We start from the raw sequence: 72,089 nt of genomic DNA on the forward strand, positions 1-72,089 counted from the left end.
CGCAATTTGCACGCTCTACAGGAGAACGCACTTGACGAGACGCTTACATACATACGACGCACGTGCGAACCCATCATCACTTGTCCTGAGTGAACTTTGGAGCAGCTGAATGCTAAAGAGTCGCCCTTCAGAGGCAACGCATTGGAGACGGATGTGGAGAACGCTGTATGAACAGGACGAGGATGAACAAAACTTTTCGTTTTTTTTTTTCTTCTGCAGCTACTCTATGGTCTCCCGTGTGAGAAAGCGAACGACTGGAAAAATGGACTTCAACTATTGGTTAACTTGACGTCATTGGAAGCATTTTTTTTGTCGACAAAGAAAAATGATATAACGACTTGTACAATAGACAACTGTAGTTGTTCATTACGTCACTGCTTTCTTCTGTCACGTCGACAACGCAAAAATAGTGGAATTACACACAGGGCTAAAGTTAACCTGTTACTTCGTCCATTAGTAAAAGGTGATTTTGAGTTCGGCCATAGCACAACCATGTGAGTAGGGTTCATTCGTGGCGCTAATAAAACGCAATTGAACTTTAGGAGGTCGGACTATTTGAGCGAGTGTATCTCCATTGCTTGTAATGGTTTGTATTTAGATCTTGCCTTCTAAACGTAATAGGCTCATTTAAACGTTAGGTTGATTTTTTGTTCTCATGTTTAATCATACGATCGGACTAACGCATCAAGTAAATAATATTTAAGGGGTGGCAAAGTAAATTGTGTTACAGGTGACCATTGGAGACGAATCTACTGAATCAACATCAGTGTTTCAGCCGTGTGCAGCTGTGTGTCAACGAAAACTTTTTTGTTGACGCCTTCAACACTCGAAGTGCATCATCAGCTCCGTGTCAGATCTATGCAGCAGGTTATTGCAATCTTTACTTACCGCATTTGATTCTCAGCTTGAAATGTGTCAAGTGAATACAAAAAGTTCATACTTCATTTGACTTAACAATTACTTACTTCGTTTTCGTGGACGAGGTGCTCGTAGGTACCTCATATTCAGCGGCATAATTATATACTTCTGTCCATTGCAACGCAGTCACGCAAACGGCCCACAATCATTTAAGTTAGTATGTCTAATAGAATGACCAGAATATCTCATTGTATCTTCGCGATTCCTTCTATTATATTTATGTTCCACTCTCGATAGAATTTATTTAAGTGGCCTAATACAGACTCGGGTGTACGTTCGAACTTTCCCTCAGTTATGTTACATCGTTAGAGCTTTAGGACGTACCCTAGCTTCTTTATTTTGTTGCTCTTTTTTTTTATGACCATGGAATGCCTTGGCGATCTTAATGTTTTGCGCACACCGGTGTTTTCTTTCATTTGACCTTCTTTTCCCTTTCTTCCTTGCTACCTGCTTTTGTGTCGGTTTATGTTACTGAAAATACACAACTCGCACACATTTCCACGCTATTTGCCCGTTCCAATAAGCGTGACGCCGTTTGCCCCAGTCCCAGAGCTATCAACGGTCTGCAAGTCGACAAGGTTTTCGAACAGCTCGAAACGCACGGTGATAGGCTCTGAACACTGCTTTGAGCGTAGTGGACTTGCGGCGAAAAAAGGGCGTTTTTCCGAAAGCTCTTCTAAAAGCGGACCCGAAGTTGGAGAAGGAGGGAAACTGGTGGGCAGGAAAGCACTTCTTCTGCTGTGTATATTGGAGTACGCCAGGAGCGGGTGTTATACACCGGCAATAGTGACAATGGTTGTGTTCACTGGAACGCCAAGAATCCGTGCTTTTCTTTTTTGGTCCTCATCTTTCTTGACGTTCCCCTGTTGTGGCACGTGGCCGCGATGGTCGCTGGCCACGGTGGCGTCGGATGGGCTGTAGCGGATCACCATAGATGGGTGGCGGCACGGAAAACCTCCATGCAGACTTACGCTGTACTGCCTATGGGTATATATGTAACTCTATAACGTTTATGTATGGGCTAAATTCCGTAACAGGCTTGCTACTACAATGGACACATTCGAACAGTAGCACGCCATTACACTGCACGACAAGACGTCGATGGCACACTGCACGTCTGCGAGGCTCTAGTCGATTTGTCGGTTTGCTAGCCTACTCTCTGAAAGCTATACTGCCGTTTCAAAAAACCACGGGACGAAAAAACTCTTCGATAATGTTTTCTATTCCTCCCACAACCGCAGAGAGAAGTGCTGAAAAGGGCGCATTTGGCTGTTGCTGTATGTACGTTGTTTCGCGTCATGTCGTTCACGAAAGCGTAGGCCAGTTTGATGTCAGGACCCTGGTTGTGCTATGAAACGGTACTGTAAACCTATGTAGGTGAAAACCTAATCAGGCTTTTCACGAGGAGAGCAGTAATAATTTGCAACAACTGCTGCGGGTAGTTGCGTTTCTACACATACTATATAGACGTAGTAGGTCCCCACAAAAGGCCATGTTTTTCAATATATGTTCAGCGTCGCTGGCGGATATTATGCTCGATATTTTCTGACTGGTATAATGTTCGATAGGTATCGATCTGGTACGATGTTAACCGATGAAAAATAAGCAGAAATTAGAAGATGTATTGACTTTTCAGTATAGCGAACTGTGGGGAACATCATGTTAAAAGTGTTATGTCTACATGGCCATGATCATGGATACTGAATGGCAGACGTAAATGCTATGTTAAATAAATCATATACGAGACATTTTCCTACATTTGCGTAACATATATAGGTCAAATAGTAAAAATATGCTATCCGTTTAGTTTTCACATAGCTTTACACAATAAAAGAGTCATTTTTCGCTGATTGGACGAGGTTGCGGTTGTCTAGATACGCCAAGCTGTTGGGATGCAACGAACGAAAAGCGGGTTGCTAAATTTAAAACGAGAAACCGAAAAATGTCTTCAAGATTGAATGGAAAAGTCACAAGGTCGCTCTCTAAGATTGCTGCTGGAACTAATAGAGAGTTTGAAATGCTGATATTTATATCGTGAATCAAATAGAGGCGTCGATAAAAGCCAATAATATAGGGAGTTAGAAGAATCGATCTTTATGCGACAGCGCTAGAAGACAGAATAACTAATTCCAGGAAATGAACAAAATAAACTTCAAGGAAACCCATTCATTACAACTCCCATATCGTAAATGATTCTCGGTTGGTACGCTATCCCTGAGTTAGGATCAATGAAACATAATACAGGCTCAAGCAGCAAATCAAACGACCTGTAGTCGGTAGGGGGTTTATTTTCGCCGATTTTCAACACTATTCCAAGACACCTTTTGGCTTATGGAGATAAAGACTGAATTATGCATTGTTCACAAGTGTATGTTACATGACGAGAAATGCGGATTCATCTCGCTTAGGTGTGTCCAACTGTTATGTTTTGTTTCTACTTTTGCGGCCTTCTTCTTCCGGTTTTCCCTGTGCAGAAGTCGGTTTGAAATAGAAAAAAAATTTCGTTCACTTTTAACTAGAGCTAGACCTCAAAGAAAGGATATCACCTGCTTTCGAAAAAGCAAACTTTTAAATTGGCCTAATCCACCTGTCACAGCGATCTGTTCTCTACTCTGTTCAGACGTTGAAACTGAAGATGATTTCGATCGTTTGTGGGAATGCGTTTTAGCTGCCTAGATTAACTTATCACGTTACCGATACTCATCGCTAATGAACTTTTTTTTTGACTTCGGCAAAACAAAAATCGATATCTATGGCTGTCAAAGACGAATAGATGCCAAAATCAAAACATGAGGTTTATTGCTTCTCAGGAAGAGAAACGTAACTTCAAAAGCGTAAAAAAAAACAGTAAAGACAGAGAACACGAACTTGATGCGGTGCCTAAAAATATAACACGTTCCTATAGTATTTATTTATGAAAGCTTTTACTTCTTAGACGAAGTGGTACATGACGAACGCCTCTCCATAACGGCAAAGGTTGTCGTACCGTATTGAAATTCGCAGAAGCAACAAAGAATAATTCAGATCCTATCGTGGAAATTTCAGAGTATGCATAAAAAATTACACTAAGTTATAAAAAATAACATAGTTTAATTCAGAACTGTATCAACATCCGTCCAAGAAGAACAGAGGCAAAGAGACGGAGAGAAGAAGACAGAGGCAAATCAAGAGATGCTACAATGTTATAGGATCAGAGATTACAAATGGAACGATCGCCATTTCCGCGATTCAGCCTATTAGTGTCCAGATTGTGATAAATCAATTAGTTTACTTCGTCTCGAATAAAACTTCACTGTTTATTTAGGTTGAATTTTGGAGTGGCACAGAAAGAATAAGTAACTCTTGAGACTCTTCACGATACTGTCCTTATGGAAACGCTATGACAAAAAGTCTCGAGAGAGGAGTGTCTGAATGTACACCAAACACACGTTTGGTGTTATCTGATGTTCACTTCGAAAAAGCGTATTGTTTGATATATATTTGTTTCAAATAATTATATAAAGATACTTTTTCATATCTCTCAAGTTTTAACGGCAAATTATCAAGCTGGTGACATCTTGAATGATCGTATCGTACTCCCTCTATTTCGCTTTAATAATATACACCCAATAAAAATCACCGACCTTTGTTGTTAGCAGATCGCGAACGATCCCTATTCCCAAATAGCATTCGGGAGCGCTTCAGATATTTAAATCTACGCGGACAACCTCAATAGCTGCGGACGATGCTGTATTATTTGTAAATAAAGATTCGTTTTCGATACAATTCTCGTTTTGATTTGCGCTGCTTCGAAAAATAGAGCGGGCTCAAACGCCAAGGGTCCTTCAAATAATTTTATTAATAGGATAAGCTTAAGGAACATGGGCTAGCCGAACGCTCATCCTAGACCAGGCAAATTTGAAAATAATTGCTTTATTGTATTTGCTAATAAAGCATTTACTAAGACCATATTCAATTAATGTACAGAGACATTTTACAGTGCAACTTATAGGCCAGTTTATATCACGAAAATAGGAAGTAACGACTTAGAGCCAATATTTCCCATTAACGCAGCCGTTGGACCGTTATATAATTGGTCCTGAGGAACGAGTTGTTAAACTTCGCTATAAATATTCCTTTGCTTAGAAAATCGAACAGTGGCATAACGGATCGGTGCGCAATTACCATAAAAGCCTATTGAGAGATAGAATACTCTCGTAAAGGCTGTCTTGAACTTTTTGCATATTACACAAAGGTTGTCACTGAAAGCGAACGCGATACTGTTCAAAGTTCTAAAAACGCAACAAAGAATTGAACAGCTTTACAATGGGCGAATTTAGGAGTATGAGATTTTGATCCTCACAATTCGAAACGATATAGTTACAAATACTGATGTTTCACCGTAATGTAATTGATAGCATGTAAGAGCACAGGACGTTCGTACATTACGTCTGTCTATTCACTTTTCCTATGAATACAGACAAACCGTTCTTAGTGGTCCAATTATGCAGAGAATCACGGCCTTAAGTACAGCCACGCCTATTTAAGGCTTGGCAAAACGCCGTGGAGGTTAATCTCCTTGGCTAACATTGAGTTTTCAACGCTTCTTTACGCTCGTTGCCAAAGAACCTCTGACAGCCAGGATCTCATTGATCAACCTACAATGTCCGAATTGGACTAATTTGACTGAACAGACTCATCCGTGCTCTGATTTAAATGCAGACGTCAGCTCCGGTGGTATCTTATTTATGATTGCGAGTCAACAATGTCCCTAGCCATATAATAGATTCTTAATTACCCCAGCGACGCGTCGCTTTCGCCGGCCGTAGACAATGTTAGAAACTAACGTTAAACAATTAGGCCATGGTGAAGTACATATTAATTGCAAGGGTACGAGGAAGCACGTGCTTTCACGTTTTCACCATATGCAGAGGTGTACGTATATATTACAACATAAGATTCATACTTCACCCTTGCCAATTGTATAAGAAGGATAAATAAACACAATAATTGTAATACACGAGAAGACGTCGGCTGTTTTCTGCACGTATCGCCGCGCGAAATACGAATATATAATTAGTTATATATATATTTAGGCAATATAGGCACTACTTCCTACTTTTAACCTAATTAGGAAGTTTTTACGAAGCTTGACTTGATTTTCGTGTTGCAGACTGGTATAACGGCGAACTTCTAGTGGGGCATACGGCCGTTGTCGGGTCGGTTGTGGTGTTGTTGTTAGTAACAAACTGAGGCATTGAGACCAGTTGGCTGCTTAGTTGCACCCCGTTGCGTCTCCCTAAACGACCATTTTGGCGTGTTATCGCCTAAACACTTCGTCTGTTTATGTGGCATCGCTTTTACATTAGAGCGACCTTCGAACATTAGCTACTGACACATCAGTTTTAGTAAAAATCTCTCATAGGCAGCTATTCTACGCTGAGTGTACTCTTAATTGTTTATAGTTCATTCGAAACTAGCCATTTAGTGCTGTGCGAAAACACATGGACATGGTCAAAGACTACGATAAAACACATATTCGCCGAATATATAGGGGCTGTCCGGTAGGCCCTTACGAGCCTACCAGGCCTGGCTTCCTAATATATCTGGGCTAGACGATAGGGGCTCGCTATTTTAGCATGCTCTGCAGGCCATTAAAGCTCAAACGTTTATTTTAGTAGGTGTGACCTGAATACGGCATCTCAGCTGATAATATGCTAGAGAGAATACTGGGCTTACTAGAGGCAAGATGGTCCCAGAGGCTTCAGACAGTGCTGGTGGTGGAGATATGATGCGGACCAAGTCGATCCATTATTCAGCTCGTTAAAGTAAATTAGCTAAGTAATATGGCCAGTGGCAGTTTTGTACAAGTCTATTTAATGATGTACTATGTGGTGTTTTGCAAAAGCACAATTGATGTTGGCAGTTTTTTCAAAGCAAATGCCTGTAGTAGAAGGCAGTGCTATATAGATTTTTTTTTTGCTCTTTGATTTTTTTGGCGTCCATCGCGCGGTTATTTGACGAACGCAACGGTCCGTATTCCGAAAAATGGGTGCAGAATTGCGATGTCTATGCACCTAGTTAATCCACTGGCCAATTCGATAAGTGTACAAGCAACAAGAACTCATTTAAATACAATTTCGTACTGGAGAATTATTCATAGAGTTCTTCGAATCCGAAGTGTCCTTGTGTGTGTTCTCAGATGGCTATGCGTGGGTTAATCAACATCTTTACCAGTATTGTTATCTATTACGAACTTACCGTATGAGAATGATGGATCAAGCTATTTGATTTAGATTAAAATACTATTTAATTTGACAACGGGACGATATCTGCATGCGCTCATCTGTGTATGGGACGAATAGGAGCTTCTCGGGGATTTGCAACTGGAATCAGTTACAGAGCGACGGCGGTTATACTGTAGAAAACGAGATGATCCTTGTTAACGGAAAGGAAGGGGGTGAGGCCAAGCAACATGTCTAACGTCGACAATACAGTTTACTGCTTTACTATACAGCATCATAACCAGCCCGGTCAACTTCGACATCGAAAAAACAACCCAATTGCAACATATCGAAAATGGATTCTGGATAGTACCGTATCAGTCAGCCTATGGCTGCAACTTACTCCGAAATGGTATAAACAGCCCACTGACTAAACGGAGCAACTACGTCTATTCCCGTTTGCACGCTGGGCACGGGCCAGTAGAACTAAACGAAAAAGTGTCAGAGTAAAAAGGGGAAAAATCTTTGTTTGTTTACTTCTTCTTAGTGAAACACTGAACTATTTCAACTAGACACTAACCGAAAAATATTATCGATAAGCGCTGTTTTCAAGTACCTGAAACCCTCTTCTTCTATGTACAGTTTAACTCATCCGAGCGCAAATTGTGACGGAGATTGCCACTAGAGCTGCAAATCCAAAACGGTTTCTACCTATGTGACGACGTAACAAAAAGGACATACATACACAAAGGTAAGATAACTAGGTTTACTTGAATGGGAGGCAAGACCTAGACCGCGGCGAGGCTCTTCAAAAGGAAATGTGTTTAGGATAAATAAGAACGAAGGCTGAGGTCGGTATGGCTTCGACGATGTGTCGTCATAATCGGTAACATGTTTTTAGTCGCTGCTCTCAGCTTGGCTATTTCACCCATTCCTGCTGTTGTACCTTCTGCCGCGTTCACTTCTCACCTTCAGCTACCTGGTTGTTGCCGTCTGCTTGAACGAAGAGTCTGCTTCGGGTGGTATACTTACCCTCTTTTTTACACATACGCTTGAAGCGTACAGCCGACAAAACAGATCTAACACAGTTAGATATAGATCTCCCTCTCTCTGTCTCTCTTGTCCGACCAGCAAATTATCAAGGGGTCTACATTAACAAACCGTTAGACAAATAGGAACACAGAGAAGCAGACAGAAGCGCCGGTGCTTAAACGTACACATGCAAAAACAAATACACAAGCGCCACTTGTACACTCACAGCCACCTACGTTCAGATTTGTAATTACGCGGTTTCTTGAGAGGCGTAGATATACACTAACGTTTTGTATTACTTACTTTAAAATGTGGCTCTACGAAGCATACTGTTGACCTCGTCTTTTGCATCGTTCAGGCTTTTTCCTTGTTTCGTGAAGGAAAGGGCATTAGAGCCCTTAGTTTCTATTGTTCTGCTCTTCCGTTTGATCCATCGCTGTAGCCGTTGGTTTCGCCTCTGCTGATAACTTGTTAACGTAGCAGTGCTTGCGGGACGTCACATGCTAGCGAGTTGAACTCCACAGGAGGAGCGTACTTGGGACTTGGTGAAGGGAACGTTGTAACGACATACGTATGATAGATCTTCAACAGGCTTCTGCTCTTTTCGACATGATGGATAAGAAGAAGTTTGTTATTGATGGGCAAAGGTTATAAATAATGTGGCGCTTGCTTCTACTGGGCCTGTAGCACTCCAGGTTCCAATAGTTGTGCGTTGGCATGATCTTCGAACCTGAGATCCGGTGCCCTAGTCGAGGCATCGAAGATTCTCCCCTAAGGAAAAGTCGCATGGCGTAAGGGGTGTACCGTTTTGGCCGATGTTCGTTTATCGCTTCCGAACTCGTCCACCCTCAATCCGGCCTTCTCTATAGGCCAAAAACGGTGATTGGAACGACAAGCCTTGCTTGGGCAGTCGTAAGCTGGTTGATGCTGTTCCTACATAATATAATCGTATTGGGAGATGAGAAAGAAACACCTATCGTTGTCAGCTGTGCGCTACGATTGTGCCTCGATGTGTACTACTGGGATCGACTAGCTAATGGCGTGCTAAGCAGAATAGAGAAACCACAGACAGATATTTCTTTACAAACGCCTACGTTGTTAGAAGTGCAAGTTATGCCTGACGAGGAGAACGTTTTCGGTTCTGGGAAAAATTTTAGGACGACAGCTATGCGATAAAAGATAGGCGGTGACCCCCATCTCTAAATGTGACAATGACCACAGATACTATATACATGTATATTCGTTGATTTCGTTATATTAGCAAAAAGTTTTTAGTGGACGGGGGGCAACGGAGCATATTCCAGCTGACACCGTCCATGCACTGAAAGTTCATAACCCGACTGTGTGTAGACGTATTATCTGTGCTACATGAAAGGATCGCTGGACATTAGGAGTAGGATGTTGCAGGAAGAATATCATGGAAAAGCAAACGTTGACAGCAAGCAAATGTAGTGATGACATCTTTATTTATCATTTAGATTATATTTTACATGTGACAATATATAGAGTGAGTGCCTAACGTATGAACAGCTACGTCGTAATATTTGCCTGGGGCTTACGTACATTGTTGAGTGGATCGGGAGAACAAGTCCGAGAATGTAGGGTAGTAAATAATTTTTTTACGCATCGTAAGATAATTTAATAACATTAAACGAGTTAAGGAAGCTTAGCGCAGAGATGCAGACAGATGAGTGGAAATGTACTTTATGTATTATATGTAGGCAACTGCTGACCATTAGAATACAAATAAAAGATTGTAAAGATCATATACTTGTTGCAAGTTATGCATTGCGGGAAAATAAAGCTTCCACAGTGATATATTCACCGATAGATATTGATTGAACCTATATTAATCACGAAAAACAATTACGAAACCTCCTTAATACCCTCTGGGGTGATGCAGTGAAGACACGGTAACTTACTTTGCTTCCGAACACAAGCCGCAAACGTGTATTTTCAGAAACACAGAATCTCTACAAGTAGTTTTCTAATACCTAGGTGATTCCAATACCTGAGGTCGGCTCAGGTAATTTCAATTAGAATATCCGTTGTGCAGTTTACATTTTCTATGCCACAAAAAACCGTTTAATAAACGAACGTGCTTTTGACTCCTGTCATCAAATTTATATCGACCTCTTTTTGACGGTACGATCTCGCTCCCAAAATATATTTTGTACTTTTTGGACTGAGGCTCCTACATACTAATATGCTAACGCTAACAAAATAATGTTACGTTGTTCATTTGCCACTACTGAACTTTGTACGCTGGACGCATATCTCTGAAGTCGTACGTCTGGATATAAATTCAGTGGTTTTGTTTTACATAATTAGCCACCGCAATACCTCCTGCCTTCGGGTTCTTCCACAGCTTGAACCCGACATAGGTCCTATAGTCGAGGCCGACGCCAATATTGACCTGTCGGTTCCAGGGAAGGTTAGAAAACTTTTTCAATCTGTCCCTGCAGGCCTCCTGACTGTGTCAGAATGAAGGAGAGAGGCATTTGCCCTGTCTGCGTTGCAAAGAAGGTTGTCCAATGGCTTCGTATACACGGAATATGGCACCATGTGGGAGATCACACCACCGGACAAGCATTCAGTTTAACGACCGAGCGGCAGAGAGGCAACACCTCAAGAGGGCAATGGTGGCAAAAAGATTCGGTCTACTGAATCTTTTTTTAATAGGGAGACAAGAAGTGCTTTTGCATACGTTGCTGGACTGGTATGATCTTTCAGGACACTATGTGGGTCACGTTTATGGGTGGCCTGAGACTGTGCTACTGCAATATTACGAGATCTAGTTGACCACACACGGTCTAGCATGTTTCTTCTAATCTCATTCTTTCTGAGTTCGTCTCGCATTAATCTGGGCAAGGACCTAACTATTCTGACTTTGTAGTAAAAACCTGCGTGGCTAACTCACGTTATCTATGCCTTGAGCAACGAACTATGCGTGTTTATTGCGTCCATAGCATTTCATTGCTTCAATTGTAGTATACTAACATCCAATATGGCACACTTGTTCATTTGGGAACCAACTGCGGTACATTGTGCGACGTGGCATATGGACGGCGATGCAAGGTGTGCAATAGCTACAGATCAGTCTGTTTTGTATAGCTTGGTTTTGGTCCGGGAGTATACCTAACTGTATAGTAGTACTTTAGAAGAAGGCAAGGGAACAATTTGTCGATATTGGAATGAAAAAATAAAGACAGGGTAGATTCTTTGTCTGGAAAAGTCGGACACATTTTTGGATGTTGATATTGAACGAGTATGCATGTACAGGTAGGTATGCTAGGAATATTTGAGAGAGCCCACATCCACCTTAGAATGGCTGAGTCTTGCACTGGTGTGCAACAGAAAAGGCTCCAAGCTCGCCTTACTCAAACTTTGTGTAGCATGCATACATGTATACATCGGAACTGGATTGTAATGGGTACTCTGTGATACATCAATAAGAAATCATATATTCTGCAACGTCGTCTTTCTTTTCTATCGATTGAAACCCCATAGTGCGCTGTGCCGATTGCTGCACACGTGCGGCAGACTCATGAGTAGATATGTTCCCTTTAAGTCTCTATCGTTCACCGATCATAAGTTAAAGGTTTTAATTAGTATAAGGAATTAATAGGATTCAGACGTTTGATATCAGCGTTCATTTCGCGCAAAAATGAAGCAGTTAAACCCTAATACATTTTTCTAATTTAATGAACGCGCCGTACATTAAAAAAAAACAAGGGATTCAGAGCGAACAACTCAGAAATTATAGTAGCTATAATCTCAATCTCGCTAACCAAGTCCTTATATTTCAATATATTCAATATTTAATTTTACATGTTTATTATTTATGAAAAATTTTCAAACCCGTCTTCTGCACAAGAACCTATAGGATCCCACTCAGCGATACGACTATGTATTTCTTGGTTAGAGACTGATTGAGTTATTAAACGGACAATATGAGTATTTCTAGAAATAATAGCTGAAAGCCTTGTATAAAAAAAAAAAAAGTTTACTATTAGAAGAGAGTAGTAATTTACCGTTTTTTACAGTTACTACGCTTAGCAATTATCCTGATAAAGTGTAAATTGGCAAGTGGAGTTCCAACGCTCGGTTCTTTGGACGGAGGTCTTCTAAAAGCTTGATAAATATAAAATTTCTTGACATTTAAGTCTGTTTGTGGTTCCGGAGAGCCGATGAACGTAAACTTGAATCAATAACGCGGTTCCCCTATCAACTAAGGATCGACCGTCGACATAAGGAGTCCCTATAAACAGACAACGCTCAGCACTAAATGTAGGCCTATCCTGGGAGATCTAGTCATTTTTACAATTTCCTGTTCTGTTTCGATTATTCAATTGGGGCGTGCGATTTATCGAGGACCTGCCTCATGAATAGCTTAGATTGAAAAAACGAAACAAAATAATAATGGTCTTACGAATTTCATCGTTCTGTCAGGTGACTGAGTTACCGTCTAGATAGTAAGCTCCTACTTATTCCATTTAGTGATGTTTTTTTTTTTTGAAAACGTACTGTTTTTGAAATCTTACAGTTAAAAATATGTCACTACTACGACCGGAAATACATTAACAAGGGAAATTGGCACATAACTATTTTATCTAGTTTAAGATGATGTCGCTGTACCAGTGATAAACAAAGGGCGCGTGGTCTTTTAAACAACGAGTTTATAACACGGTATTCCCTTAACACGAATAAGTATTAAAAAGTCGTACCGCTTTTAATCGTTATTGTGATTGGAGAAGACTGGAAACGAATTAAAGTAAGCAAACCGTTGACAATTTAACATCTTTAGTAATGCGTAACAGCGAGCGTCAGAGGAACTTTGTTTATTAATCATCAATAAGTTGAACTGCAAAATAAGCATTATATAAGTTGCTCTCGTTTGAGACACTAAACCATTAGCCGTCGCTATTGTTCTTGTTGGGCTCTCTGAAATTTGTTTTTTTCCTCTGTCTCTCATTGTTCCTCATGATGCGTTACGTTGCTTGGGCGTCTGCCCGCCAAGGTTTACTGAGACATCGAAAGACAACTGCACATATCTCGGTTAAATTTTCTCAACGTTCGCTCTTTTTCGAATCCTTCTTAATGATGCGATCACCAACCCATCAGTGTGCACGTGTGCTGTTACGTGTACTGCACACTCGGACAGCGGGTACACATGGCCACGTTCGCATATAGATACGTTTAGATCGAAAAGTAAATGTCGAACTACGAATCGGATGACGAAGCTGCTGATTAAAACGGTTTGGTGATAGCCGTAATAAGCGAAAATGATCACAGTGTCTATAGGGGTGTATTCCTTTTTGGTGTATATTAATTATTTGTGCCATCGAATTTGACGGGTCGTAAGGGCAAATGGGCGCAGAATATTCAGAGGACCTGGTGCAATTGTCTATGAGCATCAGAATAGTTCTGCTTGATACTATGTACAGGCTCTGATCTGCAGATCTCTAAAATTAAATGCACATGTATTTGCAGTTTTTCGTACTGAAGCCCATTTTAGTTCCCGCTCCGCCAAAAAAGCGGTGCTTTTCTACATTTCTAGACTCAAGAAGACAGCACATGGTCTTCATATACGACTGTGCTTCTTTGCTGTTTCGTAAAGAACCTCAATTGCTGCTAAAGCTCATCATAAGGAAACTATGACCCACTAATTTCACAAAGCTTTTCGCTTATCAGCTGAAGAAAAAATGCGTACATGGTTGTCTGTCTTGACGGGGGTTGCTGATTTATGTGTCTCGCAACCAAAACAAGATTTTCCGCTTCTGTGCCCTTGTGCTATTTTCACGGAGGAGTGTTTTTCGCTGGTAGTTTCGTGAGTGATTCCCTCGTGACAAACGAGCCTTGTTTACACAATGTACAGGATGTAAGTACACTACTTTGAACTGTAACCATCTATATTTCCGTAAATACTGCCTAGGGCATATGCACTCTCCTCTCCGGTTTAGTGTTTTTTTTTTCAGAAATAAAATAATAATGGGAATCTTTGTTCAGATATGTATTACGTTTAATATTGTTATTATTATCATATACCGATTAAGATGACGCTCAATTACTTCCTTTTCGAGGGCAAACAGAATGTTAGCGTGGGCATCCGTAGCGACGCATTTATATCAAATTGCGTGTGTTTGTTTTCCCAGTGTTGAGCTTTTTTAACGAAGATAGCAGGACCAACCTTGCTCATGCTTGTCGCATTCGTATTGCCTGAGCTCACAACCGCAGGTTGTCTTCAGGTGCTTTTGTAATTGTGTGCCAATCGAGTTCCTAATGCGGGTAGTGTGTAAAATCTGTTTCTATTTCTTGTTTCCATTCAACTGAAAACAGACACTTAGGTAATCCGAAGATAAAGTATTGTCTCAAACGTTAAAGGTATTAAACTGTTGTTGAGAGCTGAATTCTAGATTCAGCGAAACACTTGACGACGTAATTTCTATCGTAACCTATCGTTTGCTCAAGGAACAGCTATTGCAAACACAGTACGCTACCTAACGGTGAAAATGCTCGACTGTATGTACTGCAGTGAGCTTCCACTTTCACTTGAAAATTTTCGTTTTTTAAGTCAACTGTTTACACATAGGGAAATAAGTAACCTCGGCTAGCTTTGCATGGCCGTGAGAGACTAGGCAGGACCACCTAGCACGCCAAAAAATATTCACATGGAAATGTAAACAAGGTTTGATCATCATGGATGGTAAGACTGAATACTATTGGATGTGATGCTCGTGCAAAGCACACAAAAAATAAAAGGCAAGAGGTCGTTAAAGTCACCCAGTGTACCACGTTGTCATGTCCTTTGAGTGTTCCCCGCGAGCGAATTTCACAGTAGTCTTCGTTATATGTCTTTCGTGAATCGGCTTATATTACTCGAACTTGTAAAAAAAAAAATGCGTAGAACCTGGGCTCCAGGCGATTGCAAACATTTGAATAAAACGGTTTAAGGTAACTTCTTGTAGTCTAACGCCGTGTCTATCTGCACTTGTCTATGTATCTGCTTTTGAACGATTTCCCGGACGTATTGTTCTACGTTGCGACTGCTTGCTTTCTCGTCCACCAACCAATCGATTTCGTTACATAGCTGACAGATAAACTTAAGAGTCTTGCTTCTGTTGCACTTTAGTATATATTACGTTTCTGAACTATAATACATTGTTAGATTTATCACTTTAATTAACTTTAGTCGCTTGAGTAGAAGAGACTATTCATAATCGCTCAGGCGACAAAAGAAAATTAACGCTGTTGAGAGCAAATATCGCTTCCTTTATCGTTGACTAACCGCCAGCAGAAGACGTAGTTCTGGTGCAATGATTGCCTGCGATAACGAAATGGATATCTTTGCCATGGGCTGCGATATCTGTCAACGAGTGAAATACGTTGTTACCGCACATCATGGACAAGGCTCCTAAAAACGGCAGACTTCACTTTCTGGGGTAAGTGAGCTGATGTGGGTTCTGACCAAAGCCTAAACGACTACGATCAAACGACCCGGAAAAAGCAATAAGAGCAAGTCGATACGTACTTTAGATGATGTCAAGTAGAAGAATATTGCTTTGCCCTTGGCCCTGTTATTCCCCTACGCACAGTTGTAGTGGCTGGGTGTAAATGGAGGTGTTTACCATGCCCAGTATGTTTGTAGACTATACATATCGATCGTGGGCGATCTGCTAGCCACCGTAAGTCGCTGGGGTCAAGTTCGGTTGGTTTAAACGATGGACAAGAAGAAGCCTTTTTTTTTCAAGACCATTTTTGAAGCTACCGGCCTATGCTCCATCCTGGAAACCTGTAGCATTTTCCTCGTGATCTCAGTGAATCTTTACTACGCGTAGTAACCCAAATGCGAGCAGGGCGCTTGTTTAGTTTATGTATGGAAGTCAGACACATAGGTAATGCGATTTACTCTCCTTCGATGCTAATAAGGTAAATTTGTTTGAGGATATGTTATCTGGGGGCAATAGAACCTGCTATTCGAAGTCTAGAAGGGACAGCTTTGATGATGTTTGTTGTTTGTGACCTCCCGTTGTCATAGAACAGAATGACCTGACCTCGTTTGCTGGGTCTTTTCACTCGAATAACTTAATTGACTCTCGATACAGCTGGTAAACACACTAATCAACTATCTGCTTTGGGAGAAGTAATCCCTAGCGAATCAGACTTTTCGCAATCCGTCGAACGTAATTTGAATGGAGATGTGGTTAAACCCTTGGCATTAAATTCTTTCGTGAAGCCATCCGTTTTGATCTCTTATTCACGAAAAGATACGGGCGTCACTTCTTATCACTACTGACAATTATATATGCGAAAATCGGTCATTATAAGCGCGTGATGCTCGACATCAGGCGAGATGTTGTGATGCAGTCTCGAACCGCAATAGCTTGTTGGATACAGAAGCCTCGTAGTACAGAACAAAAAATGCGTTTTTCAAAGCGCGGAGCTTTATTTTTAATTTGTTTTTGTAACGATCTAAAGGTGGTTCTGTGGCTTTCATCCTGGAGATTTCAATGTGAAATATTCTCCTCGTAGCGGTTCGCCGATTATGAAACGAAGACGCGTGAGTAGCTATGATATCGTAAAGGAACGAAATATCCACGGGCAAACAGTTTGACACTATTTGAAGGAGCTGGCTGCAAAAAAGAACTCGATTCACACAAACTGGCACAAGAGAATCTACTCAATTATAGCCTTATTTGCCAAACTCTACATAAGCTTCGAACTATTATTAAAACAGTTAATCCATGGTAATGAAAGGTAAATAAACGATCAACAACGATAATGTACAGGTACAGAAAAAAATTCTCTACATTCTGGACCAAAGCCTAGACTAATGACGCAAAAGAAAAAAGCGACGCTATGTTATGTTTTCGGTGGGATTGGCAAAGAATTGTGTATCACCAGTTGCTATCGCCTGGTCGAACAATTGATTCGGATTTATACTATATGTATATATATATATATATATATATATAGCTATATATATATATAGCTAACGAAATTACAATAAGCCATTGATATTAACACCTAAAGATTTCGCTGGGGTGGAAGCAAGCGCGCACGTTGAAATCACCCCGTTTAAGATACCCCAGATCAAAGAATTAATTTGCTTACCGTTAACTTGATGTATTTAGATATGTTTAATGGGAAAAGTTTCAGTTATGGCAATATCTGAGCGCTTCCTATTATTTTAACACGAAAAGATCTGTCTAAGGAAAACGAGCCTTATAGGAGCATCATTATTATACGAAGCTTACTTTGCTATTAAATAATATATAGAAAAGCATAACACGACCAACTACCATTGCTGAACGTTGATCTCCTAAACAACGATGGTTGCTCATGAGAGCTAAACGTTAGCTTCCTTTTCACAAGGTACGTGAACCTAAAGGAGACTAGGCCCAATAAGCATATTTGACTCACAATTTAACATATGTCTCAGCTGTGAGTAGAAATCATTCGGCACTTCGTTATGTCTAATTAGCCACATCGGGATGAAGCCAGCCTGTTATTTCGAGCTCAGCTGTTGAGAAGCAGCTAGCAGTCGTTCCGCCGCTAATGGCGGACCGAATTAGTACCTAGGTCCTGCTAATCCTCGATTGACTACTGCCAACTAAGTCAAGAAGGCTCAATGTCAAACAACCGGCTCTAACTTCGGCTTCCATAACACTGATCACGTGTGTGACAGATCCGCAATTTACTTTTAGAAAAGTCGACGAAGCTCAGTGCTCAATAGGGGAGTAAAAAGCCAGGCGTGCGACTTGAAGTAGAGAGTTAGTTAAGAGACTTCCCTACAAATCATATAATAGTAATATCGGACTGCCGTACTGCCATTCATACCTTTTTAGTATTTCAAATACGTTAAGGACTCCAAATACCGTTGCTGCCTCTAGCGAAAGTATGCCAGTGTTCTAGTTGTCCGATTCTGCAGCACAGAGACTGATTTTTCATATATGATATGAGCGATAAGAATATAATATGAGCGAACTTTGATGTAGAAAGAGATAGAAAAATGGGCTGGTCATCTATGGAAATTTATCAAATGCTATCAGTATAATGACGACCAGATTACAACAAGAATAAAGGGAAAAGCAGGCCGAAGAAGTAATCGCAGTGTATCTATGTCGTGGACATTACTTCTTTTTTATTAGATGCAATGTCCGTATGCGCAAACATTGAATAAGAGCGGCCCGCTCGACCGAACGTCCTACTCGGAAATAATATTTCTCCGGAAAAAAAATATGTTTCTTCTGTGTTGGGACATTTTGTGTCCTATGCGATATTGTCGAGTTACGGAACTAAACAACGCTAATATATAACGGCCCTTGGCAGGGATAGTTAGCTTACGATAAAGTACTTGCACCGTTCCGAACTACCAAAACGAGAGGAAAATATACCAGTGGCAGACATCTTTAAAAACGTTTTTGACCGATATTACAACAAGATGTAAGTGTAACAATACCTAACGCCACCTATGCAAACATTTATTTAAGACAATAATCATCCAGCTTAGTTTGGAGCCTAGTATAGGAAAAATTCAAATAGTCCCTAATGTGTAATTCGTTCGCGGAATACGGCAATTTTAACAGCTATAATGTGAACGTGGCTGCGCCGAGGAAATCTATAAAGTCTCTCTCCGTTTTTGTACTCGTCACATTTTTTTTATCGAATCGAACAGAGGTCTGAAAACGTCAGACCCGTTGGAGATTACAGTTCTAAGGATGATGCGATCTCCGCTGTTGTGGTCATCAGGTGAACGCGTTAGCAAAATGTATGTTAATTTTTCATCCTAACGTTAAATCGTATTGATCACTAATTTTAACTTTTTTTTTTTCATGGTAGATCTATGCTATTTTTGTGTTCGCCTTTACTTGATATTGCCAAAAAAAAAAAAAAAAAAAAATACTTCTTTCCACTACTGCTCGGCTACCAGAGACGTACGCGTTGTTACCCTTTATTGAGTGTGCAGATTCATCAGGTTAACTGGAACACGACGTGTTACGAACGGGAGTAGGTTAAGGGTCAATCAGACGCTGACTCTGATTCTGCGGGCTATTACCTCACTGTAATGGTCGTAGTAATAGGCTGTAGTCGTAGTAGCAGTGAAGAATTACACCGTCTGATGGAACGCCAAACGGCAGTCCCAAACGTAAAACTCAAAACATTCCGTTTTAACTACACGTTCTGAAAGTTGACAAAACAACACAACCAGCCTCTGACTCGACTTTAGCACATTGTTTGGGAAATTACCATATTTACACAGTTCTACGAAATAAAATAATGAATTGTAACTACAAAATTCAAAATGGCCTATTTGTCTTCTGATCGACAAAGTTATATTGATAAATAATGAATAGCATCGTTGGAGTTGCTCGCCTCACATTTAGCACTATAATACACTTCTATAATACAGCCATTTCATTATTCCTTCAAAACTTAACCTGTTCAGCCGGCCTTCTCGGTGTTAAGTGAGGCTTGTTTATGGACCAAAGCAAAACCTAGTTGCTACAGCCACTCCGTCTGTGTAAAGAAACGTCTGTATGATACTACCTGAGCGACATTTTGATTGGGAAGATGAATACCTTTGGTTTTTCGTTAATCGTAAAAATACTAATAGTTTGTATATGTTTGTAGAGCACAATGGTGGCCTATTTGAAAAAGTATGTTTTTCCTTGTAGCTCGTCGCTTACGTGTATGAAATATGTAGGTCGTCATAGCTCTGGGGGTACTGCGCGAGAACTTTTCACTCTATCGTTAATCAATTTGTCCTGTGTGTATAACTTAAGCACATTCTTATTACCACAAATGGATTTTACTTATTATTTTAACATGGTTATCGATTTCTATCTCGACTACCGATCTTGAATATTGTTGTTGTTGGGGGAGCGCGGCTTAGCGAATTTGCCGCACATCTGTATGCTACTATACGAACCCTAGACTTCTCGAACATCTAGTTTCCGTGTAGACGTATCACCGACCATCACTCTAATCCACTCGCGGGATGACAGTTAATCCCTGGTAACTGTGATGATGGTGACCGTACCCGACGACGGCGTGTGAAGAGCCCGTGGAGATAATTTAGCTGGCCTCTGCTATTCGTAGGTTGGACAGCTGAAAATATTGGGACACCGTATTGGCACTTAAAGTAAATTAGCGATGAATTAGGTAAAAATCCTGGTTAAGGTAGACCGTAGGTTGATGGTACAACAAATAACTGGTGTTGTACCTAAGTAATATAAGTAGTTTGTCAAAAACTAGGTGCAAAAAAATTCAAGTAATTGCTATATCACCTATATGGATTGCTATATCACCTATATATATTATATATATATAATAATAAGAATAATAAAACTAATGTCTTAAATAAATCCGAACTATGTTACAGAGGCCTATCTTCATGCACTATAGTTGAAGTCTCGTGAAAGCCAGCAGTCTGACCCTAATAATGACCCGATCGATCCGTACGATAAGAACAAAGTTACGGAATGCACGAAGCTAATTTGTGTGCTTTTAAATAGTTCCTCGTACAATGAACATATGCATATAATTGATTCGCGATGAAAACATTTCGAAAGATGGTGGCTCTAAAAGAAAGAAGCTCGGCAGAATTGTCCTTTGCTAAAAGTGTTACATACACCGCGGTGCCAGAGGCCAAACAGGTTGTAGAGTTTCTATCAAGGCCAGACATGAGTTTTATGTACGCCAATGAAAGTGACAGATGACAAATGAGAACTGATCATCATTGATGTATTTCTGCCAGGCGACAACTCAGTACGGATATGTCGTACCTATTTCTCGCTAGTCGGCAGCGTGAACGTTCGGAAAAATCACATTAAACAGGTACAGTTCAATGAAATGGACACTTTGAAAACGCACAATCGTCATACTGGATCATTCAGGCTCGCTGGTACAGACTGGAAGTTAAGGAACTGCCTCGAAAATAGGAACAAGCCATGAACATGGAGAGCATTTGAACAAGGTCCTTTTTTAAGCTCTGCAAAGCTGCTGTTTAGATCGACACGAGCACAGGGCAAGGGCGGCGATTCTGGACATAATTCGATGTGAAAAAAATTAGGATCAGTAAAATGTTACCCTTTATAGCCGCAGAATAGCAAATCACGGTCGTGGCCATGTCCGTCTAATCTATGATTAGACAATAGCTGACTAACGCGGGTTGAGGCGAGCGACTGCCAATAAATAGCATGGACTAATGCAGATTGTTCACCGGCTATTGACGACACATGCTCAAATGACATAGCATAAATGTACAAACGAATCCTAGGAAAATAGATCGAAATATAGCCCGCTTTACTAGATATTTGAACAGTTTAAAACTGAAAAGGGAAACTTAAACATTACAAAAACCATGGAGCACGGTTCTGTCTAAAAAAAAAAATCTACTTCTTGTGATTGCTCTTCCTTGACGAACACGGATCGATACGTATAGAAGTTGTACGTTCGCTATCATCAATGTGTAGGGCGGATCGATTTTAAAATCATTCGACTTTTTCTGCCAGATTTATTCATCAAATGCTGAACTCTCGTATCGAAACATGAACGCGATACTGACACTACTTAATAGAAACAGTCACTTGTAAACGTAAATCCTTCAGCGTTACAAAACCCCTGAGGGCATTCGAGCTTGCGGGTACAGACTACAAGCAAGCGTTACATGCGAACGCCCTTTGCGGATGATAAAAGTTCAGCGTGCGCTCCAAAATTTCAGCTCCTTCTACAAATTCTATAACCCGCCCAGTTAAAATGTACGTAAATGAGCATTGAATACATTGAACTTTCGTACTACGTAGGGTAACAGAAAGCATAACCAATGGAGTCATTCAGCAGAGCCTCTACGAGAGATAATTAGGATATGAACTAGAAGTCTCTGCGACCTTCTAGTTTCTTAAGTGTGTATGGATACTATCTATCAATATCTGTCTCAGTACTTCTGATATTTTAGATTTCGATTTTAGATCAACGTTTGAAACGGAAAAAAATAATAAACTTCTGGATATTTGTCTAATCAAATGGACCTTAGTTTTTTTTCCACCATTGTTGGAGTGTTTATGCCAGGGTCAGCAATAGCTTCTTGGTGCATGGAAAGGCGCCTACTAGTTGTCCGCAAAACGACAATATTGGGATCATTGGCTTGCGTCTGACATACAAAGTAGCTCGCGTACTTGGATCACAATATTAAAACTACGATGTATGTATTTTTAAAAATTATCGGACAATACAGCCTATGCTAGATCAATTTTACAGAATCGACGGTGGAAGTATATTTAAAACGTACAATGTATCATTGCTTTTTTATTCTTATTGAACAAAGCAATCCCAGGAAAATCAATACATCAACAATCGTCAGTTGACAGTAGTTAACCGAATGGCCAATGTAGGGACTGGAAGAGACGTCAATAGATTTATTAACCATAAATCATCATCATCATCGTGACTCGCGTCTCTAGAAGGACAAGTTGGATCCTGCTTTCATTTATGGTTTTGAGCCGAATCTCTCTATTCAACCCTTCGACTGCTACGTGACGCTAATTCTCACATATGCGTCTCCAGCGCGGAATATAGGATTGATTAGGAGTCAAGCGTCTTTGAATACAAAATACATTTATAGGGCGTGTTGCCCAACGATGTCATTGTAGTATAATGCGAAAACGATCCGGACCTGCTAAGTACATCGTTGGCCGGAGCTTTCTTAGCGATCATTCCTATGGTACATATCGCTAAATGAGAGAAAATAACAAAAAATATGTATGAACAAGGTGCCCGTATAGCGTGCTCTTCGGTCTGCCGCCCGATCGCCGCTGCTTTTTGGATGTGCTTTGTTTCAAATGAAGAGTACTTCTATTATATCGTATACAAAAACACGATATCTGTGAAGGAGAATAGGTCTATTCACAGTCACTACTTTATGAACTAGTGACATAAATGCAAGCGTTTATGCGTCAGTATGTCTGATATTGTTGACACTAACCTTGCATAGTTGGGTGCTTGATTCAGCCCTATTCGTCATTCTGTGAATAGGCAAAGTGGAAAGGAACAAGGACTCACGTTTTAAACTTTTATATTTTTTCGTATACGTCGCATAATTTGAGTAGATACAGTTTGTGTTTCTAGAGACCATTTCACTTCGAAATGTTAGTTTAAACGGTTACAGATAGTCATTCATTGCTGCCTACGTGCCTTTACTAGCCTGCCTGTATCATCACATCCACCCTACTGGTCAACGACTTCCTGATTGGCCCAGATAAGACCCCGCACTTTCAAACAACAACGTATGTAGTTTAAATAAGTACTACTGAGCCTATTGTTGCTAAATAAATATGATATATTTCGAATTTTTGTCCTGTTAGGTACTGTCACGAGGCGCCGGTTCGGATGGTTGGCCCTTACCATAAAACAAATCGTACCTATTCCCACTGTAGAACAATATAGCTTTGATGCCTATTTCTAGTATCCCTATGTGATCTCTGCATTCTATAGTATACACACATCACCTTGTTCGAGAGATCACCGGACGCTCCCATTAATGTAATACATCGGCGTCGCTAATGACTTGTATTTTAACTCATAAAGTTTATATCAACGATTCCGTTGCTAGGTCGTCCGGCTGGCTGTCATTTCACTTTATGAATCGCCGCGTGAGTACAAGTTAGGGTTATCTGAAAAATTAGCTTTGCTTCCTCCGGCGGTAAGCGACCTCAGCATTGATATCGCTATAGCCAACGCCGATGGTAATTTGTCAACGTAATTAACGCCGAGGAAGGACACCTATTCAAGGACTGCTTCATGCCGCACTTATGACAGTGGTCAATATTCTGCGGTGGAATGGCAGCATACAATTTTTAGCCTTTTGAAGGCTTTTTGGGAAGACGAAACGGACCTGTACGGGACGCGCGGCTCTCGTTTGACCGTCGAGGCCCGAGGCAGAGCTTTTTAAGGCAAATTATTAATACCGGAGCCTTTCTCTATACTTATATATATACACCTGTAAAAATACCCAGTTGTTTGCCATTTACGTAAAGACTTTAACAGATCTGTGCAGAAAAAGCATACTGTCTTAATTTTGACTCAAACGTAACTATTATCGTTGTTACTTTACCTTATTAATAACGTTTTTGTTAAATGATACCACATTAATGGGTTGAGGTTTGGTCACAGACACGTTTGTAAACGAGTGGTTTTGTGAGCGCATCGTTTTGCGGTTGGTGTCATTCATGCAAGAGTTGCGGATAAAGTATAGAACAAATAAACGACGTATCTATGATATAGACTCAATAGCCGAAGAAATTCGTTTCCCCGTAAAAACCTACCTGATTTCCAGGCCTTAGTGTCGATACGGTCACTCTAATGCCGACAAGGTTCACCAGTCTTCCGCCGAGTTAAATATATGTGGCCGATCTATTTCTTCTTAAGTACGTTGAGTGAATATATGAAACGCATCAAACAATCAGAACAAATCTTAGCATGTATGTGTCTGTGTGTTTTTGCTCTCAGAAAAAATCGTTGCATCTATTCCCCTAATGTTTTCTGTGCACTATCACCTTTGCTAATTGCACACTCTTGCAAGCACAATGCTACTAGTAGACATACAATTTAAATCGACTAATCTTGACTCCATACTCTTCTGTACTTCGCGGCGCTTCCGCGTGCAAAATTCGAAAGCGACCCATTACTTTTTGCTGTCTTTCGGCCCGAGGTCCAGCGGTAGTGAGCAAAGCCGTTGAAAGAAAGCTTCTTTGTTTTTTTCTAGGAGAGGCGTTCTCGTTTGAGCCTTGCGACGAAGATTGGCCTGGGACAGCATTGCCGGCGACAGAGATAGAGATTCTTCCGGGCCGTTCCATTCATCATAGCTGGATCGAATCGAGCGCTTCGAACCGTCCCAGAAAATCATTACCCAGAAGGTATCTGTCGTTTTGCGACCCGGCCGTCCGATGCGGTCGCCTAGATGTCGGGGCGTGCCCAAGGTGTCCCTGCCATTCACCCCAGTACCACGTGTGCATTATTCCTGTGTCGATATCGAGAGAAGGCATACACTGCCCATAATTGCTATGACTTTTTACCTCTACTTGGGTCCTTCCTATAGCTCGCAATATCGTATACTAACCGTAATGAAAGTTAACCTACTATATGAGCGGTAATATTCCAAGAATAAGACTTCGGTTGTTAGCATGCTTTTAGATTCTGTGTGCAAAGACTAATCCACGTATTGTCTAACCCATAGTTTGCTATAGTCGCCACCTTAAGGATAAACAGACAACAGTGATAATAATAGTAGAAGTTACATCAAACTGTGTTGTCGTTGTTGGCCTGTTTCTGTCTATTGATCTCTTCCCTTATCATAAATACATTTTGACTCTGTAAATCATAGCCAGTTTATATTAAGGCAATGGCACCGTTTCTTTTTCTAGCTTACACAATAGTCATCATCTTCGATATTACAGAAACTAAGAGGTAAAACATTACAGGTCGACTCATGGATAATGTGTAGATGCCGATGTACGAGCATTGGGACGTATTATCTATAAGAAGCTAAAATTGCTTCACATCAAACTGTCTCTAGGATTTAGCAATCTAAATCTAGCGATTTTCTGCTCTGTGTATGCAAAGGGGATTTGATCGTCACCAGAATATTAAACTAGCGGAGGTTATGCGCTTTTGCTATTGTACCTAAGTTCGTCGATGTCGACGCTTGAGATGGCTGTATAGTTGGCTTCTATCTATTTTTATAGTCGAAAAAAGAATGGGGAAAATAAAAGGCAAATGAGCGAGACAATCGACTAAGTAAAAAATAAGTTCATTAAAACAATCCTAATTTCCAGCGCCATCAGACGTTCTAATCACTCCTTTTTGGTCCTCCTTGGAGTAACCATTAATCTGTAGTTAATTAACCATTAAACCATTTGCTTAAAAAAACGAGAGCTTACTAGAGCTATGTCAGTCCCTCCTCCCTACCCCACAGGACAATAACCCGTGATGCTCTTCAAGATTTAATAATGATTTGTTAGCCTCGATACGCTGTTTAGCGTTCGGAAAAACCATATTCATTAGAACGAGGTGAGCCAGCATCGTTACTTTTTGGCGTTCAGGCTTTTACAGGAAGCTGCCATAACTTAGTAGGGAACGCTTTAAGGAGGCTCTACCAAGAAAAAGCATTGCGACGCTGTTTTTTCTGCCGGCTAACGTGCGGGAGCCCACCGATGCCTCTTACACTTATGGTACTCAATTGCGTTTCATTGGCCATCCATGTAGAGCTCACGTCAGAATGATAGATAGCTTCAAGTGCTAGCAAGATATAAATGTCAACTAACCCCTTTCGAGGCAAAACAGGTTGCCTAGAAAAATTTTACGAAACCGATGGAAAAAGATCGACGACGCCTGAAAGGAAACCATGTATGAAGTTGGCTGCAGTATACGCAGAACCGCCAAAATATGTATGCCAAATGAGCTTCAATCGTCTCAAAATTGTTAACCAAAAAGGTATGTGATCTATTAATATATTTGTCGAGTATGACTATTGACTAAGGTTCTGTATTGAATGCATAGAAATGTAAAATTCTTTTTTTGACAACCACTACAAACAAATACTCCTATCACTTGGAAATAGCTTAGCAAACTCCTTAGAGAATCGCTTCCTTTTATCTATTATTTACTTGATACATCGTTCGAAACGGCTTTTCCTATTGTAAGCGTATTGTGTTGTGGGTGCAATTTTAGTTCGAATGAACTTATATTGATGTTCTTCGCGGAAACCGTTTCTTCAACACTTTGTAATACGCGCTTCGTTGAGGCCAAAAGGCTGGCCAAAGAACCCTGGATATTTTATGTACGGTGACGACGCTATAACTAAGAAGACTGCTCAAGAAGGGTTTATCAAATTGAAAAACGGTATTCGGGACTTACAGAATGCTCCCCGCTGTGGTCGAGTTTTTTTAATGGCAAGAATCTGAGGAAACTTTTGGAAAAGACGACCGACAAACAGGTCAGGATTTGGGTGAAAAAAGCAGCCGCACTATCCCTGTTGCTAACCTCAACACCGTTGGATTAACACAAACTTGAAGCCTGAATACCTCATGAGCTTTGTGAATACAGCCAGAAACTACCGCTTAACGATTGGCCCTTACATCGCGCCCAGTACCGAGCGTTACCTAGCCACAATGATCGATTTTTACGCAGAATCGTCCTCGGTGAGGAAAAGTGGTACCTGTACGTCAACCAAAACCGAAGATCGGAATGGGTAGCTCCAGGAGACGAGCTAAGGCCCAAGATTCAATCAGATCATCGTCAAAAAAAGGTTACGTTTTGTCTTTGACGGGACTGATACGTTGGGAATTACTTCCTACGAACCAGACACTTAATCGGCACGTTCCTTTAGCTGCATCGGTTCAACTAAGCTATTTAAGAAAAAAAGTCTCGACGAACAAAGTTAGGTAATTCTGCTCTATGATAGCACGAGGCCACACACGACAAATACCGTCGAAGCTGCTTTTCTGGACTTCGAATGTGAGGTATTGTTGCAGCCTTTCACCATTTCGCTTTTCCAATGAAAAAATAAAAGAAATTAAAAACCGTACAGTTTAGTACAATGAAGGATATCGCAAAACGTGGCTGGATAAGTTCTTTAAAGCTAAGCCTGAAAATTTCTTGCGTCAAGGAATAGATCGGTTGACAGACAGGAAGAAGTATATTGTGTTTTTCATCCAGTAAAAACGGTTAATTTTTTTAATGACAAGCAATTTTTAGCACGAGTTGAATATTTCTAATAAGACTATTGCAAACATATTAGAATAGGTTGATTGTCAATGGGTCAGCAATGCCTGCTTACTGCTTACTACCTATTCGAATAATTAACCGGAATGTGGAGTATTTCCTAAACCATTTCGTTCGCTTCTGTCAGGGTCGGCTCTAATAAAAAGATTGGGTTCGCTGATAAAGCCAGAGCTATCATTATTGGGTATAACTAGGTTTGAAGAGATGTAAACATGGATGAAATTCCCACAGAGTTATATAGAAGAAAAAGGTGTAGACTTTTCAGTATTTTTTAGACTTATTAGTTACAGCTTTAATAAATAAAAAAAAAAACATATATGACTATAAAATAAATCATTGTTCCATTGTAGAACATCGCACTGCAAAGATGTAAGAAAATATGAGCAGTGACCTGGAATTGTAGGTGATAAAAGTGTAATATTAGAACAACAAAAATATCCATATAATAAGATAAAAATAATTTTAATGCCTTAGTATTAAAGTCCATAACCGAATGGGAATAACGTTACAGTAACTATACCAAAATACAGAAAGGCTTATTAATTAACTAGTGTATATAAAACTGGCCCTATAGGAACAATAAGAAAACGCAGAGTAGGCAAACGTTAAAAACAATATATAAGTAACTGTAATAAAAAATAAAAAGACAAACAACAATGTAAGCGACAGCAGAATAGCTTGATAAATGTCAAACAGAAAGCCATTGAACACCCATCTAGCTTCCATCCATTAGCAAAGTAATGTCCCCTCAAAATTAGTACACCTGTTCGATTTTTTCCTGCGTCCTAGTTTTACAGTAAAGGGGATAAGTGGGAAACTGCTATCTTGAAATGCGTTCACTCTGTGACCTCATGAATAAATTTAGGCGCAAAAAAACTGATATACTACAGTAGATTCTAGGCTATACTTTTATACAACTTTTTCTTGCATTATTTCGGTGTATTTCCTATTTCTTAGCTCTATCGATGTCATGTCAAACATTTTGCTAAACCCTATACGATACTCAGCACGATCCCTACGTTATTCTTCTACTAACTACACGATATTGTCGTCCATAGACTTTAATGTAAGAAGGTCTTAAGAAAACTTCGGAATACGATAATTACCTATTTCTAAACGCGTCTTTCCGAATAACTGGAGGCGGACAAGCGCAACAAAGATTTAGGACCACTGCAACGTAGTAATTTGCTTTTCTATACATGATCGACATTTATATTATCACCACATTAGGGTCGACGAAACGCCGAAAGTACGATCAACAATAAGAAGAATACAAAACGATTTTCTCGACGAATTCGCTGTGACCTCTCGGAACAATATCTCCGTATAAAAATACCGAAAGCGGAAGTCGATCATGAAACGTACGGTCGACCTAGTAGAGATAGCGTTATTGAGAAGGTGGCTAGAGGCCAGAGAGTCCAGACGCTGACGTTATGGCTAGCTCGATACGTCATCATGACAAAAATTTCTAAACAGGACATTTTTCGTTTAGTGGACAAACTAATTAGTCTTTTAGAAAAGATACTTTATGCCAGTAATAAGTCTGCTAAATGGAGCAGATACGTTCGCTGCAGTCACAGAAGTTATGCAAGAAGAGAAGTAGCGCAATCTGACGCTTTGCCAATTGTTTTCAAAACTGTAAGCTCCCCTGCTCAGACAGATGCTTATGATGAAATCATTCAAATCATCAAATAGATCGATCAAACTCACTGTTTAAACGTTTCATGGGTTGTAGACACCTTTCCCGACGATAAAAAATCAACATACGCTGCCTCTACGTCAGTTTTATAGAAGGCTATTAATTGAGCACAGAGTATTTGACGCCTTTAGTGGTCGACGGTCCGAAGACACACAAATATATCAGGGTCTACTTTTCAATTACCTAATCGCTATAGGCAATCTGATTCGATTGACTTAAAGCTACGTTCTAAATAATCGACAACTTTAACAAATGTATCTCACTGAACTTTCGAACGCTCGCAACAGAGTACTGGTATCTGAATCTATTCAACCATTGCTTGAAGTGAACTTCGAAAGGTGTTTATTAGGCAGCAAATGACACGTTATTAGAGAAATGATTATATATTACAGTAAATTTCACTGTCTATCGCGCAAGCAATCGTCTGTAAACGACAAAGGACTTAATGTTTTGGATGGATTTCTTAACACTGCGGGGCTATGACAAGAAACGCCATGGACTAATAGGCACCCGTTCATTACTTAGTCATTTCTGTACAGCATAATCTTAGCCAGTATATCCAACAGCTAATTGTATTTCCTCATAGTTCGTCTTTGTCGAATTTCGCCATTTTCTCAATACCCGATGTATTTGAGAGATGCAAGGCCCATTGGACTATTGTAAGATACTGATAACATATTCAAATAAACATCAACATCACTCGCGCCATTAGATAAAACTATCTCAAAAACAGTAATATCACTGTATTTAGAAGGATCATATACGATTGTAGATAAATTGCCGCATATATGCACGGCTTATATTTGAAAATTTACTACAAAATCCTACCTATTTGAATTGAACGTCGCTGACCAAAAGTCCTCGTAATAGAAACAGAACAAGCTAATGTTAGCATATTTTTTATGGTTCGCTCCGCGTCTACAATACATTTAATCGATTGGCTCTATTTTTAGTTCAGATACTTTAATTGATAGTATTTCCTATTCTTGTAGCTTATTTTTCCGCCGAAAAAGCCTACCGTCATATTACTGTTGTCACTTGTCTCTGGCGTAGCAAATAAAATTTGTGGCCATGACATCTGCTCGTCGGATCTCCGGTTTTACCAGCAGATACGACGTCCTTCGGTTATATACTGAAAATCAACGTATATTTTTCGAGTCCTTTTATCACCCTTCTTTTTGGCAGCCGACACTCTTCTAAACTAGACTCATCATCCCATCTGCAAGCAGGCCATTCTTGGCCTTTTTCGTGCAAGAGCGAAAGTTTTTAGGCCAGCATCAGCCACCCGGGCTGCAAGCCGACCAGCAATAGCACGCTTTCCGTTGCCGGCTGGGCACTGCGACCACTTTCATTGCAGCTACCATCGCTGCCATCACCGGTAGTCGCTACTCACGAAGCTGAGACTTTTCTTCTTCCTTGTTCGTTTCTTGGTCGTCGTTTCTTCGAGCTACTTACAGCCCGACAAGTCGACAACTCGGCCTGGCTGGCTAACTCAGCTTCGACTTCCCACACCGCCATTCCCTTTCATCCCCCTTTATCTTCCGGTTCCTGTCTGTCTTGAAATGGCGCTTCGTAAGTCTTAGTGTTATTGTAGAAGCCTTCGGAGCAAACCAGTAAGTAAAGGGCCGTCCAACCGGCGGACCGACCATCAACTCGCGGTGCTGGTAAAACAGCTGAAGGCGTGTTGTGGGGCTTTGGAAGCATCGGCCACTACTGACCTTCCTGCTCTAGCTACTAGCGGCCACTGATCAGTGTAGTACTACATATGCGCTGCTGGTGCCAAGGTTCTAGCTACTGAACTGATTTAGGCTTAGTTGTCGTAGGGGACGGGAAGATTGGGCTTTCCTTCTGTATGCGCTGGATGGTCGGCATGACTCACGTCGACCCCATAACCCCATTTGCGAGCTCCTGCAGGTCGACACGCTTCTCGTCGTAGTCGTGGTCGTCGGTACCGAGCTCCGAATTCGTAGATCTCAGCCGCGTAACGAAGGGGGCCATATTTCACGGCTGCTAGCTTTTTACGGCGATGGAGGCCAGGTTCGAACAAGGTAGCGAAACCAGAAAGGATGACCCAAAGTAGCTGAGGCCTGCACTGACTAAAGCGCTAAGGCAAGCCAAAAGTGACGTAGTTCACTTGGGCAATGGCTTGTAACTTGGCGACAAACGAGTTCCTACAACGGTATCGTGGTTAGTCGGGGTCTGTAGGTAGGGAACCTGGCGGTTTCAATAATTTCGGGGTTCTATTCCCGACAACTTTCATCCAACGACACGGCCTTAATAATGCCTAGTAGTGATTGCGATGGCGATGAGATGTTGGCCAAGGCGCTGAGCTACACTAGGACTGAGCTTTCTTTTGCACATGACTGTGCCAAGTACAGGTGATGCATATATAATTCCCGACAGATTCATGTATGACTACTGATATGCGGAAAAATTAAACGGAGAAAGCAAAATATTAGTACCTCTTGAACATGGGTAATACGTGCACATGCATTAGAAAGAGCAGCTGCATTCCTGAGAATTGCCATATACTGAAACCCGTTGCGTACTGCAGTGGAGCGGTTAATGTGAATTGGTTTAAAGGGAAACTTTCGGTCTGTTCCGTATCAAAGCAGAAATAACCCTTCATTATTATACCGATCCTATGTAGGCATGCTAGCACACTATCTGTCAATTTACTGCCTTGCCATGATGAATAAAGTGTCACTGTTATAGACGAGATTGAATTCGATTGAACTGAACGCTGAAAACAAAGCCTAGAATGTACGAGGTGGTTACGTATTGATGCCAGGGGACTGGGGGTATGCATGTCGCGACTCGAGAAACGTTTCAATGGAGACCACCTGTGTGCACCCTCGTACAATTAATTTCAGTGAATTAAGCATGAAGGGATAATTTTACTCAGAAAGTAGCTGAGGAGGTAATTTTTATAAAATATTTTTCCATAGACAAGTATATGCAGCCCTAATTACAGTCGATTACCTTCGGTTGTCCTTGATGACAGTATAGAACAACGAGCTGATCTCCTTGTGATACCCTTTTGAAATATATAGCTATGTTAAAATCTTTTTTTTATATAATTCATGTCCATGTGAGTGTGCGTGAACATCCGAGATAGCGTTATTTTGATCATAGCATAAGCAGCCATGCGAAATACTGCATCACTGCTGGAACTCTTATCGTTCGCTCTCGAAAATCCAATTATCTGCCCCGAGATAAATGATAGAAGTACTAGGTACTTTCCGTTTCATTTGCTTTGTCCTAGTTTTCTTACGTCCTTAATAATTTCTCGAATATTAAACATGAAACTGCAATAAACTGAAAAAATTTATCTAAATGCAAGGAAAACTGAAAAAAAGGTACTTAAACCATTACTATTGGTCGTAATCGCTGCAGATGCATTTATTCGAATCCATTTCCTAATAATATCATCGTACTTATCAGGAACAGATTGTTCTGTCCGTTGCAGAAACAGAAATAGCAACTAGAGAACACGAGTTGGTACATATTATCTCAGTACTTTATTGACTATTTATATTAATATTGAATGCTTTACTTATATATATATATATATATATATATATTTTTTATGAAGGACTACACAGTTGATGGAAGACTGGTGCTATATTGATAAAAGCCTTTGTAACCTAAGTCAGCCAAGCTAGCAGTCGTTAACTGTCGTTAACTTAATTAATTAATTAGTATAATATAAGTATATATAAAACAAGTAATTAAACGCTTGGCCAGAGCTAGCGACCCTGTTAAGAGCTTTAGCTTAATCTAGCACTTTTGATAACGACCGACATAACTTCGCTCAAGAGAAGCTCATGGTTGAAATATATAATCACGTACCTCTATGAGTGGTCGTCGAAACGACTTAAATACCTACTTCTCCGATCTCGATTAACATCACCGACAAACGTTTCGATAAAGCTCCCACCTTGCCTACGGCCGAACGATTCGTAGATTCTAACATAAAAAGCAGCAAACGAACTCAACTCAACAAGAAGCTAGTTAGTAATAGTTAGAGGGATGTATTAGCTAAAGCGGGGCAAAGTATTTTTAATTTATTTTATTCTGGAAGTTTTGCCGGCCTTTCGTTTTTATGATGATGTCTGGCTCCGCAGCATGCCCGACGTCCATTAAGATCGTGACGACAATTTTAAGTTTTTGGTTAGAATGAGGAACTGAAGTATATCAGGATAAAAGAAAAGTTTAACATTTCGATATCTCCAGAACACGTTCAACAATCGCCGTATTTGCCTAACCTCTTTACGTAAATAACTGTTCAGAATGGAGCCTTAGCCATATAACGCTGTCCTAGATGCGCTGCGTAGATCTAAATAACTTTCGGCTGTTTTCTGTTGTTTGTAAAAGTAAATGAGCTCAACATAGCAGCTAGACGTATAGTATATTGATTTTTGCGACGTTTTTCTTGGTTCCGTTTTGAAATCGTATATTTTTGATAAGCTACAGTAATTTGTCTATACATAATTCGGGCTCAATAATTGGTATTTGTATTAAGCAGTAATCCGAAAGCGTAAAGTTCTTCACAAGACGAAGGTAAATTGTGCGCTAACAGTTAGAGTTAATATGGCTATGATTTTTTACTACTATTTTTACTATAACTGCTTCAATAGCATTAACTATCCATACAAAGAAATTAACGTACGTTCGTAATTAAGAGACACACATTTTATATGTACATGCGTAAATCTTGCCGTCACTTTATAAAACTGGGTCGACTTTACAAAACTGGTGTTCCGCAAGTTACTTACAGGGTGGCAAGTTCGAATGGGACCATTGCTTTGCCTGTGCTGACATCTAGTTCGGCCTGAATATATTGTTTATGTTTGTTGACTAAATAAAACGTTCCGATTAGAAAAAATGCTCGGAGGTCCCAATGTATGATATTGTTTGGTAACCATATATACATAGATAGTTTATTTAGCATGGCGCTCTTCTATTATCCAGTTATACAGTTGGATTTCGTCGTTAGAGTCCATTTACCCTAATATTAAAGTAAAGCATGGAAAATGAAATTCTGTGTTTGCATGGGATTATTTTACTTTCCTCTAGCATGTACAAGGTTTGATTGACAGCGGACAGCTCAATCTCAGAAACAGTATAAATTGTTCAATATATGAGCTGCACGCTCGTATCAGCCATGTTTCTTTTCCCATCATTACCCCATTGTCGTCGAGGGCGGTGCATGAAAATGAGTGCCATAGGGAATCGCGCGTGCGTCAAATATTGCCGTCGCGGTCATACCAAGTGGCAAGCTCACGATCAATCATGAAGCCATTTGGATAGTACCATATTGCCATAAAATAGGGTAAATATGAAGCTGTTCTTCGACAATTGACAATTGGTAACGGAGTGTTCGGTCTCTTCGAGATGTTTCAAATTGGAGAATGCGAGGTGTATTTGAACCATGTATAAACTCTAACATAAAGTTTATAGAGGAAATCGTATGTGAGCAAAGTAAAAATTGGAAACGCGCTTAGTTTAAACCACGTCTCACTATATTGAACATGGCGCTACGGAGTCGCACTCCGCGGTATCATTTAAGCGTCGTTGAGAGTCTTTTAGAAAAAGCCATTTTTTGATGATGTTGAAAAATAGTAAATCGCTGAAACCCCAAAAACCAATTTCAATGAACATCACATGCACATTGGACGTATAAAAAGTTAGCTCTTAGGGACATCAATCAGATCAGCGTAGTACTGATACTACGTATTAGAAATCGAAAGTAACTTAAACACAGTTTACGATGCATTTCATATAAATAACGTTTAAAAAAAACATCTAAATCACATTTGAAACCGAAAGAACAAAGGTTCTGCTAATTAATCTATATTATGTTGATAATTAATATTTCTAAAATACCTAGTAGAAAAAAACCGTAACAGTGTTGGCACTTCAGCCGCCTTGCAGTAGTTTCGTATAATTTCTAAGTTAATTTTGAATCATAGTGATACTCTACGTGGCAATGAAAGTTATTCCGTAGAAGTATTGACGTTCCTACATAAAAAATCGACCAGATGATTTAAATAAATAAAGTTCATAACCGATGGGCGCAACCAGTAGCTTCCAACAACCGGATGTACCATACATCCTTGTATCGATTGTGTATATATAGTAAAAGCGACTAATACTTTATCCAGTGTTTAGAACACATGTACGCATGCTCACTCTGTCGATGACCTTCTCTTTCGTTCTTATTATAACTATTTCTCATTGGTCAACATGAGCATGCCACTACATAAATGGCCGACCCCAGAAATACTTATTCAGCTAGTGCACTATTCCCCTTTGTCGATCGTTTTTTCGTAGGCCATCTGCATAATGCTAGTATATAGAACGCCATTATCGAAGCTATTGCTGCTTGTCTTTCGTCTCACGGCCTCTTTCCTCTTCCATGTATGTATTTTTTTTCTTCTCTTCTATGTAATAGCAGCAGCTACTCTGCCCGCGCTGTTACAACTAGTAGATCTAGCCCTGCTTGAACACGCCTCGGCCGCAATCAGGCGGTTGTGCTGTTGAGGAACCGCGTAGCTGCGCAGCTGGTATAACTGGAAGACGTCGTTTTGCCTGTCTGGCTGTATAGGCTTCTCTGCGCGTGACCATGGGGCCGCCCCGTGGCTGTCAATGACAGCCTATAGAATTTAGCAGCAGACGGCGCCTCCATTGTTACAGAGGGAGAACAGGGCGTCGCCAATACGACCGCTGATGGTGGTGACCAGTTGTTCGTCGGCGAAGCGAAAAAATTGCCGAAGCGGCGAAAGTAACAACGTGGGCCGCTGCCACTGGTTTTGGCCTGCGGGCGCCAAGTAACGCTTACACTTGCATCATGCGAGTGAGCCACGCAGGCCAGCTAGACACCGTTAGGAGCACGAGATCTAAACAACGGTCACAGTAGCAAGAATGGCAAAGAAGGCTTCCTTTAAATCTAAAGTCGATCTACTCACTTTCTTTGGCCATCCTCTATGGCGCCGTACGCCTCCTCGTCCATCTCTCTGTTACTCAGTGCCGCCTCGCCTCGAATTAGAGGTTTTCAAACGAACGACCAAGGGAGCGTCTAAGACTAATCCTTGCTCATGCCGTAAGTCGCTTTTAATAGCGTCACATTCTTTTTCTTCACTACGCTCGCGTTAGTGTCCTGAGCACAGAGTAGTTGTATTTTAGGCCAAGGCCAAAGTTGCTAAAATGCACCACGACGCCGCTGCCTGCTCCCATTCTTTAGCAATTTTCGAGAACTCTGAAGCACTGCCTGTTCTAGTGATTGAAGCGTCTTGGGGTAACAACATAGAGGAACCTGTCGCAGCTTTGGAGTTGACAACTGTCTGCAGTGGTCAAGTTAGAGGGCGGCATTAACGTCGATCGCGCTGTTACACAGCCACATCGGGCAAGACAGTGAGATTCTTCGATGCGCAGGTTACAAATTGGACACTTTGTAAAGCGAAAACACAACAAAACCAAAACAGCGCATAGAGGAGAGTCTTATAGAGATACGATCTTCTACTGCACGATCGGCTGACGCAACAACGCAACTTGGGTCAATGCGCGACAACTTGAAAGAGGTGAGGATCGAGGCGACATTTTTACGCTCGTTGGGACTGGACGGTGTCATTGAGTTGGACGACGGCAGCAACAGAGGGCACGAAAGTGAGTTAGAAGTAGTAGAAGTCGCTTTTCCTTTCCCATTTTCCTTCGGCTTTCCCTCTTTAGCCCAGTCCGCGCGCGTGGTTATTAGTAGTACCTTTAGCTGTAGCGGTAGGAGAGTTGGTAGTGGAATACTTGTCCTGACTATTTCATCCTAGGTGACTGTACACCGTTACGGAATTGGCCGAAATTGAAAAGTTGAGAGTTTTCGAAGTTAGTTTAGCTCGTGTTTTAATCTAACCTAATTTTCCTGTGGGTCACCAAAAATGTACAATGGTGTTTTAATATCTTCTCAAAGAAATAATTTGTTTTTCGATTGTAACTCGAACAGGCATCTCCGACATTGCCCACTGGATTTGCAGATCATGTAAGACTATTAGAAAAAAGACAGAAAATATTTTAAACATTATCGGCCATCGAGGAAATTTTCGAAATAATGCAGAGTTTTATCGCTAAAACCACACGCACTCACTTAAGTAAGCTATTCATTATTCTACTGAACATTTTTTTATATTGCACAAAATGTTGGCAATACGCGACATAGCGAAATCAACACTTTTCATCAGTGTCAATTGGATCTGCTGATAAAGACTTGTAGTAGTAAAAAATACGCCCCGTGCATTCATACGGACCATATCTTGTTAACCTGCTTTGTCGCTCAGAAAGCTAAGTTTCGGGCTGTAAAATCAAAAGATAGTAGTTTAAGTCTCTCAGCAGGATACTTTCATGCCTCATACGGTTAAATTAACACCACGATTAAAAACGGTCATTATAAATTACAGTACAGAATTTACGTTTTTTTTTTTTGTACCATTCGCGTGGTTTTCTTCAATAACACGTAACACGAGAAAAATTCCGTAGCTAGTATTGGTCTTATCGGTAGGATGACACGTAATATAGACGTTTGCTCGATTGTAAATACTGTTCCGTCAAAGCTTCAGATGGTTAGCAGCGTCAACGGTGGCGTGGCCACATCCGACCAGATATCTTGCTCATATCCTTACAAAATGTTATTTTTGTGTGTAGATACAGCACGCTTTTCGAAATTCGCGACTAAAACTCTATAACATACAATAGTTCCCTATGATCCATTTAGTTTCTATGAAGGTCAGCGATCGGTGGAGCTACTAGGGCATGTTTCCGGTCAACAATCTCTAGGGAGTTTTAAAGCTTGCAGAACACCCCTTAAACAGCGTCGATTTGAAGCACTTTTTATTGAACAATACCCCAGTAACCCCCTGCTGGGGTTTCGTTACGTTCTTGGCATGGGCCAAAAAAGTCCTTCGCACAACATAGGCTCCAGCCCACATACCCCTTCGCTAATATCAGGAACAATCATCTTATGGGAAGCTTTCTTTTTATAACAAAATATTCACTATCTCTCATATATATTATCTATATAGTTACTTAGAGGCTGCAACGTGATAGAAAAAAAGCTCCGCATTTCGACTATTCTTCAGCTAATTAAGCTTTTTCTTGTATTGTTGCTCTTCAGCTGTGAAAATTATTTAATCGCAATGCTATATACTGTCTAATAGAACAGCTACTATTTCAGTACCTTTTAACTGACTCTAATTTCCAAAATGAAACTTCTATAGAGCTAGCTTTCAAATCATAGAGTATTCCTAAATACTTTCATAGGCTTGTTTTGCTTCCAGTTTTCCCTGATAAGGGTCATGTATAGCAAGAAAGTTCACGTATCCCACATTAGGGTTTAGCTCATTTGCCTGACATTAACATGAGATGTATTTCTCATAGAAGTAACTGATGATCTCATTACAGCGTAATCCTTCTCTAAGTTGATTCGTATCAGAGGACAAAAACCAAGCTTTTATCTAATAGTAAGTTAACAACGTACAAGGACCACGAGCCACGTCGAATAAGTCCTTTTGCATTACGTTACGGTACAGCAGCCGGTAGGATAAATCGCTAGTCCAGCGCTGTGGATCATGTGCTTTACATTTTAACAGCTCATAATATGGATGAACTGTTGATCTCAGCTAAGTCATTTTAGGGCTTTGCTATGTGCGAAGCTGTCAACTCCTAGCTCATTTGAACGAGTACATATCGACCGCGTTAGGACGAAGTCTGGTCCTTGCCACTGTTCTTATTTAGGAGATGGTTACAAGTCGGGTTGTTCCTTCTAGATTTTACGGAGTTCATCTACGGTTCTTCTATGTAAAAGTTGAGCTATATTATAACTGGCCGATGGCTACTTGTTAGGCAATTCAGCGGTACCTGTTTAAATGGGAGAAGCAAAGTTGATGGATCCGCAAGGACTCCTCTTTCTGTTCTTGATTACGGCATATGACCATTGATTTTTTTTTAATCGAGCGAGAGCCGTTAGCATATAGATAAAAGGAATTATAATTACAATGTACCATCTAGTTGATAGTCCCAAACTGCAGTCAACGCATATATCTGCATCTTTGTCAGGGGATTTACAAGCAGACTCGGTAAAAATACGCTGAGCCAGTAAAATATACAGTACTACTGTATAGTAATCAGTTTTTCATTGAGGGTCGATTTGAATTTACAGATTCAGGTTTACTGTTGAGATTTTCAAGTATCCACACTTGTTAATGGTGTATGGTTTTTTTTCTCAAGACTGCCATTCTTAAATATCCTAACGACGGGTGAGTCGCCGTTGCGCTATGAAATCAAATCAAATGGAGGTTTACCAAAAAAAAAACTGCATTCAAATGGCGCAATAACTCTCAAGGTTTATAGTATAGCGTCGCATTCAAGCTGATGATATTGCCCATGACTGTTTGCAGTTATCTTTAAATGTTTATTCTGATCCAAATAAATAAACGAGGGAGGGTAGCCTCAGCGGCTATTAATATCTATGGCTAATATAAACGGTTAAGTGGAATACCAAAAGGTACTATTAGCAACCTTATACTTCGTTTTTTTCTTTGTTCACAGCAGAATCTACGTCAGCTGAAGTGGCACTTTACTCGTTATAGCTGTGGGCCCGCAAAAATCGTACCGTCAAAAAACAGCCGTTCTTCTAGGTGAGGCAAAACTTTATAGCTTTCAACTTAACCATACTTGCTATTGTTCAGTTTGATAGAACTCTATGTTCAGTCTAAAGGCCAGATGTCTGGTTTAATTCTAACGCCGTTCCAGACGTAAAGGTTTAGAATTCCCTTTTTCATTGATAGAGACAGTGATACGGCGCTCCAGCTGCTCTAGAAATTCCAAAAAGGTACTGTGGAAAATATTTTATTTAGAATTTGATTGTTATATTAAAACGGAAAAATGGTCTCGTATATCACTTAATAGGCGATTATTCATAGTATCTCTCTTACAATTAGAAGAACATTTATTTCCCGTGAAAAATTCGTCTTGATTAGGCAATAGCCAGTGAAAGTAGTGGCGGCTGTTAAATTAATTTTTCGTAATTATTCCTGTTCCCTTTGGCCTTTACTCTTCTAAAATTGTTTGATTGTCAACATATTGCATGTCCGCTTTGATCACTAATTGAATACGTTTCAAAGTGGCAAAAAAATCAACCCCATTATTGTCTGATTGCAACGCCTTCTTGACTCTTATATAAATAAATTCCTTGAATTTTACCTCCTCTAGTTAAGTCGTTAGCTGTTCTTTCAGACCGCTGGCCTCCAGTACGAAATAAAATGTCTGTACGTTTAAATACCGATCTAGAAAACCACTGACGGCCATACAGAAACCTTTGCTCTCCTGCTGTGCTTCGCAACAAAAATCTGAACTTGATTAGCCTCCACAGAAATGAATTGCTGAATCGCCGATAGATAAACAAACCGTGTGTAGCCTGCTACGCTTGAATCGCTATCAGGGACGTCCTTTATGTTCGGCAATTAAGTATTCGAAGCAATGAGCTTCGAGTTTGCTACTCAAGCCGAAAAGGTCGCGCACATACCGTTAAAGGGTAGATCCGCATTAAAAGGAAGCAGGTCTATTGTTGCTAATGTTATACCTGCATCTGATTTCTATGTCACAGAGGACGGAATATGACCCGCCTCGATAGTTTAGTTATAGGAGATGCGAGCCGATTGACTGCGAGGAGCTTACCTACTGTAAATGTTCGAGCACAGCGGCTTCGTTGACGAGAGCCTCCATTAATTTGCCTTTTCATATCGCTGAATGCATAGCTGTCTTCACTTTCTTCGATCGGGAAATCGGGCTTTGTCACCCGACATCATAACGAGCCCATTCATTCCAGCCCACAATCGAACTAGTGTTTGAATGTATACCAAAACCGTCATCCGCTGGCCTATACCAAATATGGTCGTATCAATGAATGACATTTGATGCAGGAAACAATTAACCGTAGACAAACTTTCACAAACCCTCAGAGAAGTATTCCTTGACTTGTTATATTTTAGCACTAGTTGGTTTCGTGATTTAGTAAAATTTTAGCTTGAAGAATGATCATAGGAGCATAATCATCATCATCCGATTAAAAAAGCAAACGAGCTAACAGAAAGCCGTTATTTATAAAGGCCCATTTCGCAGTCTCGAATGAAATGAATCAGTATAGGTTTGTATATTCCTATATATATATATATATATATATATATATATATATATATATATAGGTTTGTATATACATATAGAACGGTATGTATCATTTAGCTAAAGTCGTTTATCTTCAAATTGTTAAATTAGCAAAAGTGAACGCACTACGATACACAGTGACTAAATGATAATAGAATAAATGACTGATGATGATAAATAAATGACTAAAAGTTTTCATCCGCCTGTACACTCTGTAACATTTGGTTCTTCATTCCTCATATAGTTAGGTGATTTGCCAATTTTGATATATGTACTAAAGGAAACGAATTTCCACCATTCCGTAATTTCCGACGCTCGTGAAGGAGCATAGACACGATGTCTATTTAATAAACCGGGCATAAACAAAATTCGTTGATTGTGAGATAACTGGCTAGTTGTGTGAAGCAACGTTTAATGGCAGTAAAAGAAGCGGCAGTCGAAACATCTCTCTATGAGTTTGTGAATCCATGTGTTGCCAAAGTTAGGTGTTGACCTATTTTACCGCTGTTAATGTTAATTTCTGCATCGATTTTTTCGCGTTCTTGATCGTTGTGCAAATTGTGCTAGAAAAAAAAAACAACTCATTTTACATGAAGAAAAATATTACGTTTTGTTTTGCGGAATTTTTATGATGGCCTGATTTCTCCTTTAATATTTTCCATTTTCGAGCACTCTTTTATATGGTTAATTATTAACTAGAATTTAATTATACCTTTCAGTGTCATGTGGTATATGGCTTAGCAACTTTTTGATGTAAAGGCGTTTTCAGCCATCACTGCATCGATACTAGCTCTGCTTTTCCAATTAGTTTAGCTACGTGTCAAAGGACGTACGGCCAAAAACAGCAACATTTCATCTATAAGATTCGTTTTTTCGCTAATTAAACGAAGTCGTTTCAAGCAACCGCAGCATAACAACAATATTTTCAGTTTATAGGAGGGAAACACTATATGTGATCACGAAATTGTAACTTGGGCCATTTATTTCAAGTTGACACGATTTTGTTGGGTTATTGAACAACACTAATAGTCCCATTAGCACAATGCGAGACTTTTATGGCCGTCCAAATCACGGTGTCATTAAAAAAAACAACTGGCAAGTGTGTGTTTGCCCTACACTTAGAGTACCACATTTTTCCTATTATCGTTTTTTTATGAACGACGAGCGTTGTTTATGACAGAGATGTGCGAAAAAAAAATGATTATTAAAGAGATAGAATCAGGGCGGTGGGGCGCTGTCTAGTTACGAAACGAATCAGGCAGGCTTTTAGCTAAACATTACGTCGATGAGTCAGCCATTGTGTGATAATTTATTATATACTTTGTGAACGCAATCGGATATAGGATTGGCAATTTACAATTTTCATCAAACAAATACATTCTGATCAAGAGTAGTAATACGGCACGGTTCCCCTATAAACAAACAACGCATTTCTTCTTTGTACAAACTTGATAATATGAGATGATAAGGAAACGGCATTGTATTTTAAACTTGCTTATTTGTACAATAAGAGACTACTTCGTGACAGCTGTCGGGAGACTGTCACGTGTACTACGAAACGATCCTAATTAAGGTATGGGTCAAATTTGACTAACCCAAATTAAATTCAGGTAACTTTTGCTGCAGTGGGTTCATATTGAAAAAAATTCACGGAGACGTCAAATTCATGCGTGCCATTTCGCTGTATACTGTACATTTGTAACCTAGATTATTATGACAGTTTTTTTTACAATGGCAACATGGGCGACCTGAAAAAAGCAAGTGATATGTATATAATGTCTAAAATGAACATCTGCATGATGCAGAAGATATAATGAACGATGTATATTAGAGTGGCTCGGTCCCAACGAAATGTTTAGGACTCAAAAATGGATCGGGTTGATGTCCTAGTTTTCCCTATTAACCGGACGAATGCCACTAATGTACCAGTATTTTCGAACATAGGACTGATTTAGTTTAGGCTCGTGCAACAGTCTCTGTCGCCCTCTAGTTTGATTTGTGTGGTATTAATATCGGGTGCGATGCTTATTTTTTTCCGCATACATCGTTACAGCTGGATTTAAGCTGACTGTACCATCAAAGTCGATTGACGAGATGATCCTGTAAAATCGTTTGATCAAACATTAAGTCTGTACATTAGAAAGCAGGAAATACTCCTCTGCCATCATAACTGATATTGGCTGCGGTTATTAAGCGACCATATAATGCCACGTCTAGTTGTGCACTTGGCCAAACATCGTATCGCTTAAGTTTTCGAAACCCCACAGCTGTCGACTCTCGTCTCGAGACCTTACGCCAGGTCTGGCTTACCAAGGCCCAAGGCCATGGCATCATGTGAGGGCTTCATGTCGTGCGTGACTTACCCTAATGATTTCGCCTGCTACCGTTGCCCGGCGGACGGAGTTCGAGTGTAAGGGAACGTTAGTGCTCGCCAGGGGCAAAGAGGAGGCAGCAAGAAAGGGGCACGATACGGCAGGCTGGACAGATTGAGAGTAAGGGGGAACAGACATCCGGGATATAGGCTTCGGGCGCCGGCCGTGATCGTCGTGTAGTTCTAGGGGCAACTCGAGCAGACGCAGGACCGGCAGAAGCAGCAGTAGGACTTTATGAGCTCGACACGGACGTGACACTTTGACCATTCCGAAATCCGTCCATTCGCCGCTCCGCATTCGACAGGTCTTTTAGCATACCTGCTCTGCAACGAGTCCAGAGCGACCCAGCTAGTTTTACCTAATCTGCAACTGTTGTCTCTATTTTACCCTTGGAACTAACTTCAAAAAGGAATAGAAGAACTTGTTTCTGTTATTCGTAGTAGACTAGCAGCTATCCTATGCATGCAGTCGACATCAATATGTAGGTACGTAGACGGCAGGCGTCCTATGGTTGCCGGCGTTTCGTGTGACTGTTTACAGAATATACCATAGACGAACCAGAGGATAGCTACTTCCTCTATCATCGTTATTGTTATTTCTACCATCTGCCTCTGTGCGATAATAGTCGAGTTTGTTTTCGAATGAGAGACCCGTCTGGAAGTTCCTCGCTGCCAGCATGATCGCTCACAACTGTACCGCATAATTGTCCTCGTCGTCGATTGAACCCAAGCATATCTATGGTCGACATAAATAAATCGAAACATTTATGTGCGGGTAAACGATAGGATCGTAAACAATAGTTCGTTTAGTTACGGCTATGAATAATATACTTTCAGTCGATTTTGAGGGTGGAAACATTCGTTATAGAAACTAAATGGTGATAAGATACACTAATATATCGTTAATGGTAGATCGCTCGAATTGTATAGCTAGCTGCATGCTATATGCAGCAGCATCGCGGCGCACAATTTATAAAATTGTATAGTATTACATAGTAGCACATTCGTTTGTATATACTTTCATTTTTCTTTTTCATTGGTCAATTAAATGAATATCGTTAGGTTTTTACTTCCTGCCTAGTGAATGCTAGCTAAATTAGCGCTAACTATTTCAGTTCGACTTTACAAGATGATATCTTTATCAAGATTTAGATAATTCGAAATGCCCAACAAAAACCCAGTTCATACACTTGAACGATACCGTCGCTAAAAGGTTTGTTTTTTAGCTTTCCGAAGCCAACCTAAACAACGGTGTTGTTCTGACCAACGAACAGAGCTAACGGAAAATTTTTTTTTGTACCTTTCACTACTTTAAATACAAATAATACTGATTTGTCTGTCCGGACAAACAAGGCGTCTTACCGCCGCACCGTTTAGCTTTTCTTTGTACTGAAAACGTTTGAGATGCCTCTTTTCGTAAGGTATGAATTTGGGTACAATTAATTATTGCTTCAAAAGCTAGTCAACATTGTAGCCGAATGATTCATTTCCACTCAAAAACAAAACAGATATTTAGTAGGTTCACAATAGAGTATAATTTGACATTTAATGGTAACGATATACACATTTTACGCTGCGTCCACATTATTCTAGACATTATTAATGGCTGCCCAAGGAAACCAACATATTTCTATTCTTCCAGTATTGACCTTTTTTGTCCTGTAGACAAGCGCTATATTGAGGCAAATTACAAAGGAGCAAACTTCAAACCTGATAAGTTCCTACTGTCTGAAAATATCGTACTCTACGAACACCGGGCAGACGTGGCTAGCTACCTGAGAAGCATTTTTCACAAAGAACAACCTTTTCTTCAATGCTTTCTGGTATGTATTCACAGCTCCAAAAGGTGAGACAATAGTTTTAATTTCTTAGCGTCTATTTTTGCCTGCCAAAAGGTCTGTCACTCAAATCCTTACGGAACATTTTTCGCATATAAATTTCAAAGTTTGGAAAATAATTTCTGAAGAGTACGGCTTCGACACTGGCGAGATCATTAGTGTTGTAAATCCTGTATACGTTCGCTTTTGTGGGCTTTGAATACCATGCATTTTATAGTTTAACCGCCAATAGATCCAACATCCTAAGTTGCATACGCCCTACGTATAAACGTTGCGGGCCTAACGAATATGCAGAAAGAATGATGGATTGATTCTCTTGTCTGATTGACGAAGTTAGCCGATACCGGGGTAGCTAGACTCAAGCGCGTATGCAGCTTTCAACGAGCGGAACGTTTACCCCACAAAGAAATCGCGAGATCCGCCGAGACTACTTCACAACTTGCTGTTTTTTCTCCCCCTCTCTTCTAACCAGTGCTCAGTCGATGAAGTGTGCTCATTCTGTGCTTGCCACAGAAGCTGAAAAATTGCCAATGCGATGTAGCCGGCCGTCGTGTCCCGCCACAAAGTGAGTCTCGAAGCGTCGAACAACTTCGAAACTAAGCATCGTGCTTCTTTCAGAGCTAGCAGAATAACCAGCCCTCTATAAAACAACCAACTACTGCACCACCACGAAGGCAGAGCACATGCGGAAAGAAATAAATCGTCGCCATTACTATTAATAATAAAGCCGTGTGCGGCTACGTTTCGGTCTTCACTTTCAATCACCTAGTCACTAAATCTAGTCAACGCCAATCAAGTAATTCGTCTTGTGCATATGCACGCTCATCGCTCATTGGAAGAGAAACGCGATCACCTTACGGTCGTTTTGAATTGCTTGCAGGAGTGCTTGAAGGCCGCCCCCAAATCTCGGGGCTAACCCAGCGTCGTTCAGTATCTGGCGCTGGGGGGCGCTATGAGTGACGCTGGGGCTAGTAGCACAGCATTCGACACGCAGCAACCCCTGGAAGTGGGCAGTTTCATTGCCGAACACAATGGCAACGGGGGTAGCAGCCAAGAGTGCACGGATTACTCTGGGACTAAACAATAAACGAGACCCAGTGAACTCAATGCAGGTGATACCCCGTTAACTATAATAGGTTGAAAGCCAGCGTAGCCAAGAACGGCACGTATTACAGTTAGCTGTACTGAACTGAATAATGAAATCGAGTTTGACTCGAGAGCTGTGTCTGTTAAAGCGAATTATCAAACTGATAGCGGTGGCTCTGGATAAGCGAAAAGACTATTATTTAGTGGCTGGCAATTTCAGAAGGACTCAAATGAGGAATAAAAATGGGCCTGTTCTGATCATAGCTAGATGCAGTGATCATATGATCAATTAAGCGTCATGTCATTGTAAGATACAAAGGCCGTATTGAATTATCTTGGTTTGCGGTCTGTGCAACAGGCCGCGTGACGCCAGCGCACGTGTTGACGGTAGCGCGTCAGTTTAGGAGCGATCGCTATTTTTTTTACTTGGCAATGGAAACAAACGAGGTGCATTTTTTGTTACATTTGACATTTGTCAATCTCGTTATATTATTCAATCGCAAGGATAATTTACTAGGTAAACTACGAATAAAAACTAAGCTCTAAAATAATGTAATTGCAAAAACCACGATATTTCAGGACTGTATGATATAAGACAGGCCCCATTCTTTATCGCACACCTATTGCAGCATCGAATCATTCTCTTCTATAACGCAACGTCATCTTGCGTTTAGTCACTCTTCACCCTAGCCGTCTTTATTTAACTTTTCATAATAACCGTACGCTGTCGAAATCGCATTTTAAATAACGTAGATAAACTAAAATAAATAAGCAAAGACGATCTTCTCGCCTATTTATGCTGCACGATTTCACCTGGGCACATTGTCTGCGTGCCAATTAGACGTGTATGTGTAGGTTCAATAGGTAGTAAATAATCTTATTTGATGCTCCGATTATGATAAGGCCGACGAACTTTTTTTTCCTGCGGCGTTACAGCTTCAACCACCAACCTATCTAGGAGCTTAGTTCGGTTCGGCCGACAGGGCGAGGGCAAGCAAGTTCTATCAACGATTTGACTTCTCAGATCATAATTGAGTGACTTTCCTATCGACATTCCTGTTCCCTTTTGTCTGCTTTTGGCCGGCCTGCTTATTTCTTCTCACTTCATCCTGCTCCCTATCGTCCTTTTCTGGGTTTATCTAGGTTGGCCTGCTAACAGGTGCTGCTACGGGCGCCTCGATTTGCTCCCTGATAGGAAGAGAGTTACCGTCGCCTCGAGTAGTTCTTTGTGCCTTATTATTTGTGCTGCCATCGAATGAAATGGGAGAGCGAGGGCGGTAGTTGCTGTAGTGATGGCGAAGCTGGCCATAGGGGGTGAAAGTTGGCATTGCCTGGGCCTCGCAATGGCCTGCCCAGACTGTTCGTTTCCATTCTTCTGTTCGACATTCACTACACTTTCATCGGTCCTGGCCATGTCCTTCTGTCGCTACCTGGATGTGCCTGGGGCTATTGGGACGAGGGAACTTCAGTAGCGCCGTTCACTTTGCACCTCCCGACATTCCCATGCAGTGCCCTACAACTAACAGAACAGTAGACGCAGCAGCAGTAGCAAGTAGTGAAAAAGACGAGAATAATGTTCAAAAGAGAGCGCGCCTTCTGTACAAAGCCGCTTGCTTTGTTCCGATATCCTGCTTGGCGTATCCAGAGAAAAATCCTTTTTGATAAGTGTGATGGACGATACATTTAGAGTCGATTGTCTGTCCGCCCGCCGGCCTGTCTCTCCAGGGTGTTGCTGTTACTGCTGTTGCAGCAGGCTATGCCTGCCGTCAGCTTTGCCCACTTACAATCCCGCCAATACAAAGCAGGATAGACACTTTTTCTTATTTTGCCCTTTATTTATCACCAATAGGGTGGATCATACATGATGTCCTTTTCAGAAAAAGAAGAAGACGCGGTTTGAAGGATTTGAAGAGTGAACGCGGCGGTTGAAACAATCTTCACTGGCAACCCGCATGTATCTGATCTAATCCGGCATGACAAAACTCATCGGTGGCATGTAACGCTTACCAGTGCCCCATGAGGTATAACCCAACCTGGCAGCGGATCAGGATCCATACGAACCTATTGAACGCTGACACCTAATAGAACGCTAACAATACAAATACGGTAGGGTTGCTACAGCGGTATGTAATACGGTACAGTATCTCCTCTGAAAAGGGTACAGAATCGCAAATCCTCATTGCATCAATAACCAATATTAGGCACAAAGATTCAACCAAAGTAATGGTATTTCTATCATTGCATTGGACGACTCCGTTTCACGAGCAGAAAGCTCTATTTTCTATGTACATCTTCAACGGAATATTGAGGTGTAGCAAAATCTATCCGGGCTCAAAGTTATATAACAACGCGTATACACTGATTAGGTGAATTTCAGAATACGCTGCACAGAGCAACGAATAAGATAAGCATAAAAGTGTTCAATTTTGCTTGCGCATATATAATAATTTACGGACCCACTCTTTGCACCAGGGCTACGAGTCTATCTATCATATTGTCCATAAGGGCGCAGCAGCTATAAGAACTAACGCATGTTGCCATTTTTGCTGCAATGCGTATTACCGTATTAATTATATATTTCTCATAAATATTGCATCATTCCCTTGTCGCGATTGCGTGTTTTCCAAAGTACCTTCCTCTCGCCGTTGTACCTACTAAATGCTTGTTTCATTATGGCGCTAGGCAGCAGTTCTGGAACTAAACACGTGGGCTGTGGTTATGATTGTGGCTTAACCTAGGTGAACAATGATAGTAGTAAGTATTATTATCCTCAGTCTTCACAAGAGAGTGAGGCGCGCTCTCGAAAGTATTTTTGGCCTACTGCTCCACTTATAGACCTAAATGTTTTTCGTGTTTTATGTCTGGTACTTAAACCGTTAGGCCTTAATTCAAAAGACTTATAAATCTAAGCGCCGGCAACCTTACCAATAGGCCTGGGTGCTGTAAACATACTTGTAACAACGGATATAGCCTGCGGCAATCGCGGTAGTAAAAGGCCAATCTGGACAGCTATAGCAGCGCCGCAACCCATTTCGCTAACAGCGGATTTCAAATTTGCACGTTTAAGCTCTCAGCTGGACACATGGGCAGTGTAACTTCTAGTCTTTTCTTCTAGTCCAGAATATAATACGCCGCGTAAGGGATCGATCTGTTAATGACTGCGGCGGACTCTGTCTACACAAGCCGTTCCGACGCTTGCATACGGTTACTCTAGATATCGAAAAGGTCGCACGAGGTAACATTAGGTCTTTTCATGCTCCTTGTTTTTCACCTTGTAGGCTTTCGACTGTCGGATGGCCACTTCCACGTATTTAGCTGTTTTCAGCGTTTCTTATCAAAGAGGCTGTCGTGATATGATTATTGACGCCGTGGAGGTATGGTGGGTAACGTATTTGCCTGCTACATTCGTGGCATACGTGGCAGTCTGCGTTCGAACTTTACTTAGGTACCGGATGTAAAGCACGAAGCACTCAGTGACGCATTAAACCGTGGTTCAAACAGACAAACTTTCAAACTCTTACACTCAGGCGTAAGCAGCTGTTCAGATGGGCTCAAGAATAGGGATTTTGAGGATAACGGGCCCCCCAGTAAAACATAACGATGTTAGACATATATGGTCAAGGATACCACAAGCATTGCAGAAAATTAGTACCATTATGCACCAACGTGAGATGCACAAATGACGAACGATTGTCGCCTCGTGCTGTTGTAGAAGTTCATCCTCTTTGAGCTGGATTTGCAACAAAAACACTCGAAGGCTTACTAAATGTCTCGGAAATGATGATGTAGCTTGAGTTTGCAACGCTCCTAGGCAGAAGACTTCATAGAGGTCACAGCGGGTAGACGCTGAAATGATGTTGGAAACCCACAGCACGCATGGTAGCAATGGCAACGATGTTGTCTTCGTTTACTAAAAGACTAGTCACAGACTATATGAGAGTATGGTGTAGAAATAATCATTATATTACTAGTAATGTAATGATTCATTCATATTATGACGAGAGCTGCTAATATTGCGACTACGATAGTCGAAGTCCTTTATATTTAGTACAGATTGTTAGGCTAGTTAGGTGCGTATAATATTAAGGTGAAGGACACAAGGCCGAATGAAAATAAAGAACCAAACATGGACATTCCAGGGGGAAACATTGTGTTCTCAACACGCGCTGTGCCTTTTGTATCACCTAGATAAAGCTCCATCCGAGGCAATCAAGTAAGAGTAATTCCTTTAAAAGAAAACCTGACAAGATGGATAATCTGAACAAAAAAATGAGAGTAGAAGAGGCACCTTTAACCGCTGGGAAACATTACGCCACCAAATAACTTTGTACCTTCTCTGGTTTTTGCTGTGCCAACCAAAATATTGGGCGCACCATGTTATAGGATATATACTTAGAAAGGCTCAAAAATGTTTACGACTAAATCAACAAGCAATAATCGACAAAAAGAAACAACCTAAAAAAATAGATCATCTGTTTCTCAGGGTGCTTAACGCAAGATAATACAGATAGACGATACTATAGCTGAAAGTTTGTAATAAGTTGAAGAACGATAATACAAATATTTATTTAAACTACTTCATTCAAATAGGACAACTTTGCATTGTTTGCTTATTGCTCTGATGATAAAAAAAAAATTGGCCCAAAGAGATCGATACCATAAAATTTGATATGTTTTCTTGATTTTCTTAGAGGACGAAATTGTTGATGAACATCTATGTCCGTATTCCAAGTTGTCTTCCCGTTGACGGTATACATATCTCAAACTTTTAATGGATTTAACCTCGCCACCCTCCGAACTTTTAGACATACACTGCAGTTTCTACGAATCTGCGATACTGCTCAGAGTTACGCTCTTTTATTTGGGCAGCATGATATACACGTAATATTTGATAAACTTGAATATGTCAAAATTGAAGCAAAGTTTGGTCTGTTGACGTACTACGTAATGCTTCGTCTTCCTTTACAGACTTCGTGACGAGACTGGCTATCTAACAAAAGGCCCAGTAATTTTCAAAGAAATGATTTGTCGGTGCATTTCATTATTTCGGGTATGATGGCACGAAATAACGGAAGTCGCAGTACTGGCAATGTTGTTTCTTCAGAATCATAAAGAGTACACGTTACGTTCATTTCAGGGCCTGAAGTGTTCAACTGAGGCTTATAGTCAATGGAACCATATCTTAGCCTGGTGCCCGATCGTCGTCACATTGACTCGTCTGATTTGGTATTCAGTGAGTTTTGTTGTTGACGGAGTGCGGATTTAGAAATATAGACGACAAGCTGCCATGTCCTTAAAAGAGAGTCCAGCTTGAGCTCTTTCGCTCGAGTAGTATCTCACGCAATGTATTCTATTTTTTTTTTTTATGACAACGCAGGAAATAACACTGAATTGACTTAATCAAAGGGTATAGCAGATGGTTCGTTTAGACGCAAACTGGTTGCCGCATTGCGCGTCGCTTATTAACGTATGTATGAATGTTTACGTATGAGTTACATAAAGCAAAATTATGGGAACGGTGCGCCATGTTAGTGTATTACACCAACTCGGAGCGTCAATTTTTTAGGGAGGTCTAATTTTGAAGGTCATGTATCTATATCAGGAACTATATCAGAGTAGCTATATCTTTATCGATTATCACTTACTGACAACAAAAGATCACTCAATAATGCCATCTACAAAGTTAGGTAAAGCAGTGGGATCGGCAAAGCATATATATATATATATACTTATTTCGTATATAAATAATATAAAATGTTCCAGAACACTGATTTTTATCTGAGAGTTTCTGAGAAATCGCCCAATCAGTAAATGTACATACGAAATAAAAACTAATCATTACTTCTCGTCGTCACATTTATTACTGGCTTTAATGTAAGGTACCATTCGCGATTTCACTTCGTTTAATATAGTGAACGAAGTGAAACCGCGTTCACTCCTTCGAGAGAGCTTATCTTTTTGGCACTGGCAGAGTATAAAACACTTCGAAAATTTCTGATCAACCCCGTAAGGGCTTAAGGTGGTGAAACGTTGCTTGAGTCAGGGCGGAGCAGGCGCTTGCAATGAAACGACTGGATCTACATTCTCGATCAGTACAAATGAAGTACACAAATTAGATGTCGCAAAACGTCACCCAGAAGAAGCTCCCTCAGCCACTCTGACTCAGCGACCCCATTGTCGCTATGACGCGCCTAATTTGGGAAGATGATCAGTGAAGGAAGCTCCAATACATATCGAAAACAGTTTCTTACCGATTTTTCTCTAACCATGAAATAGATTAGTCTACTCTTATTATCTAATTTTCATAAGTATAGCTAAATAAAGAAGACTTTTTTTTATTGCTGTCGTTGTTGTAGTTGGTTTGTAAGTCTCAGATTAGCAATTCCTTTGTACGTGCTGCGCGCTTTTAATATAAGCTCCACAGCGACGCAAAATGTTGCTGATTCAAGGTCTCTTCTTATTATAATCTGAAAAACAAGTATAGTATATATATGCAATAGTATAAGTGATTTGCGATACCATTATTTGCTACGATATGATATAAGCATCGATCTATGTGCTGTGGTACATTACATATGACCCACACATCTGAACCGCAACTAACTGCGCAGTTTGTAGGAGCAGCTTCGTAACATTAAATGTCGTAGGGATATTTCTATTATATGATCCATAGTTGGGTTTGTCTCACATCCTAAAACGGCAAGATATTTCCAGCTTCCCTCAAAGGCCACTGACAAGCATCTTTTGAACTCTAGTAGCAACACCTACGCCAAGTATCATCCATACTGGGGTACTGCGCAAGAAAAAGCGTTATAAAAATCCTTTTTTGTACCAAACCTTTACTCGCAACCTTCGATTAGTCCCCACGGCCAAATCGAACACAAGAACAACAACAGGCTAACACCCCAACGCAAAAAATCGATTGCTCTAGCGATGTTTAATTTCCCTGCGATGTCATTTGCGAGACTACGACTTTAAGAATCCCTGGCACCCAGGAACCGGCTCGCTACCTCAATTTTGCGACAGTATAAAAGGACACATTCGAGAATCGTTTACATTAGTCAATTTGGTCGTCTTTTCGCGCAATTTGGCATAGCATCAGATGATGACCCAAATGTTTCGAAACCAAAAAGCACCCTGTGGATCGCATCGTGTTGGATACGTAAGGTGCTCCATCGTATAGCCAATACTTTGTCAGCTGTAAGCCAAACCTGAGTGGCCAGGAATGATGCCGTACAGTCGGCCAAGTAAATGTTACAGCCTATAGACTCTGCTTCGTCAAAACGCTAGTCTAAATAGAAACATTCATTTCAGCTATTTCATACAGTCCCCATGTCCTGCGAATGGAGAATAGAGAGCGGGTGTATCGGCGTCTGCCTGGCTTTTGTGTACTGGCACTAAATAAAGTTTATGTAGGTGTTGAATCTATATCGAATGGAATTCAAACAAATACGAATTAGTATATATTTAAAGCTCTTAAAGGCAACTCTAGTTGTTCCTACCGACAGAGTTCATCCATTTAAATGACAAAAAAAATTAGTAAGCGTCCAGTAAGTGTCCACATTTGAATATTGCGAGAGTTTTTAGCAGAAATATATGACCTACATATAATTGACATGATCATTTTATGCAGTCCTTTAGGATCAATGTCGCTTTATTGCTAGTGAAGCAACGTACAACGCATACGCATAGTGGCTACATCTCCGAAATCCTAGTGGCGCTGGGTCTAAGGCGGCCCAATTTAATATTGTCCCAGTTCTGTATGAGCTATCTCGTGATAACCTGACTGCTTCACCTTACATTGGCTAATTCTGCCGTTTCAAGATATGGAAACTTGTTTCTTTTTCATCCTCCATTCAGCTGTTGCTGCGTCATGACGTCGGCTGTATTTGAAGCTAGCAAAAAGATTTGAGAACGTCTCCGCTTAGTGGTAAAGAAGAACGAGGATTCGAATAGCGGGACACGCATTTCGTATAGTTTCTCCGGCACCGATAGCTGTGATTTTTCGTTCCGCAGATACCGATAATTCCGACAAATCTTATTTTTGCTTTTATGGAACGACAGGGCCAGCGTCACTGTTTGCGGGTTCAGGCATGACGCTGTAAAACAGATCATTTTCTCCCAATGCAGCGAACACATAGCCAGTCGAGCGGCCATTGTGCTTGCTGTACGCTATTTTATTTATTTTTTTATATTATATATTTAACCGGACTTCCTATTGAAAATTCTACCACCAGCATATTCAAAATGTTAATACATCCGTTTTCTACCGTATTTTACTTTTTTTTTTTTATACATGAACGCCAACTTAGTACACAAGCCTCGATTCAATTTAGGCAAACAGGACCGATTTAATGAGATGCATGCCTACTTCCCGGATTCCTGCATCGAATCGATAAAAACACGGACTCTACCGGTGGGTCCGTGCTAAGTTTTTTTCTAACTGCATCGTTACGTTGTTCGCACAACATTTTCGAAAATAATGAACCTTCAGTTGATCATTGTATTTCCTCACACCGTATAACGTTATTCAGTTATCACGATTGTTCGCGTAACAAGGACAGGCTGTACGTACCATGTACCATGAGAAATGCATTTATATTTGTCCAAAGACTTAGTTGTCCTGCTCGTAATCTTCTTTTCTAAGATCACCTATACGGATTATCCGCTTCATTGCTGAGAAGCAAATCTGGCCTTTTAGGAATGTTCCTGCCACAGCAGACAATTTTACTGTATCTTTTATCTAGCACTCGAAGCGTTTTTTAGGTGTAATCAGAGATATGGTAAACTAACGTGTTACGTGACGTTAATTATATGTCGCTAGCTCAGGAGTTTTCGTTAGGGGGTAAACAAGCGAAATTTGAGTAGGTGCAAATTCTTAATGAGAGATTCCTGCTACCAATGGCTGAGTATGCTTTTACTAAGCCTTTCGTTTCGCGAGCTTTTGTTCTCGCTAGCTTAATTTGCTGCTCTTTTTTTTTCTTCAAACTTTGTAGCGCAATTGCGTTTCAACATGACTAGATGATTATCTAACCTGGACAATACTGGTAGATGCACTTGCTTTGGTCGGGCAGTCAAATGGGTTTCCACACCGAGATGAGACACATCGCAGATATACGTCAATTAAATACAGTTGGTGCGTACCATACATTTAGATTATTTCTGAATTTATTGGACACGAAAAATAGTGAAATTTTACTTATATTAAAGTATAGTGAAATCTTTTAAACAGCTCAAGTACGGTCTTCAAATGCTCGCCGAAGATAGCTGCAATGGAACTGCCAAATATGGATCTAAATTTTCATTATGTTCCTGTGACGGTGTGTAAACGGTCTGAGGCCTTTCGTGGTAGGTGTGGCGTCCATATTAGCGTCGTTCTTCGTATTGTAACAGTGCATAGGCAGGGCCTCTACTCTACTAAACTCAATTTGCCGTCGCTGCAACGTTGTGTTCTGCTGTCAACAAGACAACGTTGCCGCGACCGAGATCTCAAAAATCTAAGGTTCCTTTCACTAGTTCACACTCGTTGGCCGACGGGAAGCAGTCAAGAAAATGGAACGAACGTTTGGCCATGTTATGCTTTTCACTGTTCACGCTTTGCAGGTCAGCCGATTTAGCTTCGGGCGCTCATTTCGTAAGGTAAAATTTTGGCGGTCTAGTAGACGATAATTTGGATACAGCCGACGAGCCTAGAAGCTTCAGGAAGAAGAAGGCAGAAAGTATTCGTAATCTAGATGCAGCCGTTGACTCGTAATAGACGCTTTAAAGTCGACCGTTTATTCTGGATCCGCTCGTCCTCCGCACTATCCTTTCTTAAAAGGTCTCTAGACGATAGCGTAGGTACGAGCACAGAGCATACACTAGCAACAAAGATAAAGGCAAACATAGGAGTTGTCTTTAGTTATCTTCTACCCATATAGGCTAATGCTAATTTCAACGGCTGTCTCTATAAAACGCCCGCGTGTCTGCCTTGGCGATGACGGGTTACGCACCGTAACCGAAGGAAGTAAACCGATGCTTCGCAGTTGTTTTCAATTCAGTCAGGACGAGGTCAGTCACACGTTAATTAGGGATAAATTTATACTTTGGTTACGACGTGCGTGCGTGCGTGCGTTCCGATAAATGAAATAAGGTGAAGATATAAGATAAGCTTTTCAAAGGTAGCCATTGACTGCGCAAGATGAAATTACCCGGATTAAGCGACAACGTTGAAGTATAATTAAGTTTAATCGTAAGAGCAGCTTTTAAAGTAATGGCTGTTATTAATAATATAACAGCAATAATCCATTATGGGTTCATTTGGTCCCTCAAACAGTGGTAAAGTAATTGGAGTAATAATGTTTGGTTCTCAACAACGCTCCCTTGGGATATCTAATTTCTCGAAAGCTCGTAACCCCATGATGGCCTAGTGAGTAACATATATGACAGGTAGTATTGGAGACACGTTGTGGTCTAGGTTCTAACCCGGGCATAAACAGGCTTTATTTTGTGATGGAAGCCAACTGCCTGATGGAATGCGTAACATCGATACAGGACGTAAAACTCGAAAGTGAACAATAAGAATAGAATGGAGCACTTTACATAAGAAATAGGGAATATGTCCCATGCTCCTCTTTTGTCTGTGAAAAGTCACGTTAAAAATGTGTTTTGTGATGAACTTCCGCTATACTTACCGCACCAATTGAAAGCATACGCCTGTACTTCTATTCATCTTTGCAACAAAGACCAACACAGAAAAAAACGAAGGCCATCCGCTCGTTATACAGGACTTACGGGAGAATCAGCCGGAAGAAAGCATTCTACTCGCACTGCTTGAAAATTGTTCCTGGATGGGCCCGTGTTTGCCTGTTACTTTTCAATGAGCTTGCCGATCCACAAGAGTCAAGCAACGGATACCTATGCAAAATAAGCCGTATTTAAGGGTACCAAGGGAATTTCCCAGTTGGTTACGACTTGCGCATTTGTTTAAGCTATTTTCAATACAGCTAAACAAACGTAAATACAACTGGAAATGTAATTACTTGTTAATAAAGACAAGCCACTAGGACTTACTGCTGCTACATATATAAGGAGTGAGTAAAGTCCCGGGTCAATAATAAAGTCCTAGGTTAATAACTTCGGGTGTGGCCTAACGACTACTTTGTTGGCCCGTTACACATACGTGGTAGAAAATGGAAGTGGATCTTTTCCATAACTATACTTGACAAGTCAACTAAAGTAGTAGTAACTTTCCTAATGGATGTAAAGAGGAGAGCATCACGCGGTCGGCTTATTACCTCCGAACCGACATACCGAATACCGATGCGGATTAAGCAACGAAAAAGACTAAGAAGCAATTCGTGAGACAGTCCAAGGTTAGGTGAATTGCTCAAGTCTTTTAGTCCACTGGGTATCGCTCATCTTTTCCCACCTACCAATCCGCGCAAAACAATGACCGCCGAGTCCAACCCGACCGATAGTCGGCTACGTTACGCAAACCTCAGCTGTTAGCAGTTTTCGCCTGAGCGGAGGTGGTCAGCTCCAGTCTCGCTGCGTATGTTTGTTAGTATACGTGTGTAGATGTTAGCTTCTTGCATGTCTGTGTATCTTCGTGCTCTGAATGTGTCAGTTGTTTCCCTGCATTTTCCAACCACTTAACCCTGTCATCGACGCCTATTTGCCACTCGATTTCTTCTGCCTCTACTAGCGAACCCACTAAAGCGTAAAGTCCAGCAATGAAAGGTCGAAGATCACGAAATGAGAAAGATTCCGGTTAGGCTTCGTTTAAGGCTAGACGGCCGATCTAGGCCAACCAACATGTACAGCAAATATCGGCAAGTCACCGGCTCAACAGCTCCCACAAGCGACTTCATCATCGGAAACTACGTTTTCGTTTTTCTACTGTGTCCCGAATGTCCAAGTGAACCGAACCGTATCGTAAACGCTCAACATTGGAGGGACGGCATGAAGCAAAAGGTCATGCCGTCCTTTCAACAATCAGCGATCATCGGTTTGTTAACGAACGTGCATTTATTCCGCCTTGGATCCCGATGTCATTGGGAATATTGGCGGTACATAATGCAGTGAGCCACCTGAAATACTGAAATGACTGCCGGTCGGCTTGAAGTTCACTGGTCATGAGTTAATTTTTGGGTGAGCGCTAGGAAAAGTGAGCAGGGGATACTGTGGGCGAGTCAAGCGAAGCACTGCTCGATAACTTTCGGTTCGGTGCAATGGCAAATTAACCATCACTTCTGCTCGGAGCACCATTTATCAAACGGGTAAATGGCTCTAATTTGGTCAGTCTTAGACCCACAGCCGTATGGTTCGCACATGCCTTTTTCGGACTTGGCTGGTTGCTGGTATTTTTCGGGTAACCCGTGCTACGTATGAAGGAAATGAGAGGAGCACGATGGGAGATAGGTTGAGAGTGTCGAAGGCACGCTTCTTTCTTTGCTTCAGATGGTGTTCCACTGCCTCATTTCCAGTTTCTCTTCTTGGCTTCGACTTCATTCGGTTTCGCTACTGCCATAGTCGTCTATCACATCTTTAACCGTCGCCGAGTGACATTTTGTGCCAGAAATTTTCGCTGCAGTACCCAGTCAAGGTGAAATGTTAACCATAGGGAGGTTGACAGCAAGAGTAGAGAGGATAAAAAATTAAAGTTGAAAGAAAACGAATAACCCGATGTCCCTTTGTTCCCGCGTTTCATTTTAACTTCGATAAGGAGAGGCCTATCTGAACTGCGTCGCCCTTCATTAGGACAGTAAAGTGTGACAGTACTGTCAAGATACGTTATCGGAAGAGGCAGCTTAAGGGTGATTCTGTCGCTTTTGGTCTGAAAATTTCGATGCAAAACATGCTTCTAGTAGTCGTTAACCAGTTACAAAAAAGGTTGATGAAATTAATGTAAAAGTTGAGCAAGATTGACACGTGAGTAATCAGAACATAGCCAAGGAACTAGACGTCCACCGCTAAGCAGTTTTGAACCATCGGAAAAAAGCTAACTACAACAAAGAAAGCCCATATCTGAATTGACGCAAAGTAATTGACTCGATCGTAGTTCTACCCGCAAGACCCCACAAGAACGCAAGCGATTAATCCTAACTAATGAGACGCCAACCACGTACCACAATGTTTTGGTGAAAAAATCATGGTCAAAACGGTAAAAGGCTCCACAATCTATAACAAAGCTCAGACAGATCCAAAAAAGGCGATGCTACCTATTTGGTGGAATTGGAAAGGAATCGTGTATTTTGAGTTGTTGTCGCCTGGGAGAACGATTGACCCGGACATATATTGCCAACAATTCTACTTCCACCATGACAATACGAGACCACGCACACCTTGAGGTAGCCGGCAAAAGTTATATGGAAAATCTTTACACAGCCGCCGTACAGTTTAGGTCTCATACTATTAGAACATCATTTGTTTCGGTTTAGTTTAACTTCAATGGAGGTATGCAAAAATTACTTATCACAACCAGAAATTACAGAAATTCTGGGGTGCTAGGATTATGCTGTTATCAAAAGGAGAGCAACATATTGTCGATCAAAATGGCGCATGTTTAGTTTAGTTATATTGCTTTAAAATTTAAAAAAAAAAAGTATTTGCTCCAATTTTGAAGCTAGTTTTGTGGTATCATCAGGAATATAGTTAAAACTGAAAGCTCGTTTAGGACTGTCCGTATTTTGTCCTTTTCATGTTCAGAAAATACAAGCGTCATATGAAAGTTCTTAATCAGTTTTTTAAACGTTGCGTATCCTCCACGCTTGCTTTAGTTCTTACATGGGCATTAATTCCCGTATCGTAATTACTACATTCATTACACTGCATCAAAAGCGCACGATATTAATGCAAACATGCGCTATATAGTTTAATTTGGAACCTGCGCACGTTGCACGGACATGCTTAACCACCAGAAGTAACACAGCCGCTCTAGGAACTTTTCATATACCATTAACCTATGATTTAAAATAAACGTTATCTAATAATATGATTAAAAATTGCACCCACGCCACGCCACGCCATCTATCCATTCACACAATGCACTAGTACCAATTGTTACCAAACGATTAACAAGATTGTTCATAGCATATATATCCAGCTGGTCACACTGGATTTACCTGATTTAAAATACGCGGAATGTGACACAGGAGCAGTCATACAGCAATGAACATAAAGCGGGGAAGAAAAAAGTAAACACCGAGCGCTTCTCTGTTCATTTCGCGCTTTGCCACTTCTATAAACGTCCTTTGTCCTCCGGGCGGCCTAAACTTTTATCCTAGCCGTTCTTCGCGCATTATTTAGTTTCAGTGCAATTCTTTAAAGTAAATTCCAGAACTCACTTGAAAAACCGGATTGCTTTGGTCTTTTTTTTTCTTCACCAGTACAGCCTGCTGTTTCTGCTGTTGCTGTTGTTACTCCCGTTTCACTATCATGGCCTGTGCCATAACGCTCCTCCTTTCACTATCCACCGGAACCATTCGGACGATTAGGCCGCGCCGGCTGCCAAATGTCGTCGTCCTCGTCGTCGTCCTCAGTATCAGGCATCACAGGAACAGTGGCAGTCGGCAATGACAATCCCAATTCAACTACTACAACCACTTACACTACTTCAGAAAGAAAAATTAGGCTGACTGAGTGCGATTGGCTCACCATCACCCTCAAGTCGTGATAAGTGGGGGATTAATGGAGTAAGGAGATCCTAGTGGATTATGGGCCTTTTCACTCGAAGACAAAAAGGAAAAGACGAAAAAAACGAAATGAAGCAGCAGTCCTCGAGAAGAGTACGAAAACATTGAAGCGTATAAGGAAACGACAACGATGACTCTAAAAAGACAAAGCCACCGCGTACTCAGGGCCACAAACCCGGACGGAAACCGCAGTGAATGGAATAGCAGATGACGGCAACTCTAACGGTCCGCGTAAGAAGTTGCGACAGAAGCTAGAGCAGCGGCACCAACAACAGCAATAGCGGTCATACTGAGCAGTACAAGAGATACTAAAAAAAAAAAAAGAGGAACAGCAAGAAAAAACTACGAAAGCACGAAGCACAGAAAGAAAGGGGAGCATAGGGTACTTTACAAAATCGAAGACCCAGTCATAGCAATAGTCAACATTTCGAGTTAGAGATGCAGACACCACGCGGCAGGGCATTGCTAAAGATTAGGGGGTATCAATATAAAATCAACATAAGATGGGATGCGTTCGAATGCCAAGATGGCAGACTGATCGAAACCCGCAAAGATGTTGAAGGCCCAAATAAGAAGAGCAAACAGCAAAACGTGATTTTCACGAAGACTTACGAGTCACCAACAGCCGATCGTAGTATAGTCTTAGTATAAAGGACATAAAGATAGAATACTGCATGCGTGTAAGACGATTCATTCAACAATGCAGAAACGTACTTAATTCAGTGACAGTCGCAGATGAATTCCATCCTCCTGATACCTGTGCGTCACTTGTGACTTTCGGATGATTTAAGGAAAATTCACTGCATTAAAAAACCTTTCAATAAAGGTGATGGGAAGCGTTGAGGATGTACAACATACAATGAGTAATATTACGAGTCACCAACAGCCGATCGTAGTATAGTCTTAGTATAAAGGACATAAAGATAGAATACTGCATGCGTGTAAGACGATTCATTCAAATATTCCATCGTTACTGTGTACAATAAGTAATGCAGGCGTGACGATGATAAAATGTGATAGTCATTGTTTCAATCCATTTAACCTGTCCTTGAAAAAACAACCAGAATAGATAACAGAAAAATGGCCCAGACGCACGTTCGCGGACAATTTGATCCTCGGCAGAAATAAGCTGTATTTTTTTAACACATTTTTTACTTTTAAAATTGTATTGTGCTATTTTATCTAAGATTTGTTCGAATTTTACCATAAGATTTTGAAAAATACTAATGATCCTTTCTCCTAGGAAAAATTATCGTGTACAGCAGAAAGCTTCTTTTCGTTGCCTAGATAGCTCTAGATTTCCTAAAAGCCTGCACATACGGATCCTCTCTTTGCTTCATTTAAAACTTATTAAGAGCTAAAACCGCCGAAACCCCCTGGTGAGCAGATACAACTTCGTCGTACTTCGTATTGCAAAAATTCATGAATCATACGCAAATTCAAGCCATGCTCACACCTTTAATTCCATTATTTATACACATATCCTTGACATTTGTGAATCAGCTGTCTTGCGCACCAAATACCTAGTAACCTAGTTTATGCTATCTGCAGAGGCTCCAATCGTGGCGTATCCGTGCAACACGATTTAAGCCTCATCGTTCCACAGTAAGTCGCATGTCGGCTAAAATAAATTACCTGCCATAGACTGTAGATATTTTATAGATACAAGGCGTCCCAAACACTTCAAATGATTACAACTTCCGTTTTCATTTACATAGAAGTACTTCAATAAACATTTCACTCAGTGTTGTTGTACATGCATAGTCGCCAAATTGCGTCTTGTAGATCTTCCAGTATCGTAGATTTTCTGGCTTAAATTTCATTTTTAAAATATTCTTACAAGAAGAAACCCTTTTGACGTACGGTTTAGGGAATCGTCAGGATGTATGGGACCGATTCGTTTACTCCAATCGTTTTGAGGATTTGAGTAAACAGTACTAAACATATATATTAACTAAATTGGCAACAAGAACTTTGCTACCAAAAAATGGCCCAGTTAAATTAAAATCAATACATTCTTTACGATACATGCTTTTTTGTTATTAAAAGAATGTATATATATGGACTTCATTACTTGGTCGTATTTTCTATTGAGTTTTTCAAATCTGTCAATCCTAGAGCCAAATATTACCGAACGAACACCCCCTAGCAATAACCTCCAAACACATTTAACTCGTTCGGTTGTCACAGTTCGTCGAAGGACGGCTACCCTGTAGAACTGGCACGTGCACCAGAAAACAATTAAGCCTCGCCTGACGTCATCGCTGCTCGCGTTTTTTCCGTATCCTCGTACTTGCAGGCCGTTCTCCGTATACGTCAGCCACCGGATACGACTGTTTTGCAGAAGTGCCTTTTTGGGGAGACACATCGACGCAGTAGTTGGTCGCAAGCCCCACTAGCAAATGGGCCGATCGTGTCCTGCTGTCGCTAGGATTCTCCGCTGCTCCTGATGGTGTACTCTCCCGGCGTATTTCGGTGAGTGTGAACTACCAGTTAATACGTTGTAAGAATTGTGGTCGGCTACTTTACAATGCAGTCACTTCGGCCGGCTGTGATGAGAAACACGAGCGGCTCTGGAAGCTTTCAAAACTCTGTTTCGGAACGTTCATGCAGAAAGCGATGTCAATTTTTTTTAGCTGTAACCATGTTTTATTTTGTAAGTCAAAAACAATCCCAGCCTACACATGTTCGTGGAGCTGGCTGTGTACGTACGTACAGGAGTATTTAAATAAACGATCCTTGCTGCTGGCTTTATGGCGTTAAGTCTGACAGAGCGTCTGTCTAGAAGACTGACGAACACCACTGGCACGAGCTCATGCACGAAATTATATTATATAATATATTGCAGTATACAATCTGCATATAGACAGCAGGTCCTCGGCTATTCGAATGTTGCCGGTGCATCGTCATCACCATCACCGTGCAACCTAATTGTACAATAATGATCTTCAAATAGCTATTTGCACGTCATTGACGATAACCATTGGACGTATCGCGTAAATCGGTCATCGGCGGGGTAGCCCATCGCGAATAGGGTGGGCACCAGAATTTTTTTGACTTGTTATAAAACTAAGCTAACTTCACGAATTACCCCCTACCAACTCTGATGTTCCTACGTAGGCCTGGATGAGGCAACGACTCTAGCTATGAAAATTCTTCCAATTTATGACGAACTGTTATTTAATACTAATGAGAGAAACGATGACAGCTGAACGTGAAGGCTTTCAGCATACTGAGAGGTCAGAAGGGACTAGATCGTTCATTAACTGACCGTTGAAGTTGAATTTCTCTATAGTCAGTGTATGAGATTGAAGCCATCTGGATAGTAATAGTAACGCAGAGATGGCAAAACGACCCAGCTGCCATGGCGAATCATTCATCCAGCTGAGAATTTTTTTCTAATTCGCCAATGGACGTTAAATTCGCTTGAGTTTGGCCTCGTCACATTGGAAACATGTGCTGGTTTAGCTGTTCGAGTACGAGTCGCCCCTTAACTGAACGGGCCGAACACTGATACATTTAACAGTTTACACTAATTTAGTAGCTCGATGCTCTATGACTATCTCACTCACCGTGCCATCCGAAAGGGCGAATGATCAAATCTGTAGACGATTCTCCATGGAAACATATGGTTTAGATTCTTTTCCGGAAACTATTAGCACCTAGCTGATTCTGCATATGTCGTTTAGCGATAGGGCCGCGACTAAAAAAAAAGGTTAGCAGATGTGATCGAGATAGGCGTAGAGAATTCCTTGCTCGACTTCAGTTCGAAACTGGTGCCAGTGTTTAACATTAATAAAAACTAATCTAATTAGTAAGATATGATACGATCTAGACTTTTCTTCCGAGCCTGATCCATCCGACTGAAACGCTTGTAGCAATGTTGGGGCATCTCCTTTTTGAGTGGGAGCAAAATATACGACCAAGCGATGTGAGTATATCCTAGCAGCGATCAAGTTGAAGTATCAAATCAAATGCCAGAATACACTTCTTATAATTTTCATAATTAATGTAGTGTAAAATGCAGGCAGACATCAATGTTGCTGAGACTTTGCTAGAACTAGAACGAGCCGATCAAGTCCGACGATGCTATCTGGATAATGGATTAGGAGAGGCCACAATAGAGAAATGCTACAGCATTGTCAATTGAAAGACTGGAATAATCAGCCCTAGCGTTAGATTCACCGCAAAAAAACAAACGTCCCGTCAATCGGTTATGCGCGTTGTTCTTGGTTCAACTTTAAACGCGTAATGTTAAGTTACATTCACAGTCGATTTCGTTACGTGGATCTAATGTCCACTTAAGGTCAGATAGTATTGTTATTATTGTTAATTGCAATTCTATATTACTGACCTATCTGAATTACAATTTCAGCCCCGTCCGCACCGTTCGAAGGTACCCAAGGGGTCAGCGTTCGTAAAGAGACTATATTACCGCTTCCCGGATGAAAGTATCAATGTAAAGGACACAAATCGTTTTTTACGGCAAACGTTTCTGATTAGGGGCCCTCAATAGCGTCGACTGACATCTTTAAAGCGTATACACATAAAAACAGGCAGCGGATAGCGGCCTTCGACGAAGCGTTTACAAATTTTCCTCTAAGATATTCATTTTCGCTTGCAGCGAGATCTAACACGATGCTTTATAGAGGACAACCCAAATACTGAGCATACGCTTGCATGGAGCGCGCTCAATGCCACGACCGAATGTGATTGTCGGCGGTGAATATGTCTTTTCCTACACTGAACCCATGCAAGCTAATTTGATCCAGTTTAACCTATTGTAGCCTCGAAAGAAATTGTCTTTTACCATGCACGCGGTTCCAAGCCTATCTCCGCCCGATAGGAAGAATACCTAATGACTATGGAACAGAGTGCTTTTGCTACGGACAATCTGGCTTTCAGACAGAACCATAGGCAATACGTTAAACTATCAAAGACTTCTTAGAAATACTGTGACACGTATCGTTAGTGTATGGATTTCTCTCTAACGATAATACTGCCAATGACCAAGACTTCAAATAAATATAGGTCTATATAAAGTCACTTCTTATTTTTTGATTTTTGTGAATAAATTTTTATAAGGTTATCGCTGTAATGAATTAAACGAGGCCCTCCAGCCCACCGTAAGAATTGACAGCCAATGATTTTGAATAGTTTATTTAGAATAAAGGAAAACCTCGTTTTTGACTCTTGCTTATATCGTTCGGGAACCTCAAGCTGCAGGATGACTGCTATATACCACAACGTTGCGGTTGCATAAATTCTATCAAGCTCCCCTGCACTCTTGCAGGATGACAGGACCTTGTGGACACTTTGATTGACGAATCCTTTATTGAAACAATCATAATTAAAAGCTCGGCCTCATTTCAATCAATTTCTTTTCAATATCGCTAACAACAATATAAAAAAGCAAAATAACATAATTTGTCATAGATATCTGTCTAATCATAAAGGAGCCGATTATCGCTTTATTTATGTACGAATAGAAATCAATTTGTAGAAATTTCAACACCAGCTCTATTTGCGTCGACTAAGACGAGTAAGTTAAACCTTTTGCCGGAAACAAGCGTTCCTTTCACTTAGATGAAAAGCATGGAAGACGGCACAGATAGGCGAATAGCTCAACAGCCAAAGGCATATGAGTAAACAGACGGCAGGATAGAGATGGTAGCGCAGAGCGAAACTCAGCTTTTCTCACTACAGAGATCCGTAGGAAAAATTGTACGTTTTTCAGTTATTTAGGCGTATAAGAGTTAAGAGTTGCACTAATTGACGTATCTACGTTCATGTATGTAGTACTCGTTGTCTCCGCTCTTATTCACGTTTATACCGGCGCTTAAGTGAATATCCTATATCTTTACGTTTCAACGTTTCCAGTCCAGTGGAGGCTCCAAATATTACCTTGCTGTTTAGCGTACTTTCCAGTTTGTCTATTTATTTCCCTCACGTGCAGTTCCGTACATCCTGATAGATCACACTTTCCTTCTGAGTCGCGTAACATCGAGCGGCTCCTAGTCCATTTCCTTCTGCCTTTCCTTTAGCCTGTGTGTAAGCCTTTCGATTCATCTACGACCGACATTTTCCTCGTCTCGTAGCAACGTCTCAGCTGTAACCTAATATATCACATGGGTGATCGTCGATGCTTCAATGCAGGCTGCGATCACTATGACCATCTTCACTAGATCTGTTATTCAAATAGCTCGAATCGTTGTTGTTGTTGTTGTTGTTGCAAGTTTTTAAATCTGCTTAGCTTAAAACAGGTCAGACGCAAGCGGCCCGCTTTCGTTTTATATTTTACGCTACGTTTAGCATGGAGACATCGGCGAAGAGCGCTTATCTTTCTCAGAGTGTAGCTGGCTGCGGTCGTTCGTACGAAAGACACAAAGCAAAAGGCGGAAGAAACACTTTCTCCTCCGGCCCGTTTCCATGACCGCGGCGGTGTGCACCGTTGCGAGTGACGTCAGACTATCGACTTTTAACAAACCATACTCAAGTAGCAGTGATACCATTTGAATGGTGTACGTGCAGTCATGGCGGCTGCTGCGGCAAAAATGCTTGTGGCGTCACTGGAAGAATCAGCATCAGCATCAGCGTCAATGTGAGTAGGGGCAAAAAAGAGTATTTTTTTTTTTGTTTGCCTTACCGTTGCGAACTGGGCGTGCTATGAAATGACGTCCGTACGTACACGCGCGGCCTACTTAAGTACCGATAACCGTGAAGGCTGACTATGAGGCCACACCGTGTGGAGCTGCCAGCCTTAGTCGTTGTAGCTCGGGCTGAGCGCCGATGATGAATAGCTAGCTTGAACGGGCTGTAGAGTAGAGACGGTTGCCGACAGAGGCGACGGTGCTTGAAGACGGGCGCTAGTGCACCTTCAGGAATGGATGATCGGCTTGAGATAATCTTATTCATTCCAGAAACTCCTTTTTTCTACATTTTTTTTTTGCCTTTTGCTACTCGGTGTGTTTTACGCACATTACTTATCATTGCAGCTTCATTCTTTCACTACCCATAGAGATAAGTGAGTAAACAATTGTCGGAACCAGCTTTAAACTCGATGAATATCGACATGGAAAAGCTGCTGGTGGTTACGTGAAAGGCGTCCTTTTCAGCGGTAACTTGCAGATAGTGATGTGAACGAGCGTGAATATTATGAAAGAAAGGTTAGTTCGTCCACGTTTATATGTATGCCTATACGTCACTCGGAATGTTTGATGTCGTCTGCACCTTATTGGAGTTTCTGCGTGCTTCAACGAAGACATTTCGGAATGGCGTATACATTAAGCTGATGCATTATCTGTTATTTTAATCGGAAATTTAACTTAGTGCCTATACCGTTCAGAATGTTTTTTTTTTAAAGTAAATCTATTCTTAAACTCTCGAGGGAATCTCAGGTAGACGTGAATTAAGCGAAATGAATAGGTTTGGAGTAATTCACGTTTCCTTGTTATGTTCAAGTTCAGGTTGTAGATGAGAAGTTTCAAAAATCCAAGAATACAAAATTGCCAAAAATCTAAAAGGTGCAAGAGTCCAAAAAAAATAAAAGGTTGACGAAAGACACTCTCCTTCCAAAAATGAATGCCAGCTTCTGCATTCCCACTTCGCGATTATGTAGGGGCTTTTTTGTGCCATCGTGATGGATTTTCCTTTGAATTTAATATCTGTTGTAAAACCTTCTTCGGATTTTTTGAAAGGTGGATCAGGTCTTTCAAAAAGGAACACTTCGATGTTGATCTGTAATATAATAATATTCTGAAGATAAGCCTTAATTCTATTTCATGTCCTTTTGTAAGTTTACCTCTATATGGCATGTGCACCCTAGAAGCATCATGGCCGCCTGATGCAACTAGTTTTTGAAAAGGATAGCAAGCATGCCCCTTGGTCTTAGTTTTTTCCCAGTTGGGGTTGGTGCTTGCAAACTGAAGGGCTAGTTTTTGTGCCGGCCCATGCGTTTATCCGCTACGTCTGGTAGCAGAGAAGAACCAGTTTTTTTTACAACTAGACGGCAAGCTTATTGCAATGAACAACAGGGGTTCGTTTTCTAAATTCAAGTGGGGACCAGTGATTACTGAATCTTTCCATATCGGATGAACGAAAATAAAAGACTTCTTTATTCCGACAAATTACAAAATAAAAATTTTGATACGGCTTCGGAAAGGAACCTTTACAAAAAAAGAATATCATGAAGCGAGATAAATTGGAGGAGGATCCTCGACACATGAAGGGCTCGAAAATTAATCAAGGCCATTTCTGTTACGCCTAGGCTTTTGATGCAAAAATAAAATGACATTTTAAAGGGGAGAACATCAATTACCAACCAAATCCTCTAGATAAGCCCCAACGCTTAGTTTATGTTTATGAGATTTTCTAAGCCCTTGAAATTTTTAAATTGTCCGCCTACTATCAGACCAGATCAATTGAAATCTTTTCTTCGTAGGAGATGGAAAGACACTTTAGCGACTTTACACGTACCGATGTTGCGTGCCTCATACTATTTAAAAAAATTATTTGCGGCTTAAAAATTGAATATTTTAAAAATTACTAGTTAATTCTTTAGATCCCGAATAAAGTTGCTATCCCGGCGTAGGTGAGTCTATAGAATAAAGATCACCACTGGGAATAATACTTCTAGTGCATGTACGATTTCGTTGAAGTATTTGCTTTTGTAGTCTACAAATAGTCGTACAGACAAGGCATCAAAAAAATTCTCCATTTAGACGCGCTTCTCTTTATATATTTATATTCTTGCGGTAAAAAATACAAGCAATAAACAGCTACTAGCCTGAATGCGGTTAGGACGTAAAAGCCCAAGCCGCAGCCAATAAATTGTGTGTCTCCGACCTAGGTTTTCAGAAGTTGGTGGCAGCGACAAAGCACGCGCCCCACCAGACCTTTAAGAGCCACCGAACCACGAGGCATTAAGACCGGCCAACGCTCCGAGGACAAAGAACACAAAAGCTAACGATCATATTGCCGCAGGAAACAGGCGGGTTGGGGTCCAGATCGCCACAGGCGGCAGGCTAGTTCTGATAGAGGCGTTAGGTCATAATCCATGTGTTCGCCGGTGCTGAACCAAAGACAAAAGAAAGCTTGACCAACAAAAGAGATCAAAAGGGTGCTCTGCGGGGAGCAAGCGGTCGTATACCGACAAGGTCGTTAGTTCCGGACCGTAAAGACCCCAATGAAGAAAAGGTACGTGCTATGACGATGGATAAAAGCGCGAGGGCGGCGAAGCTGTTGGAGGACCATGGCGACGTCACACAACCGCTAGGAAGGTGTCCAAAAACAGGGCACAGGGAAGTTGTATTAAGCACAGGAGACTATTCAGGCACAGAATTGCAAAAAGCGCAGCCAGAGGGGGGACCCGCGGATATATACATACACATACGTATCTTCAGGTGTGTGTATATAGCACGCACATACATATATTTATATATATATGTGTGTGTTTGGTCTAAATTTAAAGAGTGCATCGGATATTACATATATAAACAGTTTGTCCTGTAAATATATGTAAAAAAGTTTACTCCAAACTTTTTAATTACGAGTTTACGTCTTGGCTCTTTGGTTTAAGCTGACAATCGTTTACTAAATATTTTCAAGTACGTAACAATTTTGTTTTTGTCATTAATCATTGGTTGACTTTAATGGGAGACTTTATCTGAACCATTGCTTTGTATCATCCCTTTGAATATTCTGGGAAAGGAAAATACCTAATCAACTACTTTTTTCCGTTACTAAAGTGCTTTCAAATGGGGTTTGCTTTTTTCTGGTAGTCTTCGCTTTGTTCCGTAAGGTTAGCTGACGTTTATCTGTCCATCTGTCTGTCTGCCTAGTCAGGCAATATATAGCAAGTAGATCTATACACTTATCTACTGCATTCGAATAGGGTCGTCTTATTTTGATCTAAACGGCAGCGACAGTGGCAGGAGTAGGATCATATCGGCGTCCACTTACTCGATAGTTATCGAGGGAAAGGCATTAGTAAGCAGATTGCTCTCTGTTAATGTGCATCCACCTGTAATCTTAAGCGAACTGCATAATCTTTCTTCTCTCTGGCGCTTCTTCCGCTGTTGTTCAATCTGTTCCGTTATCCCAGGGCAGCGCAGTGTCAGCGGCGAATAAGCCGTTGCCATTAAAGATTTCCCTTGTGCTGCGACCGAACACATAGGTAGGGGCGGATTGGTTGGCTAACGTAGTATCTGGGTCAGCTCGATTGGCGTCGTATCCTTGCAGGAGAACTCGGCTGCTGCTGTCATGACTATAAAAGCTGCG

The 72,089-nt window shown here is 40.9% G+C and overlaps 2 long non-coding RNA genes across 5 annotated transcripts; one reads left to right on the forward strand and one right to left on the reverse strand.

Annotated features, from left to right (window-relative positions):
• Window positions 1-13,294: 13,294 nt before the first annotated feature.
• Window positions 13,295-42,009, forward strand: LOC147754382 (uncharacterized). 4 transcript variants are annotated; one of them, XR_015317113.1, is made up of 5 exons: window positions 13,295-14,034; window positions 24,919-25,069; window positions 26,255-26,645; window positions 40,228-40,316; window positions 41,285-42,009. It is a non-coding gene; the product is annotated as an uncharacterized LOC147754382 (long non-coding RNA). The 4 variants fall into 4 exon arrangements; XR_015317114.1 differs by having other exon boundaries at window positions 13,296-14,034; window positions 40,231-40,316; window positions 41,285-42,008; XR_015317115.1 differs by lacking the exon at window positions 26,255-26,645 and having other exon boundaries at window positions 13,300-14,034; window positions 40,231-40,316; window positions 41,285-42,005.
• LOC111254320 (uncharacterized) lies at window positions 18,274-21,294 on the reverse strand. Its single transcript, XR_002674998.2, has 3 exons — window positions 20,942-21,294; window positions 20,086-20,264; window positions 18,274-19,337 (listed from the first exon to the last, which is right to left on the reverse strand). It is a non-coding gene; the product is annotated as an uncharacterized LOC111254320 (long non-coding RNA).
• Window positions 42,010-72,089: the final 30,080 nt, after the last annotated feature.

The sequence above is a fragment of the Varroa destructor genome, unplaced genomic scaffold (genome assembly GCF_002443255.2).
Source record: "Varroa destructor unplaced genomic scaffold, Vdes_3.0 BEIS01000007.1, whole genome shotgun sequence".
In the NCBI taxonomy this organism is placed as follows: domain Eukaryota; kingdom Metazoa; phylum Arthropoda; class Arachnida; order Mesostigmata; family Varroidae; genus Varroa; species Varroa destructor.